The 71417-nt window shown below is 44.3% G+C and overlaps 2 protein-coding genes, 1 long non-coding RNA gene and 1 other non-coding gene across 5 annotated transcripts; 2 read left to right on the top strand and 2 right to left on the bottom strand.

Annotated features, from left to right (window-relative positions):
• Nucleotides 1-22251: 22251 nt before the first annotated feature.
• On the top strand, nt 22252-28602 carry Gpr61 (G protein-coupled receptor 61). 2 transcript variants are annotated; one of them, XR_015664013.1, is made up of 3 exons: nt 22252-22334; nt 25298-27474; nt 28084-28602. XR_015664013.1 is itself a non-coding variant. In NM_001107715.2 (2 exon segments), a coding segment is annotated over 1 exon segment (1350 nt). In that variant the 5' UTR covers nt 22272-22334; nt 25298-25879; the 3' UTR covers nt 27230-28602.
• Nucleotides 28603-29457: 855 nt separating this feature from the next.
• LOC134485670 (uncharacterized) lies at nt 29458-31031 on the bottom strand. The gene is made up of 2 exons (XR_015676780.1): nt 30873-31031; nt 29458-30465 (listed from the first exon to the last, which is right to left on the bottom strand). It is a non-coding gene; the product is annotated as an uncharacterized LOC134485670 (long non-coding RNA).
• Nucleotides 31032-31167: 136 nt separating this feature from the next.
• On the top strand, nt 31168-69140 carry Gnai3 (G protein subunit alpha i3). Its single transcript, NM_013106.2, has 9 exons — nt 31168-31368; nt 53291-53333; nt 53442-53583; nt 57729-57886; nt 59906-60034; nt 62956-63085; nt 63475-63628; nt 66936-67145; nt 67239-69140. The coding sequence occupies exons 1-8, from the start codon at nt 31251-31253 to the stop codon at nt 67124-67126; spliced, it is 1065 nt and encodes a 354-aa protein (NP_037238.1). The 5' UTR covers nt 31168-31250; the 3' UTR covers nt 67127-67145; nt 67239-69140.
• Rnu6-318 (RNA, U6 small nuclear 318) lies at nt 51938-52044 on the bottom strand. The gene has a single exon (XR_015678586.1). It is a non-coding gene; the product is annotated as a U6 spliceosomal RNA (small nuclear RNA).
• Nucleotides 69141-71417: the final 2277 nt, after the last annotated feature.

Raw genomic sequence — 71417 nt, 5'->3', positions numbered from 1 at the left:
GGGACTGGGGGTCCAGGTCTCCTCCTCCCTCTGTCCCTCTCTCGAGCCCTTTGTCTTCTGCTGCTTGTTTTCTGGCTGGTAACTAGAGGTCCCTGAGACCGCCCCGCCCCACCTCACCCCTAGCTCTGGAGGCGGGAGCCTCTCCACTGTGCAAGCAGTGGGCCGCTGATTAGCGCGGGGAATAAATAACAGCAAGCTAATTATCTCCCTGATTGCGGCTTGCCTCACTAACAAGGCTGGGCTGGAGTGGTGATGCGGCAGCTGATACTATTCCAAGCATGCTTCTGGGCTCGGGGAAATTTCCATGCCTTTCCAGTCTGTTGCTACACTCCCTTCCCAGATGCCCTGGAGCTCTAAGTGGAAATGTTCACTCTTCTGCTTCACCTTGGAATTGAGAGACTCACCCCAGACAGACTGTTTATGTCATTCCCTAGTGAGTGCTGGAGCCGGCTTCTCAGAGAAGCAGGCAAAGGCTTTCAGAGGGAGGCTAGAGGTTGGCCAAGGGCATGGAAGGATGGATCCTTAGGGACCACATACTCCAGTACTTAGTATCCTAATTACATCTGTTACTCTGACTCCTAAAACTGAGTGGTTTCCATCAGGCTCGCAGATACAAGAAGAAAAGTGTAAAGAAGGGTCTTGGTCCAGACTCTGGTCAGACCTTAGCCAGGCTCCACAATCACTCTGGTCCCTCTTTCTTCTTATGAATGAAGTATGATGACTTTGGAACTTGTTTCAGTCTGGAAACAGAGTTTTGTGACTTTTCCTCTGAAGTCTGATCACTGTGTTTGTCTTGGAGTTCCATGCCGGAGAAGCTGCCTTGGCCTCTGATGGCCACATCCCCAGTAGGAATTTCCCCTTCTGTGCTGCGAGCACAGCTCTTCCTCCCCATGGGTCTTGAACACAAAGGGTGAGCAGCACCAGCCTTTAGGAAGCGTTTCTTTTCTTTTCGAGGTTTATTATTTTGTAATTATATGTCATATGTGTGTCAGGAGTGTGTGTGAGGATCCCGGAGGAGTCCAGAAGAAAGTGTCAGATGCCCTGCAGCTGGAGTTAGGCATCGGCATCGTTGTGAACCTCCAGATGTGGACTCCTCTGCAGAAGCGGGGCATGCTCTAATTGCTGACCCATCTCTCCATCTCCAGAAGAGTCCCAGCGACTCTTCTGTCCCAGTGTATTAACTTCGCAGAGCCTCAGTAGCTACCAGCCTGCAAAGACAGATGTGGAGTGCCAAGACAGATGTGGAGTGCCTTCTATTGGAACAGAACTGCTTCTGGACTACAGTGGACAGAAGAAGGAATCAGGCTGCCTCCTAGACATTTTGGACCATCCCTGGCTATAGGGCCTATTAGTAGTGTGTGTGTGTGTGTGTGTGTGTGTGTGTGTGTGTGTGTGTGTATACACATATATATTGTTGAGAGATGGGGGATAAAGGGATGAGAAGTCTGGGGGTTGGTGGGTATGGGACGTTAAGTCTATCTCTACTGGAGGGCAGATGCTACGCGAGCCAGATGTTTTCATCTCTGCGGAAGATAAACCTAGAGAAAGCAAACCTGGGGAAAGGATAGAGAATGACACATGGGTCATAAACCCCTTTCAAAGGGAGAAGGATAAAGGGGGAGGACTGATGTTATATTTGGACCAAAGAGAAATATACTGTTTAGGGATAGCCCCAGGTACCAGGTCTGTACTACCTGGCCTGACCTGGTGGGGATGCTAGACTTCGGCACTTCTAATGTATCTGGATAATTCGCTGACTTCTGAATTGGGCAGGGTGAGCTTATCATAACCGCCAGCACAAGGTGCCGCGTAGGTGTATAGTGACTGTCCTACCTGGTGACACGGGGAAGCAGCACTGTCGATCAGAGATGTCCTGTTCACTGTACCTGCTTTAGAATTCTCTGCATTCAATTGCCAGTGGCCGGAAAAAAGGGGTGGGGGGAGCAGGCCCAATTACATGAAAGGTTTTAGAAGTCAAGTCTGCAACTGGCATTCATCATTTCTGCCACATTCCCCTGACCACGATTTGGTCATATGAGCACATCTGACTGAAGGGGACCTTGAGAAATGTAGTCAAAGCTGTGTGCTCAGGAGGTAAAGAAGAAACCATTTGGTAAACAGCTATAGTCAGTCCCTGAAAGACGTTGCTTGAAATTCTGTTTCCGTGTGGCAAGGAGCCTGTATTTTGTCATCTGAGTGGGTAAGAGATAAAGCAGGATCCGATGCATGACCTTCACAAATGCAGAGTACATATACAAGTGTGCGAGTCTCAGATTAACATGTAATTAACTAGTCTAAACCCTGGTCTACATAACAAATGCCAGGCCAGCCTGGGGAGACCTTGTCTCATTTTTTCTCCCTTTAAATTGATCTAGCATTAACATTAAAATTACTGGCTCTGTTAGAACCATTAGAGCTCTCTGTGGTTGGAATACATTTATTTGAACTAGAGGACACATTTTGGAATGATGGAGGAACTGAATTCACGATGTGATGGAAATAAACTCTGATCCATTCAACTCTTAAAATTGTAGAACTCATTCTTCCTCTCCCCCTGCCCTTGTTCGGAATGGAGGACTCAACCAGTGCAGCTGGTGTGGCCCATGTGCCTGGGATCAGGATTTGGTTGCCCCAAACTGCACACAGGAAGAGCCTGGGACCGAGAGGGTAGCCAGTGTGGTTGGTAGACAAATGGTTTGTTGAGGATGAGAACAGTGTTTCTTCTGTAGTAATCTTGGAGTTATTGGTATGGAAAACCATATATACAGGCACACTGGTAAGAAGGAAGGAATTAATTCCACCTTTGTGTTTGATTATAAATAGGTGTAGCTATGTGTGTGTGTGTGTGTGTGTGTGTGTGTGTGTGTGTGTGTGTGTGTGTTTATATCAGTTCATTTGCTTGTGGAGGCCACAGGCAAATCATGTGTCTTCTTCAACCGCTCACCAATCAAGCTGTTGAGACAGGGTCCCTCCTCACTGGACCCGGAGCTCTCTGATTCAGCTACACTGACCGGGCAGTGAGGTCCAGGGATTCTCCGGTCTCTGTCTCCTCAGTTTAGGGGTCACAGGTAGCAACCGTCAAACCTGGCTTTTATGTGGGTGCTGGGGGTCCAGACTGGGGTCCCCATGCTTGTGTGGCAAACTTTATTGGCTAAGCCACCTCCCCCACACTGTACAATTATTCTTCTAACGCAACTAAGAATTCACTTGTGTGCCCTGAGAGATGTGAAAATGTGAAAAGCACTAACAGCAAGCACCCCAGCCACCCCAATCTTGGCTTCCATCATTTTACACACACACACACACACACACACACACACACACACACAGAGCTGACAAACCTAGAGATGATTCATAAACTTGGGATATATTACAATAGAAATGAAGAAATAATGTAACTTAGAAAGTTCAACCTTGGGGCTGGGGACTTAGCTCAGTGGTAGAGCGCTTACCTAGGAGGCGCAAGGCCCTGGGTTCGGTCCCCAGCTCCGAAAAAAAGAACCAAAAAAAAAAAAAAAAAAAAAAGAAAGTTCAACCTTTAAGGGTTGCTCGTAGGTCAAATCTGAGACAAATTACACAGCAAGGCAAATCATCACTTTGGTATTAGGTTATAACCCATTGAATAAAATGTGAATGGATTGGTGCATGCTTTAATAAATAAAAGGGAAGTGTTCATCTTTGCCAATATAAAAAGAGATAAAGTTAGAAAAATCACCACTTGGCAACCACCATCATAGTAATAAATAATTTAATCGAGACTCATCGTGGATGTTAAAACCACTGGGTGAAATTTTGATGAGGAATTAGATGTTTACACAACCTTAAAATGTCTCCCCACAAACAGTTGTTAATTGATAAGTACACAATGCCTATTGACTTTATACTGGAAAAACTTGGCTGACCTCAACCCAACCAAGTAGCAAAAGCTAATATCCTAGGTAATGGGACAGATGAACATGGTCACCTCTGCGTGAAATGAACTGAGAATAACACACAACATAGATTCTGTAATACTCCTGTCAGAGCCATATAACCTGTGTCCATTCGCTAGGGCTGAGTCAGTCAAACCCAAACTGAGAGATGTCTACAAGGTAACCAGAGAGATATTCTTAAGAAAAATAATGTGGGCTGGAGAGATGGCTCAGCAGTTAAGAGCACTGGCTGTTCTTCCAGAGGTCCTGGGTTCAACTCCCAGCAACTACATGGTGGCTCACAACCATCTGTAATGGAACTCGATGCCCTCTTCTGGTGTGTCTAAAGACAGCTACAGTGTACTCCTATACATTAAGTGAAAAAATAAATCTTAAAAAGAGAGAAAGAAAGGGAGGAAGGAAGAAAGGAAGGAAGGAAGAAAAAAGAAAAGAAAAACGGATGTGGTAGCACACTCCTTTGGTCCCAGCACTTGGCAGGCAGAGGCAGGCGAACCTCTTGAGTTTGAGGCAGTTTGGTCTAGGACAAGAGAAGTCTAGGACAGCCAGGACTACACAGAGAAATCCTGTCTCAAAAAGCAAACAGACAAACAAACCACAAACAACAACCTCAAAACCCAAAAAAGAATGTGAGTGTATATGTTTGTGTGTATGCAAAAACATGTATATTGTTCCTGATTGGAAGAGAGATTAAATACAGTTCTAAATGCAACACATATCATTCTGGATCCAGATTAAAACCTAGATCTATAAGCAATGTCATTAGGACCATCAATGAAATTTGAATTCAACATTGTTCTGCATCGAGGTTAACTTCCCAGCTACAATGTTGTACTGTGGTTATGTGGGAAAAAGTCTGGATTTTTTTTAAAATTAAGTATAGATTGAAATATTAAGTGGAAAAATGATATTATATCTGCAATTTACTATCCAATGTATCAGAAATTGTACATGCATATGCATACACTCACACACACACACACACACACAGAATGAGAAAGCAAGAGAGAGAGAAAGAGAGAGAGAGAGAGAGAGAGAGAGAGAGAATACAGAAATATATGGAGATGTAAATCAAGCCAAGGAAACTGATTGAAAAGGTAATCTAAGAATTCTTTGAAACTCTTCTACAAATTCAAAATGATTTCAAAATAAAACGTTGGGTCTGGAGAGGTGGTTCAGTGGTTAAGAATGTCGTCGCTCTTCCAGAGGACCCAGGTTCAGCTTTTCGTGCCCATGTGATGCTAACCTGTGACTCCAGTCCCAGAGGATTCGGTGCTCTCTTCTGGCCTCCTGGGCACTGTGTGCACATAGTGCACAGACGTACATGCAGACAAAACACTCACATGCATAAAATGAAAAGAAATAAAATAGTGAAATCATAAATAATGAAACTGCACACTATAGCGGAATGCTTTGAACTCGGGCAGGAGGGACACATAAGAGGTAGAGGTGACAGCTGTGAGAAGGAGGCAGTAATGTCAGGGAGTGAATGGGTTTGGGGTCTATGGAAACTTTGGATCGGGTTCTGATCTTGTGTTCAGCCAGTCAGGGGATCTGGAAGAAGCCATCTCACCTCACTGAACCTCCACTGACAGGGTGGAACCCCTCAGGAGTACCATGCAGCTTTAAATATTAACATAATAATATATGTCACAGAACTCCCTGAGCCCCGAAATGTGACAGCAGGCATGTCACAATAGTATTTTGTTTCTCTCAGGAAACTACAGCCCATGGATGCCGAGCTGTCCCCTTTATCCCCGGGCCTCTCAGCTTCTCATCCAAGTATCTCCATGAAGTAGTTCTCAGGGAAATGACCTCTCTTATGGACTGGGAACTAAGGACTTCGGGCTCCCAGAAAGAGGTGCTGTTGGCATAGCCACCACAGCGTGGCTGTGTGTAATTGTGCTCGTGTGGGCAGCTGTGTAAGTGCACATGTCTTGGAAACCTTGGTTTCCGACACTCTCTGTGTAAGCAGAGATGCTGTGGGGCTGATGTATGTTGTTACAGATCCATAAACATCTGCTCGAGTGGCCTAGGTAGTCCCTTCTGGAAGGAAAGTCCTCTGCTTTTGTCACGCGTGACAGAAATACTCAAAGTGCTATGTACAATCAAGCTACTCTGACAGCTTAGGAGGCAGGGTCCTAATGCTGCCCACCCACCCCCTGGCAGACAGCAGTGTGTACTGATGAAAATCATTGCTGAGGTCTGAACACTTCTCCAAGCCTTTCACCCACACTCCTTCATGTAACCCTCAAAGCCACAGCAACCTGGGCTGCTGATTACTGACAGATCAGAACTTGCCCTGGTCTGGTCTAGGATTTGCCATAGGCCACAGAACTAATAAAGGGCACCCAAGGGAACAAACTGGGGACTTTAACACTGTCCCTTACACAGGCATTTTTGTCTCCGTTTGAACCCTTTCTTGGACCCCTTGGAGAGGGGGCTCTCTTTCAGGTGTCCTTGATTCTCTGCACTTTCTTTTCCAATCACGAGACTCCCCTGCTAGTCCTTGCTCCCTGAGAATGTGCTGCTCTGGGGCTCCTGCTCCAGCCGGTTCAGCCATCCCTTCCTCCCTGGACCCCACCTTCCAGCTAGAAACACAGGAGTTCAACATCCTAGTCCCTGACGCCAGGGCTGTCACTCCCTCCCTGTTCCGGAGCCAAGAGAAGAAAACAAAGACTAGCATCATGTGGGGACAAGGAACAAAGATGCCACCGGCTCCAGGAAGCCGCAGACATCACTTAAGTGGCCCCTGCTTCCTGGTCCGGTTGCTATGTCTTCCTCTATCTCCTGTAGACATCCCCTTCCCTCTCACTGTTAGCAGGAAGAGCAACCCTGGTTTCTAGTCTGTTCCTGTGTCACTGGCTTGAGGGAGTTCAGTTGAGGCAAAGTTGTCCCCAGGTTCTGTCAGCCCTGAGCACTGCTTGGCTGCAGACAGACAGATGGCTCCCAGTCTTCAGACAGAGCAGAGCCCAGTGGTCTCTGCTGAGCTTCTTAGGAAAGTCGCTGCCTTAGTCATTACTGAGATGACTCTGGTGGTGTGACCGACGTGCCTGTGACAGTCCTAGGTCTCATCACTGTTCTAAGAGTCCTGAGCAGAGGTTGGAGACTGGGGGTGAGGGGTTACGAGTGGGGATGAGGGTAGAGGGTATTTTCTGGTTTGTTGGAGAAGATCTCAGACCTAGGTCATGCACTGAAACCTACCAACGCTGGCCCAGTTGGTAGGAGTCTGGAAATCTGATCCGCATGCGGCCTGTGGATGCCCTTGAGCAAAGTGTCTTCACAGGGACGCAGCCTCCTCATCTGTGACACAAATTCTGAGTGCCCTTTCCTTCCATGTGCTTCTACTTAGAGCCAAGGGCTGGTTTCTAAGGGCTGGAGCTCAGCCCAGATGGAGCTCAAGTCTAGAATTCAGACCACTGTCTATGCCTCATTCTCTGCCGCTTCTGCAGGGCTGTCCTAGCAGTCTGGCAAGCAGGGTGCTGTATGTAGCCTGCTCTGTTCAGCAGGGGCAGGACCACTGCCTGGCATTGCAGCAGCTGGAGTCCTGAGAGGTCTAGGGACTTACACTATTTCTCATGGCAGTGCTGTGTGGGAAGGACAAGAGCGAACAGATCCACTCCTCTCCTACCTCTGCCAGAAACTCGAGGACATGTGCTTGGGAGACCTCAGGGCTCCGTGAGAACTCAGTATGGAATTCTTGTGAGGGGTGGATGAGACCCGAGAGGAGCACCTGGTAGAAGACTCAGTCAGGCACAGCAGAACTCCAGCCTCCTCTCTCACTAAATCAAATGAGAGAGAAACCCGTGATATTTTACAGGTTCCATCCAGGTTTGACACTTTAAAACTCTGAAAGTAAAGAGTCAGTTTACTAAGCAATTCTGGGCTCCCTTGAACTCCTGGGGTCAGGCAACTTGCCCCAGGTGCCACCAGGCTGAGCCTCAGGCCAGGGGTGAGGAATTCCAGAAAACTGTCATCTCTTCCCTCCCGCCTCCCAGCACCCCTATTCCCTAAGGATCAGAAGACCTGCCATTTCCCCATCCTACAGGAAACCAAACCCAACTGAGCCCAGGGGCACACTAAAGTGGCCAAGGGCCAAGAGAAACAGCTGCCTTGGGTGTCATCTTGCTGCAGGAGTGGAGAGGACCTGGACTTTTAAGGTCCCCTTTGAGACTTGGTAGGTAATGTGAGCCTTTCTCCTCCCATTGCCCTGGGAGAGAAAGTTGGAATGGTCCCCAGAACTGGGCCAGCACTGGCCCCAAAGTAAGTCTATTTCACCAAGCCCCCAGATGGTTAGAGCTGAGTTTCCATGTGTGAACTCAAAGCTTGTGAGCAGAAGGCAGCCTCTGAGAGAAAGAGAGCCCAGAGAGCCAGGGGAGGCAGCCACCAAGCTGTTTCCCCCACACACAGACAGGGTATTGATCCTGCCTGCTCACCCCCGCCTTCTCCCCACTTCACGGCGCAGCTAATGGCCTGGAAAAGACTGGCCAGCTGTTCCCCAGCTGTGACATAATGAGCTCAGGGACGATCAATGCCGTTCCGGTCTCTAATTAGGCCGGGAACTGGCTGGGGTGAAAGTGTGGCCTGTTTCCTGAGGGTGCAGCTTCCACACCAGTCCCCAGCTGCATTTTGCTGGCAGCCACCTGGGCTCCTGCATCTGCGCCCTGGAGGAATAGACAGGGCCCTCCAGTGGCCGTTGGGAGGCTTTCTGGCCCAGAATTCTGTCTTGGGAGGCTGAAGTAGGGGCTATGGAATCTCTCTCTCTCTCTCTCTCTCTCTCTCTCTCTCTCTCTCTCTCTCTCTCTCTCCCTCCCTCCCTCCCTCCTTCCCCCCTCTTCCTTCCTCTCTCCCTCTCTCCTCTTCCTCCTCTCTCTTTCTATCTCTGTCTCTCTGCCTGTCTCTGTCTCTCTTCTTCCTCCACTCTTTCTATCTCTCTCTGTCCATCTGTCTGTCTCTCTCCCTCCTTCTCTCTCTCCCTCCTTCCCTCTTTCCTCTTCCTCCTCTCTCTCTTTCTATCTGTCTGCCTGTCTCTGTCTCTCTTCTCCCCTCTCTCTCTCTCTCTCTCCCCCTCTCCCTCTCTCCTTCCCTCTCTCTCCTCTTCTTCCTCTCTATCTCTGTCTCTCTGCCTGTCTCTGTCTCTTTTTTCCTCCACTCTCTCTATCTCTGTCTGTCTCTCTCCCTCTCTCTCTCCCTCCCTCTCTCCTTCCCTCTCTCCTCTTCCTCCTCTCTCTTTCTATCTCTGTCTCTTTGCCTGTCTCTGTCTCTCTTCTCTCTCTCTCTCTCTCTCTCTCTCTCTCTCTCTCTCTCTCTCGTGTGTGTGTGTGTGTGTGTGTGTGTGTGTGTGTGTGTGTGTGTGTGATGGCTCCCCCCATTTGCTGTCAAATCCTATTCTTTGCTTGCAGTCACTCTGTTCAGTAGTCTTCAACCCTGATCCCCTCCAGCTCCATAGGCCCGAGGCTCTGTCGAGGACTCTCCCAGACACAGGTCCCAGATGCCCAAGCCAGAGGCTAAAGGCAAGTCTGGCTGCTGGCCCAGCCTCCCTCTGCTATTTATACCCTCGTCCAGGGAGGCAGGGATCAGCTTCTCAGTGCATTCACTGCAGGGGAGGAAGTAAAAGGTGTACATTCAGGCAAAAACAGGAATAGAGTGGGGAACTGACCCAGAGCTCGGAGGAAGAGAGAATGGGGTGGGGCAGAGGAGGGAAAAAAAAAGCCAAACAAGAAAGGCAGAAAAGGTGAGAAAATGGGACCCCTTCGAAGAAGCTGAGCTTAGGGACAAGAACCAGGACAAGTCTTGTGCTTGGAGGGTCAGGCCCCAAGAGCCAGATCAGATGCCCCACCAGGGAAGCTGAGGTGCCACAGAGACTCTCCAGGGGCCTGGTGTGTAATTTCAGGACCAGTAAGAGAATGGACGGGGTCAGAAGGGCACAAGACAAGAACCACGGGTGTGTGGGAGGAGCTGCCTTGGGGGACGAGCAGGCCAGAGAATTGTGCTCTAAAAGTACAGGGGGAGCTGAGAGCAAAAGTCAGAAGAATAGAAAAGGGGTTATTTTAGGAATCCTCAAGAAGGTTCTGGAGGGAGGGGGGCCTAGGATTTCTGTAGCCGCTAACTCAGAGCAAGTCAACATGGCCGCCATGTTTTATATGGGTAGCGTGGGTTGAAGAGTGTACATTCCCAGCTCTTGCTCCATTTGAACCTTCAAACAGAAATCAGTCAGACCCAGTTGATTATGGTTATCCCTTTCTTGGCCCATCCTCGGCTCTTGGGCACTATTTTTCTCTGGCCGTGATTCCAAGACCAACGACCCATTTGGAGAGATCAAAAGTGCCCACTTTCGCTCAGTGACCAGGCAGTGAGCCTCTGAAGCTGTCAGGACCATGGAGCCAGGAGCTACCCAAAGACCACAGCTGTTGACTCAGGTCAAAATACACACAGGAAAGGACATTCCTGACCAGTAGTCTCAATTCAACTAATCATCAGAAGCTGGGGCTTAGGGAAGCTAACCTTTCACACAGGGGTGCTGCGGGAACATCAGTTTATCAAGTCCACCTCACGGCCTTTTCTCTGAGGAGATCTGACCCTCATGTCCAGCCTTTACAGATGAGTTGCAGCCATGTGAAAAGGTGCCCGCAAGACCACAAGCCCCCAGGATAAAGAAAGCAGGTGTGGGGTTGGCAAAGAGAAGCCACGTACTCAGACACTGCAGTAACTCTTCAGAGCTCTGTGGCCAACACTGCCCTCTTGTGGTTAAAATCGACCAGTGCAGGCTGAGGGTCCCGAAACATCGCAGCTTCGTTCGTTCTCTTTTTCTATCTTGATCCTTCTTATCCAGGGTCCCCCTGCCTCAGTATGAAGCAGGTTTAGACTCTCTGAAGATTATTCCCGAGAGTTAGTCTGTAAGAAAGACAGATCCCACATACCATTCTTTATCACGCACTCTGAGGGGGCATTCGCAAGACATCTCTGGAGCCGCGCAAGGAGCCGTTCAAAGTTAAAGATCTCGGATTGTAGTCAGATGGGCATGATAGCCAAGTAAGGCAAGCTTCTGACTGTACGTGGACCAGAAGTACAGGGAAAGAACTGGGAGGAATGGTGAGTTGCTGGGGAAAAGATCATGAGGTGGTAGCCAGGCTGCAGAGGGAAGAGTCTGGTTTCTCTAGGGCCCATTTGGGCCTGGTTGGGTTGGGCTGACCACGGGACACAGTTACACAGAGACATAGACTCCAAGATGAAGAGACCAGACACCCGGGGCTGGTTTGGTTCTTTCCAGGGAGGAAGTCAGCCCAGCTCTTAGGCCAAAGCTAAAGTTGGTCTTCAGTTGGGCATAAGAAGCTGGAATGACCATCTGTGTGGCCTTGGGTGCCACATCTCTGTGGACCAGACTGGGGGGCTTCTCATGACATCCGGAACCTAAACGGGTGATTTCTAAGTACTCAAACTGCTCCTTTGTCCCTTTTCGCCTCCTCCCAAAGAACAGTCATGCAGCCTGCACACAGTTACGTGGCCGAAATTCTAAAGGATCCACTGGAAACCTGAGGATCATTGATCTCCAGGTCTCCTCCCCTCTGACCTGTCCTGCTCTCTGTGTTCCGTCTGACTTTCCTTTTCCATCGGTCCCGAGTCCTAGCTCCTTCATGATATAAACATTTTATGCTCTTTCTCTGACCTCAAAACTCAAGGCAAAGCTTAAGTGTCTAGTTTAGCCTCCCTTTCTCTGGGACTTATTTAAGTTCAGCTATACTTAACCATTGACTCTCAAAGATCACTGGGAATAGGCCCCCATTTCCCTGCCAACATTTTACTGTATTGATTTCTAAGTCTGACCCCACAGTCAGGCTCACAAGACCCCTGTAACCCTGTAGAGCTGCCTGTCTATTCTCCCTTCTTTCCTACGAGCAAATTATTTTCCTGTAAAGTGAAACAACTCAAGATGGACGTCTTGATAATTCCTTTTCTCTTTTTCATCTGCCTTCCTTCCTTCTTCCTTCCCTGCCCTCTCTCTTTCTTCGTGTTTGTGTGCGTGTGTGCATGTGTGTGTGTGTGTGTGTGTGTGTGTGTGTGTGTGTGTGTGTGCGTGTGTATATATCTGTGAGTGGTCATGAGTGACTAGTGCATGTGCACATGTCTATGCACGCATGTGGAGGCCAAAGAGCAACCTTGGGTGTCATCTTTGGAAATGCTTTACATCTCTTTTGAGACAGGGTCTTCCGTGGGCTAAGAACTCACCCTTTAGACTAGACCAGCTGTTCCAACAAGCTCTGGGGACCCCTGTCTCTCTGCATCTCCGGTGCTGGGGTTGCAGCCCTCCTATCATTCCTGCTTCTTTTACATGAGTTCTGGGGGTCAGGCTCACATCTGCTTGTACCACAAGTGCTTTAACTTGAGCCATCTTCTCAGATCTTTTCATTCTTTGAGACAGTCTCCAATGTAGCATAAGCTAACCTTGAATTCATGATCCTCCTGCCTCGGCCTCTTGAGTGCTAGGATTACAAGGGTGTATCTCCAATCAGGGCTCTTGATATGCTTTTTTCTTTGATTGAAAATGGGCTTGTTTTTCCATACAATTCATCCTGATTACAGTTTCCCCTCCCTCTACTCGTCCCAGTTCATCTCCCACCTCCTCTCATCTGGTTCTATCCCCTTTCTGTCTCTCATTAGAAAACAAAAAGTGTATAGTATAATATAATATAATAAATATAATCAAACACATCAGAATAGGACAAAACAAACTGAAGGAAAGAGCCCAAGAAAAGTCACAAAAAATACAGATGTGGAGACTAACACACTCAGACTTACACACTCAGACTTTTACACAGTCAGACTTACACACTCAGACTTACACACTTAGGAATCTCATAAAAACACAAAACTGGTAACCATAGTAGATAGACAAAGGACCCATAGGGGGAGGGGGAGGGGGAGGGAGAGGGAGAGACAGAGACAGAGACAGAGACAGAGAGAGAAGATTAAGAAACAAAATCTCCGGCACCACATTGTGGAACAAGGAACCACCAGAGCTGCTGCTGGGTTTGTTTTCCGCTGCCGACACTGCTGGGCACGCTGTCTGCCCTTGAGAGGAGTTTGTTCCCCAGTGAGACTCCCTTGGAGGAAACTGAGGGTGTTTTCATTTGCAAGTGGCTCTCCACTGGAGACAGCTAACACTGACACCTGACACTGCTTGGGTGACTGAGAACCTGAGACGAGACAGCTTAGGGGCCTCTGGTAAAGCCGAGTACTACTGTTCTATTAAAAGAATGTAGCCAAGGACTCAATGACATTCTGCCACACTCACAGATCCGTGCCTTGCTCAGCCGTCATTAGGGAAGCTGATGGGCACAAACACAGAGACACAAAGCCAGACAATATGCAGACAGTGAGGGACCCTGAAACACTCAGCCTTAAACAGATGTCTCCATCAAATCTCTTCCCTCAGGCCTCAGGGAACCATGAGGGCGGGGAAAAAAAATATAAGAACCAGGGGTTGGGGATTTAGCTCAGTGGTAGAGCGCTTGCCTAGCAACCGCAAGACCCTGGGTTCGGTCCCCAGCTCCGAGAAAAAGAAAAAAGAAAAAGAAAAAGAAAAAAATATATATAAGAACCAGAAGGGATAGAGGACACTATGAAATCAAGATCTTCTATACAACAGAGTCGTCCAGCATAATGGTTGTGAGCCACCATGTGGTTGCTGGGAATTGAACTCAGGACCTCTGGAAGAGCAGAAACCGCTGAACCATCTCTCCGGCTCCCCAATATGCTTTTTTAGACTCCTCTAATTTACAAGCCTGTGCCTTTCTTCTGAAGCACCCAGTCAGCTTCCTTCCATCGCTCACAGTTAACATCCCTCCCAGAGGAAACTTCTAATCTCCTACAGCACAACACAGTAACCGTGGTCAGAAACCAATGGACTCTCTCAAAAATAACCCTTGGAATTGAGCATGGGGGCATAAGCCTGCAGTCCTTGTTCTTGGGAAGCTGAGCTACAAGGATTAGGAGTTCAAAACCAGCCTGAGCTACATAAGGATCTGTGTCAAATACAAAACCAAACAGACACCTTCGGAGGAGCTCGAATGTTAGATAAATGGCAGGTAAGCTGGAGAGATAGATCAGAGGACCCAGGTTCAATTCCCAGCATCTACTTAACAGCTAACAACAATGGCAGCTCACAACTATCCTTACCTCCCGTTCCAGGGGTTCAGATACTTTCTTCTGCCCTCCATAGGTACCAGGCATTCATGTGGGACACAAATGTAAACACAGGCACAGCACTCATCCACAGCCAGGCAGTGGTGGCACACACCTTTAGTCCCAGCACTCAGGAGGCAGAGACAGGCTGTTCTCTGAGTTTGAGGTCAGCTTGGTCTACAGAGTTCCAGGACAGCCTGGGCTACACGAGAAATAAACTGTCCCCTTAAAACAACAATAACAAAATATCCCACTTATATACATGAAATAAAAATAAGTAAATATGTAAAAGAAAGAAATGATACATGTGTGAAGTGATGTTGATTACTCTGATCTAACTATTAGCACAGTGTGTACAGTTGTCAAAATGTCAGATGGTGCCTTGTGAAAACACACGACTATTATGCGTGAATTGAGGATGGAGCCAGCTCAGGCAGTAAGACGCTTGCTGTGCACGGAATGAGTCAGATTCATAGAATCTTCGCTGAAAAAAAAAGCTGGGATAAGCTGGGTGTGATGGTGCATACATTTAATCATAACATCTGGTAGGCAGAGGCAGGAGGACCTCTGTGAGTTCAAAGCCAGCCTGGTCCACACAGTGAGTTCTAGGACAGCCAGAGCTAAATTGTGAATCACTGTCTCTAAAACCAAAACCAAAACCAATAACATACAGGCTTGTTGTGTGTGCTTAATCTCAGGAGTGGGGGGGGTGGATCCCTATCCAGCCAACTCAATAGCAGCCCTAATTCCCCGAGAGAGACCATGTCTCCAACAACAAAACACCAAACAACAACAACAACAACCACAACAACAAAACACCAAACAACAACACACCAAACAACAACAACAACAAAACACCAAACAACAACACACCAAACAAGAATAACAACAACACATCAAACAACTACAACACACCCAAACAACAACAATAACACACCAAACAACACACCAAACAACAATAACACACCAAACAACAACAACAACCACAACAACAAAACACCAAACAACAACACACCAAACAAGAATAACAACAACACATCAAACAACTACAACACACCCAAACAACAACAATAACACACCAAACAACACACCAAACAACAATAACACACCAAACAACAACAACAACAACCACAACAACAAAACACCAAACAACAACAACAACAACAAAACACCAAACAACAACACACCAAACAACAATAACACACCAAACAACAACAACAACAAAACACCAAACAACAACACACCAAACAACAATAACACACCAAACAACAAAACAACAACACACCAAACAACAACACACCAAACAATAGCAACACACCAAACAACAACAATAACACACCAAACAACAACACACCAAACAACAATAACACACCAAACAACAACAACAACAAAACACCAAACAACACACCAAACAACAATAACACACCAAACAACAAAACAACAACACACCAAACAATAACACATCAAACAACAACAACACACCAAACAACAACAACAACAAAACACCAAACAACAACAACACACCAAACAACAATAACACACCAAACAACAACAACAACAACACACCAAACAACAACACACCAAACAACAATAACACACCAAACAACAACAACAACAACACACCAAACAACAACACACCAAACAACAGCAACACACCAAACAACAACAATAACACACCAAACAACAACAACACACCAAACAACAACAATAACACACCAAACAACAACAACAAAACACCAAACAACACACCAAACAACAATAACACACCAAACAACAAAACAACAACACACCAAACAATAACACATCAAACAACAACAACACACCAAACAACAACAATAACACACCAAACAACAACAACACACCAAACAACAACAATAACACACCAAACAACAACACACCAAACAACAACAACAAAACACCAAACAACAACACACCAAACAACAACACACCAAACAGCAACACACCAAACAGCAACACACCAAACAACAACAACAACAACACACCAAACAAACAAAACACAAAATGGGATTGAACTCAGGCCAATCCCTGTGACCACAGAGTGGAAAGAGAGAACCACTCAGAGGATGTCCTCTGATCTCTCTCTCTAACTCTCCCTCCCTCCCTCTCTCTCTTCTTCCCTTCTCCTTTCTCACATATTCAAACACAAAGAAAATGTGTTGAAAAAAATCAAAACAAAATGGGGAGTCAGATGGCCACACAAACCTGGCACACAAACTCTTGCCACATAAACCTGACGACTTCAGTTTGATCCCTGGAACCCATGCAAAGGTAGAAGGAGAGACCCAACTCCACATTATCGTCTTCTAATCTCCACATGTGCAGTGTGTTATATGAGTGCATATTGCACTCACGAACACACACACACACACACACTCCCCACATGCATGCACACATGCACGAATGCACACATGTACCCACATGTACATACATGCACCCATGCACACACACATGTCTCCCCCCCCACATGCACACATACATACATGCATGAATGCACACACACACATACATGCACACATACATACATGCATGAATGCACACACACACATGATACATAAATTAATAATTTAAAAACTGGGAGTCAGGGTCTTATGTAGTACAGACTGGCCTAGAACTTGTTAATATTTCAGTTATGTTAGTCAAGGTTGACATTGAACTTCTGACTCTTCTCTGCGTCCCCAGTGCAGGGCTTCCAGACATGCATCACTAGTTTCCATTTGTGTAGCCTCCGTAGTAGGGGTAGCACCCAGGCCTTTGAGTATACCAGGCGAGCACTCTTCCAACTGAGCCAGAGCTACAGTTCAACCAGGAAAGTTTTCAATTTTTAGAAAAAAATCAAACCAAACCCTATCCCTCCTTTAGAGCTCATGCCACCTCATTAAACCCTCCTTGGTTTCCTCATGGAATACGCCCTCCCTTCCCTTTCTTTGGCTCTGCACAGCAGTCTGACTTGCCCTTGTGGTTTATAACCTGCCCTTTGTGCAGCCAGAGGCAAGGTCTGGTTTGTCTGTGTATCCCAATCCCTGTGGGGTAAGGGTGTGATGCATATTTATTGAGTAATTTGGAGCCTGCAGTTTGGGCTATTGGGAGCAGAAGGCAAGGGTGGGGATATGGTGCTATGGGATGTCAGGAGATAAAATGGCGGAGCCAGGGCCTGTGCAGTGAAGAAGGGCGCCAGGGTGTTGGGAAGGACTCCTGGTTACCCTGAGCCAAGCCTACACATGCTTAAGAATAGACCAGAAAAAGGGGAGAGGCGACAGAACCTAGAAGCTTGGGGTCTGAGTGACCCTCTTTCCTTCTCTAGCCGTGCAGCCTGGGGCAAGTATGTTTCCCTCAGGGCCTATTCACCTGTAAGGTTGGAGCTGGACTCCCAAACTCCCAGGACTCCTTCAACTCTGGTACCCTCACTCTGTCAGCTTGCTCCCCAGGCCTCAGTGGCAGAGTTGGTCTCCGCCTAAGATCCAGAGCTTGTGATGACAGGTGCAGGGGGCACGGGTGGGGCTTGTGTGTGATGTGTGTCCTGGATAAGCTGTGATCTCCCTTGAAGTTGGCAGACGTGGAGGCAACATCCTGATTCATAGCAAGTAGGGGCAACTGGACAGGCCTCAGGGGAGACTTTTGAATGACCCTCTCCCCTTTCCTCTACTGTGCTTCCTGTCCTCTTCCATAGGGAGTGATGCTGAATCCTAGTAATTCAACTATGCGGCTTGGAGAAAGCCACTTAACCCCTCCGAGTCTCTGCTTCGCTCTTGGGGATGTTGGAAAGTGCCTGTACCGAAAAGTCCAGCATTGTGCCTGCTTCCTGGCTGGAAAAGAACACCTGGTACTCATGGTCCCCCAGGCCCCAGGCAAATGGTCAGTGACGCTCAAAGCTCTGGCATGGGGCGAGGCCTGGGGGCGGGGCGGGGGTGGGGACACTGATGAGGGTGTCGGATGGGAGCTCCTCATAGATAAGCGTGACTCTCTTGGCCTGTTCCTGATTGCCACCGAGTTGGCCACTCAGCCTATAAACCTTTTATTGTGTTGTTAGGGAACCTGAAGATGTCTTGTGTTGTTAGGGAACCCGAAGCTGTCTGCGTTTTTTTTTTTTTCCCTTCGGGGGTCCAGGGCTGAGTCTAGCTGCTGGATGGGAAGCAGCCAGCATGGCCAGACCTGTTCATTCACTGTGGATGTTTCTGCCACTCTTTTGAGCCTGGTTCATCCGAGGCTCCCAGTTTCTAATCTGGTTGGGAAGGATTTATTTTTGGGTCCCTGTAACCTAGCAATGGGCTCACATGACCAGTGGCAGCTGCAGGCTGAATATACTGTTGGATCTCGGCTCCTAGCAGGGGGTGTGGGCCAGACTTGGGGAGGCGGGCGGGCGGAAAAGGAATGAAAGGGCTCTCACCTCTGCCTTTCTTCCAGCCCCTCAGCCCAGCCCACTCAGATGGGGGCAGGGGAGGTGGATGCTTCCCGAGCAGGTGCCCCGTACTGATTCTCCGGGGACTCTGGGCAGCTAGGGCCTGAGCCACAGTGGAAAGGCCTCAGCTGAGAGCCTGCTCTTCGGGTGTCTGTGTCAGGGTGGAATGGTTGGGGTTCTCAGCGGCTGGAGATGGGTACAGAAAGGACATATGCTGGAGTGCTGGGGTGAGGCCAGAAGAGGGAATAGGCAGCTTAACGGGGCCCCCTGTACATAATAATGAGATGTGAGGGACACCTCTGGTCCTTGCTATAGTCCTAACATTTTGCCTCTTCCCTTTGTTTCCTGTTAAATTGTTAGTATTCCGCAGAGAGAGAGAGAACACGTGAAGATTCTCTCAGTCTGAACAGATTGATCAAGTTCTTTCTGGAGAGCAGGCTTTGAGAGAAAGTAGAGGGGCAGGGAAGGAAGACAGGGTTAACACTAAACAGAGGAGGCACTTGGGGGAGGTGGGAGAGGAACATCTAGAAAGCCACTCAACATTGACATGCACAGAAGAAAGGACACACCTACTCAGCTTCCTCATCCTGGGGCTGGATGAATGGAAAAGGCCCATCAGGGGTGGGCAAAGATGAGATGGGGCTCCTGAGGAGTTTGGGAAGGAACAGCCAGTTCTCAGGGCTCCACCTGACCCTACAGAGAGACATAGCACTTTAAGGAAGGGGATCTTCCCTCAAGTCTGTGGTGGAGGTCCTAGGTGTGTACACTGGATCAAGGGGAGGCATAGCACTGAGGAGAGGGAGTCTTCCTCCCCCCAACCCTGTGACGGAGGTCCCATGTGTGTACACTGGTGTGTGCTGGTGGGATTGACCTGGGTATGGTGCCTCTGGCCTGTAATCTCAGCATCTAGAAGGCTGAGGCAGGAAGATCACGCATACAAGGTTAGCCTAGGTTAGATTGCCAGATACTTTCTCAAAAGACAAACAAGAACAAAATACAAAACAAACAGGGCTGGAGAGATGGCTCAGCGGTTAAGAGCACTGGCTGCTCCTCCAGAGGTCCTGAGTTCAATTCCCAGCAACCACATGGTGGCTCACAACCATCTGCAATGGGATCCGATGCCCTCTTCTGACGTGCATGAAGACTGTGTACTCATAAAAACGAACAGACCAACCCTAAATAAGCGAATGGATTGGCTGGGGTGTAACGTTCATAGCTACTCTGCAAGCTCTCTAAACAGAGGTGACCACAACCCCTTGCTGTTGCTAGCATTTTGTATGGGTTGCTCCAGCCTTAGGCATGCAGCTTTCTCCTCTGCCCACAGCATCTTTTCTCTCCTCCCTGAGCCAAGACAGCTTCTGTTACCTGAGAAATTGCTCTAGAACCCAAGATCTCCCTCAAACCTTTTTCCCAAGAGCTTTTCAGTAGAAGGCTCCTGACCTTGCCCTTGGCCCCCCTCCAGCTGGTTGTTGGCCAGCTGTGATAACTGTCCTAGCTCCCCGGGAAGCAGACTCTTCGCCTTTGTATCACTGTCAGAGACACTGGGGAGTGAGGAATTTGACTTTTGGATATATGGAAAAAACTAATGCACAACCATCTCAGACGCTGAGGTCTTACTTCTGACCAGCAGAGCACACCCAAGTCTAGTGCTTTTTGTCTGTATTTCTGCTAGAACCATGGTGTCTGCTCTCTCTCTCTTGCTCTCGCTCTCGCTCTTGCTCTTGCTCTCTCTGTTCCTGGAGGGGTTCTAGGTCCTGTATCAATTTGTGCTGTTGTCTTGAGTATCACATGAGGACCTCAGAGAGGCATGGGACGGAAAGACTGACAAACACCTGATAGTCAAACTGGCTGAGGTTCAGAGGTTGGCTCTGGCTGTATTTGATCTGGAGAAGGTCACATCACCTTGTGCCCTCTTTTCCCCAGAGGTGCTGCTTTAAACACTGACTGAGGACCGAAGATGAATGCCAGGTCTGCCACTCATTAGGGATTCAGAGATGGTGACTGCTGGAGTCAGTCACCAGCTGTAGGCTAGTCAGTTCTCATGGTTGTTGGCTTCGGGCCTAAAGAAGCCAGCCTGTTCTGAGTTCCCTGGGTTTTATGTCACTGGTTTTATGGCTCTTTGTCTGGATCTAGTAAACAATTCTAGAATTTCCTTTTGGAGCCAGAAGTTGTTGAATACGCAGGTCACTCCCCACAAGGCTGTGGTGTCAGCTCTGGATCTGATCTAAATTCTCTGTTCAGGCTCATGGCTCTGCATGTAGTGCGATGGAGCAATGTCTTCACCTCAAGAATACAGATGCCAACCAGGTAGTAGTGGCCCATGCCTTTAATCCCAGCGCTTGAGAGAGAGGCAGGTAGATCTCTGTAAGTTCAAGGCTGGCCTAGTCTACAAAATGAGTGTTAGGATAGCCATGGTTACGCAGAGAAAACATGTCTCGAAACACCTAAATGAAGAAAGAAAAAGGAAGAAAGAGAAAGAAAGAAAGGAAGGAAGGAAAGAAGGGAGGAAGGAAGGAAGGAAGGAAGGAAGGAAGGAAGGAAGGGAGAAAATGGATACCTTGGAGCTGAAGAGTTGGCTCAGCATTTGTATCTCTTGCAGAGGACCCAGGTTTGGTTCCCAGCACCACATGGTTGCTCACTTCCATGCATAACTCCAGTTTCAGGGGACCCAACAGCCTCTTCTGACGTCCACGGTCAGCTCACAGGCAGTGTGCATACATATATACTCAGGCGGAACACCCATACACAGGACAAACTTAAAGGAGAAAAATCTGAGTCCATCCATGCTCTGTGGAAATTTTAGGCTGCTGCCTTAGGAACCTATCCTTGAAATCAGCCACTGACAATGTTCTTCATAGCTAGCAGGAGGCCAGACTCCTTCGCTCCCTTCTAAAGGTTTGTCACATGACGGTGACACTCCCAGCTCTGTCCAGCCCTACAAATGCAGACCAACCTGAGCCTTCCGGAGAATCTTGCTTCTACTCTGCCTTCAGGGAGCAGAGGTATGGCTGTTTGGAAGGTCATTCAGGAGATATTAGATTCCCCTGTCTCCGTAAGCCCCCAGAGCTTCGTTCCAAATAAACATACAGTACATAAAATAATAGTGATGTGTTTTGGGCAGTGACAACTGCCGGGTTGAGATAGGGCCTTTGACTCTTCAAATCCCACTGCTGCCCATTAAGTCCTCGGCTATACAAATGTGTTGCTTTCTTAAGGGGGTCAAATCGTGGACCAGCTTCTGGGACTTGAGCTTTGCCCAGGACTAATCTTGACGTTCTGGTTGTGCACTGACCTGTCTACTCCAGAAGCACCTTGGTTCTGGTATTGTACAGAACCAGGCAATAAACAAAAAAGCTGTTGGAAACTTGGGGATCTCCTACCCCCTAATCCTCTTGAACATGTAAGAAACAACGGCCAAGTGGAAATGACTTGCCCAAGGTAACTCAGCTACTAAGTGCCCAGGGCTTTTTCTTTAACCAGGCTCATTGGGAGGGTTTCCCTTGCCTGCTTGCCATCAGCCGGCTCCTGGAAGCATTAGGATGCAGTCCAGGATCCTGAGAGAAGTATGAGGACCTGGGCTTTCTGAATGCACTGCCTGGGAACCCTGAGACCCAGCTGTCTGCTCCAGAAGTGACTCTGAGGGGCTGGTGGATAGCAGGAGGCCACTAGGACCCAGAAGCTCTCTGAGCATCCTGCTCTGCTGGCTGCCTCTCTCCGCTCACTGCAGTGGTTCAGGCTTCAGCAGCCTTGGAGAGGCATCAGCTGAGAAGAGCTATCACAGAGGAGCTGGGAGCTGCTCAGCAAAGGTAGGAGTTGCCGACTAGGCCAGGGATGTGGGGCAGACCCAGGGCCTGGTGGTGAGTGCTGTCTCAGCTTACAGAAGGGTGGCATTCCAAGGGGCAGCCCACCCTGTCCTATGGTGGGCAGTTCTGTCACAGGATGGGCTCTTGGGTGTCCCAAAGGTAGTATTGGCATGTGGGCATCTTTAAACCTAAGAAATGTGAGGTTGATCATCTTCTGCTGGCCAGAGAAACTACACCCTGCAATGGACAGCATTCTCTGTCTTCCTCGCCCAGTGTCATAGAGATAGGTCCCCACATCTCTGGAACAGGCCCTTCGGCATTCCAGGGTGATGGGCATCTAAGTCCAGGGCGTGGGCAGCTCTGCTAGGAAGAGGTGGTGAAGGTCCCTGCCAATCTCCCCTGGTCTAAGGGGCCCATGCTCCTGCCCGAAGGCAGGCCAGGCTCTGATCCTTGGCATAGAAGCTCTGGATGTGAGAAACAGGTACACGAGAATCCCAACAACACCTATGTGGCCTTGGGCTAGGCACGTGTGCACATTCTACATCCTGAAGGAAGGAGACCTCTCCCTTGACCACGGCCCTGCCAGAGGCCAGACCTCATACCCTGTAGTGGCAAAGCCTTCCAGGTGCTTGAAGGTCTCGAAGATGAGGAGGTGATATTGAAGGAAGCAGTGGGAGGGTGCGAGCGTCTATTGAGGCATGATGACATGAGCTGGGAGTGGAGTCAGACTCCTTGGGTTTCCCCTATGAAGCCATTACACCACAGCCCTCCCCTCCATAGCCTCCATCAATGAGAGAGTACTAAGTAGCCAACTACATTGGTGTATCTGTCACGAGGTAATTCAAACCTGGAATTTGAAGTCACTGTAGAATTTCTGACAAGACTGGAGGGTGGGGGCTGGGGAGGGAACTATAAGAAAGAAAAATACCTAGTGCCTGCCTGCCCAAGGCCCCATCATGGCTGCATAGCACCTCTCTGTGTCCATGTGTCCACAGGAAAACCATGTCTGATTTTCTCAGTCAGGATTGTAGCTACGTATTGCTGGATTGGACTCCTGCTATCCATTTACACACAGTGGATTCTTCCTTCTTTGGGTACCACATCTTTTAGGCCCCACTCCCAGGTAGAGTAGATGCAGGGAGTAAAGGGTAAAGATGCATCCTCTAGGATTTCTTTTAGACATTTTATTTTCCCTGGTAGACTGTCTTATGAGAATCTGACATCTCCGTGGAGAGAGAGGCAAGTCTCTAGGCAGTTGTCCAAAGTTAGGGAAGCCGCAAATCCAGGAGCTTGGGCTATCCTCCTCAGAAGAGAATCCCCTGGCTGGCACACCAATGACTGACTGAATATTTCAGGAGTTTGTACTCTAGGGCCAGGATTCAATTAGTCAATTTGAGTCTGATTCAACTCACAAGAATTGCACCGAACACCTGATGTATGTGTGGCATGTTAGAAGTTGGATTAATGGAAGCTTTATGGTAACACCCCAAACCTATGGTGATTATAAAGTAACTGAGAGGAGTGGGGCCCTGGTGGGCTGTGCAGCTCTCTTCACGGCAGTTATAGAAGAGGTAGATTTTCTTTTTCTAAGTGGAGCCACCACCAGGTGCTCTCCGGCCCAGGAGCTCACAGAGTACTAAAACGTTATTTGCAGAAAGCCTGATGGTCTTCTAGTCAAATCCTCCCATTTCACAGATGCAGAAAGTATGGCCCAGAAAAACTTTTTTTTTTTAGATTCTTTTTTTTTCTTTTTTCTTTTTTTCGGAGCTGGGGACCGAACCCAGGGCCTTGCCCAGAAAAACTTTTAAGTTGTCTACAGAACAGCCATCAGACTTGGCACTGTAGCTTGTCTCTAAGCTGTGTAACTCAGCACACTGTATGGGGGGGAATATATATGTCTATATATTCATACATATTAATATAATAACAGTATATATTATATACTGTATAATATACAGTGTAATATATAGTATATACTATTTCATGTACATATGAAAGTACGTTGATTACAGTGGGGACAATCTATTTCAATTAAGTGCAAAGTTAATGCGATGATGATGACACATAAATCAGACAGGATCTGCCATTTGATCAGGAGGTACGGGAGGTGCTGATTGAGTCTGGTTTTCTCTGCTTTACATGTACCTCATTCTATAATGGGAGTCCTCTTCCCTGCCCCCCAACACCTTCGCCCTTTTCACATAGGCATTTACCTTCACCTTTTGTTCTGTGACCTGGGAAGGGCTCAGAACCAAGAGGGCTTTGGGATCCTCAATCCTTGGTTGGTTGCAGTGACCTGCTACAGAGGAAGCCAGGGAGTGGGAGGTTAGAAGCTGCTATTCCTCCACTAGCCAGGACACTGCAGCCCTGAGAAGCTAAAACATAGGTAGAGAAGGGCAGCTTTCCGAAGCATGTGTCCTCTGGCCTTGGGAGTTCAGGACGGATGAGCTGAAGTGCTCACGGTTCTGCCTTCTGTCTTCCCTGCACCTCTCATCAGTCCCGAACCCGGCAGCCCTTCGTTTTGGGAGTGATGATGTCCGTAGGGACTAAGGTACAGTAGACTTTTCCAGGTGCTTATGAGCAACATTAGTAGGGTCTGTTCAAGTTCAACAACAACTCTCTGGAAGCCTACTAAATTCTAGTTGATGTGGAGGGTACTCTCCTGCACACAACAGCATAGTAGGCAGAAGAACTGTCCCTGGAGCCAAACCGCATTGGACTGTATGATCTCAGGTGTGCTCCCTGACTTCTCTAGGCTGCAGGTCTATCTGTGGAGACATGGGGATCATATCACCCGTCTCATAGGATTGTGTGAGGATGAGGATAAGGATGACCGATGAACACGGTGTGCATAGGCCAGGGCCTGGCATGTGTAGACCATTATTACGTGTGATTGGTACTATTAAAGCAACCAGACCAGACCCTACAAACAGTTACAAAATAGGTGTTGTTCCTTCCTTCTGCAGATGCCTTCATGAGGAAACTGGAGTCCAGAAGAGTTGCAGAGTGAGTAATACCCAGACCTGGAGCTAGAAGCTGAATCTCATGTTCCTTCTACTCCCCGTTCTGATGAGAAAATCAGAAAGTTCACAAAATCAGCCCTAAAGCCAGAGCACTGTCCTAGAGCAAAGCAGGACCCTGGAGAAGGGAGACAGAGGATTCAGAATCGCCCTCAAAAGGGAAGAAAAGCATGAAGAACTAGAAAAGAAAGTGGAAGAGAGGCCTTTCGGAAGGTGGAGTACTGCATAGCATGAGAGGATCAGTCTCCGACATGGCTGCTGAGTCCCATCCCTCGGGCTGACCCTGGGGCTACCTTCTGACAGAAACTGGACATGAGCTCCTGACTTTGGAGCAGCCTGGCCTGGCACCCTGTCCACATAGGAGCCCAACTAGGAGGGCTGGTGATAAAAGCCTGCCTTACAGGCTCCAGCAGAAGGCCCCCCAACAAAATTGGGAAGCCTGGACCTGGGCTTACATCCCAGGGTTGTGGAGTAGGATGGGGGATGGGCCTGTAACAGGAAGTGCCCTGGGTGTCCTTTTTCGGCCCCATGGAGTCCTCACCCATCCCCCAGTCATCAGGAAACTCATCCACTTTGGGAAGGGCCCTTCAAACCCCAGGTCCCTCTACGGCCAGCGGAGTCCCAGAGTTGGGACTAAGGGACGTGGCTTCGGAATCTGTGGCCCTCTTCTTCATGCTTCTGTTGGATCTCACTGCTGTGGCGGGCAATGCTGCTGTGATGGCTGTTATTGCCAAGACACCCGCCCTCCGAAAGTTTGTTTTTGTCTTCCATCTCTGTCTGGTGGACCTGCTGGCTGCCCTGACCCTCATGCCCCTGGCCATGCTCTCCAGCTCTGCCCTCTTTGACCACGCCCTCTTTGGGGAGGTGGCCTGCCGCCTCTACCTGTTCCTGAGCGTTTGCTTTGTCAGCCTGGCCATCCTTTCGGTGTCTGCCATTAATGTGGAGCGCTACTATTATGTGGTCCACCCCATGCGCTACGAGGTGCGCATGACACTAGGGCTGGTGGCCTCTGTGCTGGTGGGCGTGTGGGTAAAGGCCCTGGCCATGGCGTCTGTGCCAGTGTTGGGAAGGGTCTACTGGGAGGAAGGAGCTCCCAGTGTTAACCCAGGCTGTTCTCTCCAATGGAGCCATAGTGCCTACTGCCAGCTTTTTGTGGTGGTCTTTGCTGTTCTTTACTTCTTGCTGCCCTTGATCCTGATCTTTGTGGTCTACTGCAGCATGTTTCGAGTGGCTCGCGTGGCTGCCATGCAACATGGGCCGCTGCCCACGTGGATGGAGACGCCCCGGCAACGCTCTGAGTCTCTCAGTAGCCGCTCTACTATGGTCACTAGCTCCGGGGCTCATCAGACCACCCCACACCGGACGTTTGGGGGTGGGAAGGCAGCAGTGGTCCTCCTGGCTGTCGGGGGACAGTTCTTGCTTTGTTGGTTACCCTACTTCTCTTTCCATCTCTATGTTGCCCTGAGCGCTCAGCCCATTTCAACAGGACAGGTGGAGAATGTGGTGACCTGGATCGGCTACTTTTGCTTCACTTCCAACCCTTTTTTCTATGGATGTCTCAACCGTCAGATCCGGGGCGAGCTTAGCAAACAGTTTGTCTGTTTCTTCAAGGCAGCTCCAGAGGAGGAGCTGAGGCTGCCGAGTCGCGAGGGCTCCATCGAGGAGAATTTCCTACAGTTTCTCCAGGGTACATCTGAGAACTGGGTTTCTCGGCCCCTACCCAGCCCTAAGCGGGAGCCACCGCCTGCTGTTGACTTTCGAATCCCAGGCCAGATTGCTGAGGAGACCTCGGAGTTCTTGGAGCAGCAACTCACCAGCGACATCATCATGTCGGACAGCTACCTCCGTCCTGCCCCTTCACCAAGGCTGGAGTCATGATGGACAGACACTAGGAGGGAATAAGGCTTGGGGCTGGTTTATCATCTCAAGGATTGCTTTTCCAGCTGGCTGGGGTTTGGACTCGGGTCTCTGGACTTAGCTTTTGTGTGGTGTTTCCTGGGTCAGGACCAGAGTCAACGGGATGGACATGTGGCAAAAAGCCTTGGACTTGGCTGTGATCTTTGACTATTGGGGGAGGGATCCTGGGTATGGTGAGACGGTGATGAGAGAAAAGGGTGACAAAGGTGAGGGAAAGCCTTTCTACCAGTGAACTCTTCGTGCCTCAGGAGACAGGGCAACTTCTGGGTAGGCATTGGAGCAGCAGGCTAGGAGCAGTTATTCTGGGGACCGTTGAGGTTTACTTCTTTCCAGTGTCATAGTCCAGACTAATATTTATACTGAGACAAGGTAAGAAAATGGCCCACATCTTCTCATTTGCTAACTAGGTTAAAAAAAAAAAAGACACGACTAGTCAAGTGTTTCCATGAGTTAATAGATCCCTTCCTGAAAGTTAATGTCTAAAGTGAGGAGAGGAACTGTAGGGGTGGACTCTTTCCTGGATTTGGCCAGCAGCAAGGGAAAATTGCAATTAGGGTAGTGGAGAGAAGACAGAAAAGCTCGGCAGCTCTCTCTCCTTCTCTTTCCTGCTTGTAGGAAATCAAGTGGGTCCTGACCTCAGCAGAGATGAGCCGGAGACAGGATGCCCCTTTCCTCCCTGTCTTTTGAGTAACTAGAATGACTCAGGGTCAGGGAGCTGAGGGTGGGTGTTAGCCTTTGAATTGGTAATGCGGCTGGATACAGAAAGGCCAGGTAAATTACTCTGATCAATAATACTGCCAATCTTTTCTTTCCAGGACTGGCCTCCCTGATCTATCTCCTCATGGCAGTGACCCACTTCCAGCCCCCTGGACACTCGGGTACAAGAGACTCAGGTTGGGCATGGGAAGGGTGGGGTCTCCATAGTCCACGAAATGCCTCCTTGTTCTCATTCATTGCTCTCAAAATTAGCTTCTGTGACAAAGATTTAATCTGTTTCCTACCTGCAGCCCTAGGTTGGAGAGAGAGAGAACAGAGAATTGGGCTTTGCTGTTCATTGATTAAGACTATAGGAACCATGTTGGTTAGTATCAGCAATGGTACTTTCAATGGAGAGGGATTAATTGCAAGCTGGACAGGCTTCCCCTCTGGGCCCTGTCCATTCCATTTCCCTCAGCTGAATACTAACGGGCCAAAGTAGGACCAGAGGGTGATGTGGTCTATATCTGAACAAATCTCTGGTTCACTGAACATGAAAGAGGGAAAGTGGGATGGGGTGGAGTAGTTTCCCCTTTGAAAAAAAATAAATTTTATGATAAAAGTTATATTAATATCAACCCTGACTCCTTTGGTTCTATTAAATACATGAATAGCTGAATGCCAACATCCCCCGGGGCACACACATGATGTGTGCTCTCTGCCTTCAAGGACTTCACAGTCTAACTCGGTCAGATATTTGTATTTTGTAGAGCATTTAGGTCTGATAGAGTTGTACAGTAAGGACAATATATCTATGGTCCTGACTTTTGAGTTTACTGAAGTGATCCATGCAGCTACAGACTCCATGCAGGTTGTGGACAGTGTGGGGAGTGTAAGCAAAACTCTTTAGTGAAGAAAATAATCTAGTAAATAAAACTGGGCAAACAGCTTTTTCCATTTTGGTTTAGGTACATTTCCAGGTTTCTGTCTTCCTATCATTTGTGTGTTCTTCTAATCTAGTGCCTATTACACTTAGGAAATCCTTTATAAAGTAGCACACAGCAAATGAGAGTCCTTCTGACTTTAGAACCATTTCCCTTTCTTCTGAGATAAAACTCATGCTGAGAAATCTCCTTCCTAGTATATCCTAAGAGAAAAACTTTCACATCCTATTAATCCACCAATCAGCTAGTAGACCCAGAAACTGCCAGTAGATGGCAGTGTAAGCCCAGTGGAAACAGGAAACTTACACACGGGTGTGTGTGTGTGTGTGTGTGTGTGTGTGTGTGTGTGTGTGTTAAACATTGCTTGGCAGCCTTTTTTTTTTTTTTTTTTTTTTTTTAGCTTTGCTCTACAATCCTTGCTTCACATTAAAAGGACATTTTAAGAGCAAGGATATCTCTAATTCACATTGAAATAACCTGACGCTGAGATCTTGCTGCTGTTAACCAGTAAGTTGTCATTTTCCCCTGGCTGAAGGAACAGATAGCTCATAGGGGAAACAAAACTTTCCTTTAATATGAAGAGAACTTTCTCCACAACTTTGGCTGTGACCACCTTCCAGGAATTTTCTAGTTAGTGGGACAGGTTGGTTATGTTCAATATACTATCCTTAGCTCTTAAAAGCTGTTCCTAAACACAATCTCCCTCACATGTTGGGGAAGCAACAGGGTGAGACAATCCAGTCAGTTAGTTTTGCCAACATCTTGGTATTGAGGCGACTGCCATCCAAAAACTTTATAGACTCTCTGTTGTCAGGTGTCTCCAAGCAGCGCCTTCTAGAGGTCTGGTAGAAAGAAGGCGTGACGTTGAACCTAGGCAGATGTGCTTACTGTGGAATGTGGGAAAGGTACTTAAGTTCTCCATGCCTATTTCCTCATCAGTGACAATGGGGATCAATATTACCTACCTCACAGGGTTGTTGTGAGGATTAAGAGATGAGACATGGAAGCGCCTATCTGGTACTCAATAAATGTTGTTTTCCCTTTCCGTTTGACGCCCCCCCCCCCCCCAGTACTAATCAGAAAGGAAGAGCAGACTATTTCTTTTTAATGGTCATTTGGAAATGAGTGGGAGACTTATTAGACTTGGAATTGATAAGCATTGTGGGTGACCTGGACAAGGTTAATCTAATTAAATGGTTCTAATTAATTAATTTTTCACTATAGAGACCTTTCTGTTAGGAATTTGTATTTTAAGTTTACCTCCTACTAGAGAAATGTTTTTAAATTCCGGGGGAAAGTTTCAACAGCTGCAAAAAGTGCTCCTTCCTAAAATGGGTGGTGAGAGTCATTGTGGGGTTTTTGACAGTAAAGGTACTTCTGGATATTCTCACAGGGTTATGATTCACAAATATTCAGGAGATAGTAGAGAGGCGACTTTTACCAAACTTCCTCTTTTCTGTGGATATCACATAGGATCTCTTGTTAGATTAAAGAAGGATGCGCTGGTTTATTTCTTCTGGGTATGGAACTAAGTCCCCAATGTAGAGCCACCGGTTTCTATGGGAGAAAGGGAAGCATGGAAATGTTATAAATGAACTACAGCTATTTTCATGTCCTAATAATTACTATTTTAACGTTCTATTACTTGCTAGCAATCAAGTGATCCTTTGCCAACATAGTGCCAGGCAAACGTACAGGTTACAGAAATTCATAAGCAGTAGCAGAAGGCCAAAGATATACTTGGCATAATGGGCATAGCCTGAGGAATGGATGAAAACCCAGGCTGGGCAACTCAAAGATCAGACTGAGGGAACTTTGGCTGAAGTGTCCAACATACGGCTTTGGGCAGAGACCCCGGCTCCACAATCACAGATGAAAAGGAAAGGGTTTTGTTTTGTTTTTTTCCTAATGGAGAGGGAGATTACCCAGAGGGCTGTGAGTTCGTTTGGGAATCTGATCCTCACCGCTAAACTTCCATTGTGTCCTCAAGAGCACAACATGTGCTGGAAGTTCCCCTTTTTCTACACTTGGAATCTAAGTCCAGGAGCCCAAGAAGTAACAGGGTATTAAAGCTGGGAGGTGCGGTTCACAGGAACAACCAGGTTCTCAGGAACTTCCGCTTTCCGTACCTCCCCCGCCTCCCACTGCCACAGCGCTCTAAGTTGTAACGGCCGCTGGGCGTCGCCGGAAGTGTCGTAAACAGCAGCTATCCGGTTCTTCCGGGCGCTAGGGGAGCTGACGGAGAAGGCCACCGCCCAGCAGAAGACGCGTCTCAGCCGGTGTGTCGCGGTTCCCGCGGTGTGTGAGTGAGCCAGGGCCCGGTCCCCTCTCCGGCCGCCGTCATGGGCTGCACGTTGAGCGCCGAGGACAAGGCGGCGGTGGAGCGGAGTAAGATGATCGACCGCAACTTGCGGGAGGACGGAGAGAAAGCGGCCAAAGAAGTGAAGCTGCTGCTGCTCGGTGAGGGGCTGGGGGCGGAGCTGGAGTGCTGGGGCCGGAGAGCCGGGCCTGGGAGCAGCTTGAGCTGATAGGGGTCTGGCCAGGCCGGCGGAAAGGACCCCAAAGGGACAGGGAGGGACTCGACATGGGGCGGGTGCTGGGCTTGGTGATTGAGGCCCCGGAAGGCGTGGGGATTTCAGGTTGGAGAGGGTGTAACCCAGCTTGGATGGTGTTTAGCAGAGTTGGGGAGTTTGGAGCCCTGAGACTATGTTGGGAATCCAGGAAAGGCTCCTAAAGGGAGGGACCGATATTGAGGAGGTTTCACATTGAACTAGAACGTGTTGAAGAAGATAGTGTATGGCGTCTGGTGGATCTATCTAGGGTTTGCGTGAGTTTGATACTTGATGTCAGGATAAAGCTGGAAGGATTGAATGATTAAATAGTAAAGCTAGGACAGAGAGGCCACATAAAGAACCTGCTCGCAAGTCTTTTTTGTACTGTTAGTAAGTGGATTGTCCAGGAACGCCCAGGAGGCGGGTGAAATAAATGACAGGTTCTTAGATGTAAAAGAAAAGAACTTGGGTGCAGAGGCCGCCTATACTTTTTCAACTTTTCTTATCTTTGTTTAATTCTCTTGAAGTTCTGTAACTCCTGTTTTTATTAAAGGGATAGGGATGTGTAAGCTGGGAAAATTGAAAGAATGCCGTTTTGAGGTTTGATAGAAGACAGTGAATAACAGTGGGACCATGTGTATCGGGAATAGTATAGGATAACATATGGACTGGGCTATTTTTATTGTAAAGATTGTAATCGTGATACATTTGGGAGGAGGTGATTTTTAGTGGGTTTTTCCCCACTAAAAAGTAAAAGTATTGGCTTTCAGACTACAAACAGCGTGTTGCCTTACACCTTATATCTAGTCAAACGTGTTTTAGTCAGAATAATTTAGGTTTAAGCTTTGATAGGCCCAGTAAATCATATAAACTTCTCTGGTATTAGTTTACCAGTAAATCCAGCTGTAATCATTATTCATATATTTGAGGAATCTGTTAGATGAGAATAATTAGGAGTCACGGGTTCTGTAAGCAGCAGAACTTTTTAGATAAATGCCGTTCCAAAAGGTCGACTGTAAAGTACTGATTCACTTTGTAAAGCCCCAGAGGATGGACACAACTCCATAATCTCAGACTGACTTTGTGCTTTAAGATGGGCTGACTGCTTATTCATATATTTTGGAAGCTCTGGGCAGCAGCTTGAATATAAATAAAAAGATAGGAAGTGGAGTTTGAGCTTCCAGAAGATACCGATTCAAATCCTAGCTCTCGACTGCTAGTGCCTGTAGAACAGGTATCTTCTATGGGAGAACTTAGCAGGGGCTTAAGTGTTTACTACTAACCAACCAGTGTAATCCGGCTCATGCTGAATGTCGGTTCGTGGGGACCTTTCAGAGTCTGGTATGAAACACAGCACTTGGTTTTCTCCCCTGCCCTCATTTCTGTGTTTTGAGACAATGTCACTCTGCAGCCTAGGTTAGCCTTCCATTCTCCATCCTCCTGCAGTCAGCTTCCCCAGTGCTGGGGTTGCACCATCATCCATCAGCACACCAGTGACATTAACATTTTTTGTAATAATTGTGACATCAGAGATGCATTCTCATGTTCTGGGATTTGATCTATATCGACCATCAGAAAAACTTGGACAAGCAGAACTATCCAAGTATCAGGAAAAATCTTTATTCAGGGTCTGTAGTTCCTTTAATTAAAAAAAAACATTAAATGCACGATAGCCAACAGAATTTGAAAAGTTTAAGTAAAAGTCAAAATACTGAAATATTTGTTTTTAATATTTACCAGCTTTTTTTTTTTAAGTTTTTTTGTTTTGTTTTGAGACAATCTTGGCCTCAAAATTCGTGAGTTCCTGTAGCTGAGATTATAGGTGTGTACCACACCATGAAACTTTTTTTCCTCTCTCAGAATTTTTTATCACCATATTTTGCACAAATTAAACCAGTAAGTTGAAGTAGGTTGCAGAACAGCTGGCCTTACCTGAGCTGTGTCATGATAAATATGCAAAGTTAAAACGATCTTTCATAGGGCTGGGGACAAGTCTCCACAGTCATGGGCACTTGCTGTTCTTAAAGAGGACACTTGCATTAGGTTCTCAGTACCCACATGGCTCACAACCATCTATCTGTAGGCATGTACGTGAACCCACATGCAGATTAGCCATCCAGACACATAAAATTAATAATTCTAAGGACTTTTAAAAATGATGTTTCTTTAAGTAAAATTTACCTATGTGATATATAAAAAATGACCCTATATGATAGTCCAGTTATCCCCTTCCCCTTTTTTTGGTTGCATGTAAGCCATTTTCCTTCAGCACTATGATGAGACTGTCCAATTTAGTTTACATTGAAAGCTACCTCCCTTGTCTCTGCTGGTTTGTGTCTTCTTCTTATGTGGCTGTAATTTCATGTGGTATGTAGCGCGTGGGCTTTGAAGTCAGAAGGCTTCGAGTTCTAGCTCCTGTTTACTAGGTATAACTTAGGGAACTCATTTCCATTTGCCTCACTTTCTTTACTTTGAAGGTCTAGAAAGTAGAGGTCCTTTAGGATTGCTGAGAAGAGTAAATGTGGAAATAATATAAAGCAGACACATCCAGTGAATATTAACTGTTACGTAGTTATAATCAGTGTGATGGGTTAAAGTAACCATAGAAACTCACACGAGTACATTGGCATAGGCTTAATTTCTCAGGAAGGCGTCAGTAGTAAAATTCCTCCCTTGGTTTGAATTTCCTCTAGATATTATTGGGAAGACCTTGTTATGTCAAATTTCTGTTTAACCACAGTTTGTTATGGTGTCATGCAAGTATTCCCAAGTAGTGTGTATAGGGGTATATAGGTGTACTGCTTGGAATTGTGTGTTTAAATTTCAAGTCTTGTTTTGAGACGGGCTTATTGTGTATGTAACTCCATTAATCTGGAACTCTCAACCTGCCTAAGCCTGCCAGCATGTGGGATCCTAAGTGTGTGGCACCACACCTAGCTATGAGAGGATTGTGTAGCTTCAGACTTCACAGCAGTTGAAGTAGTATTTGGACAGTTTGGGTGTGATTTTTCTCGGCAAACTTCTTCAATTTGATAATTCGAAGAGAAAAATCACTTCTAAGGGTTATACCATTCCAATGTTTGATAACCTGTAATATATTACATTCCATTTTCATAGCATAATCTTGTAAAAAAAATCTCTTCCATTAAAATCCTCTCCAGTATGTGTTGTGATGTCACAGACGTTGGGAGGTGCCACTGTAATCCATAATGATACTGCGTTTGGATTCAGACAAAACCAAATTCAGTTTCCACCTCCACCTACTGGTGTTGAAACCAAGTCACTTAACCATATGGATTACATATATTCACATATGTAAGTAGGGACGATTCCTCCTGTTTCATAACACAAAGTGACATAACTCACTCAGAACGCTTAGGGTAGTGTCCAGAAGATAGCATCAGCACACGGCAGCCTGTCAGAGCACTTGTGAGGCATGTCGTTTTAGTTTCTATTTTTGAGGGGTGTTTTGGATGCTTGACATTCTTCATGTTTATATGCAGAGATCTTCACCGCTTAATCCTGTGCTGATAACGATTTGTGTTTTATGGCAAAACCTGTTACATGCAAAGAACTGGAATATTGCATTTTAATTTTATATTATACAATTGGTTATTCATACTTAACTTGCAAATTACTGATGGAATGTGGCTATTGAAAATAAGCATCTCATTTAATCCCCATGTATGGTGGAGGTTGTGTTTTTGCTGCCTCTTTAAGATGTTTGTAGGGCCTAAATTTCTAGTAAGAATTTATCTATCATACCTGGAGAAAAGAGAGAAACTGGGAAAAAAAAAGTAGAAATAAGCATTGAAAATAAAAATATTCTTTTTAATAACCTTATTTTTTTGCCTTAAAAGTTATTTTTTAGAAGCCAGGTGGTGATGGTGCATTCAGGAGACAGAGGCTGGTGAATCTCTGTGAGTTTGAGGCCAGCCTGGCCTGCAGGGCGAGTTCCAGGTCAGCTAGGGCTACAAGGAGGAACCCTGTGTTGAAAACAAACAAACAACAACAAAAATGTTTAGAGTTACATTTTTCTGTGTGAGTGTTTTACCTGCAGTTTTGTAGGTGAACTGCATGTGGGCCTGGTTCGTGCCCAGAGCTCAGAAGAGGGTTTCAGAATTCCCTGGAATTGGAGTTAAGGATGGTTATGAGCTACCGTGAGGGCTCTGAGTCCTCTGCAAGAGCAACAGATGCTCTTAACTGCCGAGCCATTAGCCAGCCACCTCTTTGAGCTTTCTATGTGAGTGTATTCCTCACTATTGCAGCATGAAATATTGTGCCTTTCCATATCCTGTCATGGTTCCTCTGGTTGCAGTTGTGGACAATGATAAATATTGAGTCGGTGCTCAGTACTTGAAGATTTATAGGGCATGTGACTTCTGAATTTAGGGTACAACTGTACCTCTTTTAAAAATAATTTCAGCTGATTACACTTGGACCATTATAAAATGGTCTTTAGTTTGGGGACAGTTGTTTCTGTTCAGAATGTTTTTTGATGGAGAGTGGTCTCAGAGGTTAGTGAAACTGAAGTTCTGTTCTTACTGGCATTCTGAACCTGTTTTTATAACCTCGTCCTATTTTTCTGTCACCCTTCATGAATACACACACACACACACACACACACACACACACACACACACACACACACACACACCTTGCTTTTAACTCTATGGTCCTTTAGGCAGGAGGTCTAGAGATTGTTGTAGGGCATAATCTAAGGGTCCACCAGGAGCAGGAAAATGGTCACACTAGTACAAGTAAAGGAGCGGTTTGTAGCAAGATACTCTAACTCTACAGCTTCACAAGGTCGGCATCCAAGGATAGGTAAGCAGTGAAAGGATAGGTTGCATGCTCATGAATTGCCATGCCCTCTTCACTTGTAGAGCAGATTGTCTGCTCTCACTGCTTCACTAGAAGGTGCATCTCCTTATCTTCTTTCTCTGCTCCCTTGAAATACTCCTCGTTTCCCACCACACACCAGGCTTCAACTCTGGCCTACTCTGGCACTTTTTCTGTGTCACATACTAACATACCTGGTACTTAAGTCTTGCTTTTCCTAATCCAGATGCCTGGGAAAGCATCAGGTTCGTCTAACCTTGCCAGGTACCCACCCACCATAATCTAGTTGTTTGTGGTGGGTGTGTGATAGAATTGATGGAGTATCCTGAGATCTGTAAGGCTGACCCTTTCAAGTGTCTAGGTAGGCCAGGTTCTCTAGTAAAAAGGCATGGGCAGAGAAATAATGATTAATGACTGACAGAGTCTTTACCTAATAGACAGTCATATCATCTAGGTTGGACATAGTGGGGTGAGGTGGAAACATTGGAAAAGCAAGCACATCACTGCTTCAGTTTCTCCCTCATTCAAGTGTGATCATTCTCAGTGTTAAGCTGTCATTTTGTGTAGTTGGCAGATAGGTTTAAATTCACCTGGAGGTGGAATGTCCAGTTCTCAGAGCATTTAACACAGAAGAGTCTCAATGTTACCTGGATTTAATTACCTTTATATTAAACAGAAAATCCAAACAACCTGTTGTTGTTGTTGTTGTTGTCGTCGTCGTTGTTGAGGGACTGCACTTCATCACTCTGGTTTCTCTTCAGCCAACATTTGTCTACTGCTTTTAAGTACGGGGGGTAGGGGGGGGACCATCCAAAACTAAGGAAAGAAGTTCAACAGACTAGTTTGTTACTAAAACCTTTGCTTACAGGACTTGTTAAGGCGTGTTGTCCTTTTCTTATGCTATCTAGTTTGGCTTTGGTTTTTTCCTCCTCAGGTCTAGCTTCAAGGGAAGTGAGGAGAAAGATGCTTCAGGTGCTCAGGAGTTAACATATTAATAGTGAAGACCAATTTAAGATGGGGTCTCGTTCTGTGAAGTGTCTAGAGCCATGGACACTAAATTTGTCCTGATTATTAATTTTAAAATGTTTTCTAATCAGCAGAATTTAATATAACTAGTATTTGTAAACCTCTCAGAACTAGTAACTGTTCAGACATGGAGACACTAGATAATAAAGGGTTGAGCAGTGTGAGATTGGTTCTATTGTCTGAGCTTCTTTTTCCCTCCTGGGAATCAGTGAGGCATTTGAATTGGGTCTTGGGAGTTCCTTGATTGTAAAATTTATATAATTTATAAAGAGGACTCTTTGTGTTATTTTTCTTAGTTTGGTTGAAATTAGTTGAACATCACAGGGCTGCTTAGGAAGACAGCTTAAAAACTAAAGAAATGCTCATGGTGCATTCAGCAGAGCACAGAAAAAAAGTTATTTCAGTGTTTGATTTTCTGTGTTGTCTTCATTGTAGGATAGCTCTTTTGTAGGCTTTTGAACGTTGGTGTTATCTTGAGCTTTTATCTATCCAGGTTATCCTGTTACCCGATTAGTGATCAGCTGTATCATTGCTGTAATTTAAACTGTTTGAACTGAATAACACTGTTAGGAACCAGGTTCAGTTGTTCTAGTTGGATATAGTATTCCTTGTGAGTGAATTTTCCTTTGTCCTTTGGCTGTGACAGAGATGACTACATTTGAAGTGAACTAAGCAGAGGAGGATGCTTGAAAGTACACCGTTGAATGTATATGAACTCTGTTAGAGCTTAGAACTTTAGGAGGAGCTGGTCTTTAGACCTGAGCTTCCTTTGACTTCCACATTGAACTTAAGGTTTAAAAAGCTTGTTAAGAATTACCTGAGATTGTTTCATTTTTTTTCCCTGTTGATATATCACTCTTGTACACTATGAACATTTTATTACTAAGTCCTGTTTTCAAGTGGACAGTTTTGAAGGAAGGTAATATTTTATATCTTAGAAAATTCTTGTTAACTTAAAAGCAGTTCTTTGCCAGATATGATGGTGCAGATTTTAGTCCCATCCCAACATTCGGGAAGCACAGGCAGATCTCTTGAGTTCAAGGCCAGCTTAGTCTTGTGAATTCCTGGTCAGTCAAGATTACAAAGAGAAACCCTGTCTCAAGAAGCGGGGTGTAGCTTTCTGATCACCACCCATTTTGATTGAGTGGTTTATTTCTGTGTGAGGTCTGAGTGTGGGTGTGCACACCATATCACACATGTGGGAGTCTCATGGGAGTTGGCTGTCTCCTACACTGTGGGTTCCAGAGATGGAGCTCATGTCATCAGGCTTGGCAGCAAGAGCCGGAGCCATCTCTCTGGCCCTTGAGATTTTTTTCCTATTTATTCATCTGAATCTTGCATGTTTTGCTCCAAGTCTATTTGCATGTTTAAGCTGTGCTCACATGTTTTATTCGTCTGGTTTGTTGTTAACACTATACTGGTCCTATATGGGACCATTTAAATCAGGACTATTTAGTAAGGTTGCTTGAGTGCTGACACCTTGTAATTAATCATCCTCCAGTAATTGCATAGCCTGTTTATAGTGGGCCAAATAACAACAGCAAAATAATCTGTCTTTCAATTTGATTTTAAAATTTAAATAGTATTGTGCTAAATCCCAAGAGCTGTGCTGCATTTTGATTTGTTTTAGTCATGTGCTGATGTCAGGGGTGGTGTGTCGTCCTTCCACGTGCTAAGGTGCACGCATGGAGAACTGCTTCAGGAGCCAAGTTTTGCTTTTTGCCATGTTTGAAACAAGAGCTGTTGCTCTGCTGTTGTGCTGAATACTCCAGGCTCATTGGCCTGCAGGCTTCCATGATTCTCCTGTCTCTTCCCTCTGTCACTTCATGGGAATGCTGGGAGTAAGATGTATGGGTGATAGTACGCTCAGCTTCTGTGTGGATTTGAGATTTGAACTAAGGTTATCAGAATTATATGGCAAAGGCTTTTACCCGCTAAACCATGTCCTTAGCTTCCCTAATTATTTTAAAGAACAAGTGTGTTATGATATGATTAGGCTTGGAATCATTAGACTGAAATATTTTAAAATCATTGGAGAAAAGGAGGGCATGGTAGCATATACCTATAACCCCAGCATTCTGGAGGCAGAGGCAGGCAGATCTCTGGGAGTTCCAGGCCTAGGCCTGTCTACACATAGTAAGTTCCAGGACAGCCAGAGCCACATAATAGAAACTTGTCTCAACCTAATAACAATAATGATAGTTGAGATGCAGCAAATGCTTCTCTGTTTAAAGGTATTTATGATGTGGAACTGGAGAGATGCTTAGCAGTTAAGAGCTACTCTTCCAGAGGACCTAGACTTGATCCCCAATACCCATGTGGCAGCTGATAGCATCTGTAACTCCAGTTCAGGGAATCTGACGCCTTCTTGTGAGCCTCGGCTACTAGACGGGCACAGTGAAGTACACAGATGTGAATGCAGACGGATAGACACACATACGCATAGAATAAGTAAATGAAAAGAAAAATTAAAATAAAATAGTTTAATAAGCTTTTTATTTTGAATTAACTTTACTCTTCTAGTTTTCCTCAGTGCTAACTTTCTAAGTAATAATGTTATGTTTATTGTCACCAAGAAATTAATGCTGCATAAATAAATGTTAACTTTAACACAGTATTTACATTTTATCAGTTTTCCCATTAATGTTCTTTTTAGGGTCTAGGGTCAATCTTGGTGCTGCATTGTATTTAATTAATGTTTTATGAGCGTTCTGGTTTCCAGTATTGTACTCTAGTAGGATTCTCATGTATTATGACTATGCATTTCTTTTTTTTTTTTTTTTTTTTTTTTGGTTCTTTTTTTCGGAGCTGGGGACCGAACCCAGGGCCTTGTGCTTCCTAGGTAAGCGCTCTACCACTGAGCTAAATCCCCAACCCCATGACTATGCATTTCTGATTGTCTTTCACAGACAAAAGTTCTCTCCTTTCCTCTTAAACCTTAATTTTTTTTTTTTTGAGACAGTTTATATAGCTAGGGTGGCCTTGAATTTGTGAGTGATCCTCCTGCTTCAGCTTCCCAATGGTGATTTATATGGAATGTGATTGATTATAGGAATCAGTTTTGAAGGGACCATGACACCTGAGACAGTCCCTAAAGAGATAGAAACTCCTTTTGATGAGGTTTGTGGTGCTGGAGGGAGCATCCATACCGGGGAAGTTTTCTACCATTGAACTGCCTGCCGGCTCTAGGAAGTGTACACAAAGGCTCAGAACAGGGCCGCAGGTAGATCTGACTGGATGGTTGGTGCAGAAAAGGACTCAGAAGATGATCTGCCTGCCTTTGCCTTCCAGTGCTGGGATCACAGCTTTGTACCACCACATCTTGCTTTCTTTAAAACATCTTAGGATTTATTTTTTTTTTCTTTTTTCTTTTTTTCGGAGCTGGGGACCGAACCCAGGGCCTTGCGGTTGCTAGGCAAGCGCTCTACCACTGAGCTAAATCCCCAACCCCAAGATTTATTTTTTAAATTGTGAGTGTGTGTGTGGGGGGCATCGCACCGGAGTGCTGGTGTTAAGGTCTTCTCAGCTCCTGACGTGGGCGATAAGAACCAACTCACCAGCAAGAGCAGCAAGTGGGCCTTCTCTGCAGCCCAGATCTGATGCATTAAAAATGTTTAGAATTTGTTACTGTGCTGCTGTGAGTACCAGAATTTGAATGCAGGTGGCATAGGGTACTTGTGGAGGTCAGAGGGCAACTTCTAGGAGTTGCTTCTCCTTCTACCTGGGTTCTGCAGATCACACTCAGACCCCTGGGCGCAACAGTAAGTGCTGTTTACCTCTGAGCCATCTTGCTCATCCTTTATTGAAAATTTTAGTAGCTATCTCAAGCTGTACTTTATTATACACACAGTGTGCATGTTTCTAGAGTCTAGAGACTTTCATTGTTCTTCCAGCTTTTTTCAGGAGACGCCACCACAATTAATACTGCCAAGAAAGATTGAATAGAATAGTAAATGCAAGTAGGAAACCCAGACTGTCGAGTTTTGCTGAGCATTTGTATGGTAAAGGACATTGAAATCAAACACTCAGTTGGTCATTTTGTAGGCCCTTCCTCGTGTTTTACTGTAAATGACGCAGACTCGTGCTGCTTATGTCTGTTAAGCGTGCAGTGCTCTGTGCTGCCATCGGTTCAGGATCTGAGTTGGGATGATTCTAACATTTTAAAGTGCATGGGTTATAATGGATGAGTTTAGCATTGAATAGTAGCTTTGAAGAACATGTCCCACTATAATAAAGAATTATTTTATGAATTAAAATGAGATCTTTCAACTGCTATGCATTACAGCTGTTTGTGGCATTTTTGTTTCCTTTTATTCCAAATAAAAAATAGTTTTAAGCCATGGCATAAATACCATATAATTTAGCATCAAAATGGGGTTTTGTTGCTTTGCTTTCAAAGAAAAAGGAAACTTACTCACCACAGGCCAAAATTAGAACTTGGAGGCAGTCAGAGCATAATCTGGTTCCTGGTTCACAAGTGACTGCCTCCCAGACACTATTATGTTCTGCAAAGATGAGGAATGAAGCTGCAGTCTGCCCTTCCACTGGTCTGTCACCAACATCCTGGCCCTGTCATAGTCAAAAGTGATAACATTTTGGTAATATTTGGGGAGCTGAGTGAGCTTCCTTTTTTAATTTTTTATTTATTTTGATTTTTTTCGAGACAGGGTTTTTCTATGCCTTGGCTGTCCAGCAATTCGCTCTGTATGCCAGACTGACCTTGGACTCAGAGATTTCCTGCCTGCCTCAGCCTCTCAAGTGCTGAGATTAAAGCCATTAAAGGAGTGTGCCACAACAACCCCCCCCCAACACACTCACACTTTTTTTTGATAACCAAACCAGTGACTTTCTTTGGTGACTTATTGGTGTAAGCTGGTTGGTCTTTCTGTTCTTCTGATCTTTGTCCTACCAAGCGTTGGGATTATGAATGTGTACAACCATACCGAGTTTATACGGTACCAGTGTAAACTCAAGGCTTTGCCTGCTAGGCAAGCCCTGTCCTAACTCAGCTACATCCCCAGTCCCTTTATTGTACTTTCTTATTTGTCTGGTTTTATTTTACAGTGCTGATGATCAAACCTAAGATCTTACATGTGATAGGCAAGTGCTTTACCAGATGAGCTTTGAGTAGTGTTCTGTTTTATGGTTTTTGTCAACCACATGCATGTGCACACACAAACACAGACACAGACACAGACAGATAGACAGACAGACATTCACACACACACATTTGAGAATATCTGCTTATCCCTAAATCCCCTTCTAGGAACTCCCCTCCCTTTAGTGGGCAGTGCTATACATGTATACATGCATGTACATATACACACAATGCAGTGTGAAAGCAGGACTCACATATGAAATATATAAATACATATTTAAGTCTAGATTCCGAGTATGAGAGAAAATGTTTTCTGTGATGTTTTCTCTCCTCTCTTACTGTCTTGGCTCCCCTACCCTCTTTAGATCCTTTGCTCATGCCTTTTCTCTTTTCATGTCTGTCTGTCTGTCTGTCTATCTATCTATCTATAAATCTAGATTTTTTTTTATGACAGAAAACATATTTGCCCTTCCAAGTCTGACTTACTGCATTCAACCTGATGATCTCTAGTTCCATTCATTTTTCTCTTCTTTTCATATTCTTTATGGCTGGATAAAACTCCCTTATGTATTTATTTATACAGTTTTCTTTATCCAGTCATCTGTTGAAGGGCATTTAGGCTGTTCCATACCTTGGTTCTTGTGAATGGTGCAGTGGTAAACACTGATGGAGGTGTCTCTGATGTGCTGACTTAGGTGCCCATGGTTATATACACAAGAGTAGTGTATCGTGGGCCTTCTGGTTTTAGTGTTTGAGAAACTCCCACACTGATTTCCATAGTCGTCATGCCAGCTTACATTCTCACCTTCGATGTATAAGAGTTCCTCTTTCCTCACTTCCTTACCAGCTTTTTGTTGTTGTTTCTTTCTTGGTGATAGCCATTCTGATTTTAGTGAGCTGTGAATCTCAATGTAGTATCAATTTGCATGTTCGTGATGGCTAGGGAGACATTTTTTTAAAATATATTTTATTGGCTATTTGTATTTCTTCTTTTGAGAATTGTTCAATTCACTTGCATATTCATAAATCAGTTTTAGGGCACTTAATTTTGTGAGTTCTTTAAAGATTGTATATATTAATATCCTGTTAGGTATCAGGGGGCAGATATTCTCCCACCTTTCATTTTTACAGTCCTGAGCTATTGGACATCCAAGTTCTTTGCGTCTTTATGCTTTTGTATAGCAGTCTTGGGTTTCAGCTCTTACATTAAGGCTTTGACCCATTTCTAACTGGTTTTTATCCAGGTGAGAGAGTGGGATCTAGTTACAGTTTTCTACATGTAGATGTCCAGTTTTCCAGGCACCATTTGTTGGTGCTTTTGAGACTTTGGTCAAAAATTGGATGCCCAATATATGTTTTATAAAGACCTTCTCACAATACCCTTTAAGCTTTTTTGGTGATAGGTAACTTTTTCAAAAAGCAGACACCCATGATCTCTGCCTTAGTTACAAATTCACTGCCCTGTTTTACGTTTATTATTCATCCACTGGACAGATTCTTGTGAATATTCACTGTTTCACATCCTCATGTGTTGCCCTGGATGGACAGATTGACAGCAGTTTATTCCATTAGAACATAATAGAGCAGGTTAGAGGGAAATGAAGCAAGACTGAGTTCAAACTTCCTGTCATTTAGTCACAGGCAGAGAGCTGAGAGCAGAGTCCGGAGTGGGCGCACACCCAAGTAACAATAGAAGAGGAGTGGGGATCTCTCTGTTAACTGCCCACATTGAAAATTCCAATCATTGCAAGTAGCATTTACAAAATGTGATTGGGCAACCTCTGAATATTGTAGCCACTTCAGTCACTCACCCCACAGCTAATGCTAAGTGCCTCCTCTGCCCTAGATTGTGCTCTGGGGTTGGAGGAGTGGGCACAGAAAGAAGGCACTGTTGGTGCTTCCAAGGACTTTACTCTGGAGTTTAAGGCTGGTAGAGTTCTAAACAATCACAAACTCAAATACATTAGAAGGATTTGACGAAGCACCAGTGTTACAGTGTTTAACACTGTCCTGTAGGGTCAGGTTAAGCCTGGTTAGGACAATTTTAAGGGAGAAGTGCACAGGCATGGAAGGTTTTCAGGTTATGCCGAAAAGGGTTTGGTAACTATGCTAATCAAACCAAGAAAACCAGTTAACAGATTATGACAAGCCAGATGAGGAGCGAGGAAGGTAGTCATATACATACTTTAGAGCAGCAGGCCAGGCCACAGCTGCTGATGTGAGTGGTGAGGAGAGCAGTCCCAGGTCATTTCAGACATTCGCTGACAGGGAGGGACCTTTGCTGGCCACCAGGCAGTGACCCCTGTGCCTGCGAGAAATCACGGAAGGACTCAGTGAGGACTGAAGATTGCCTTCAGTTGGTGTTCGGGTGTTTATGCTTAGAGGGCAAGTAGGCTGGGTGAAAAACTATTTTTATGCTTTAGGCCAAGGAAACTTTCTAATTTCACAAGAAAACTCTTAACTTCTAATGGCTCCTACCAGACAAATTCCTGAGCTGAACTGAATGTGACACCTCAATGTCCAGGCGTTCTAGGCATGCAGGACACATTTATTAAATGGAAACAAAGAACAATTTTTGTTTGTGCAGAGACATTTTTCCTTCTGTAATTCTTCTGACCATTTGTTTCTTTCTTTCTCAGTTTTGTTCTTCGTTTTATGTGTGTGGATGTTTTGCCTGTACCATGTTCATACAAAGCCTCAAGGCCAGAAGAGGGTAGTGTGGGTGCTGCTAATTGATCCTGGGCTCTCTGGAAGAGCAGCCTGTGCTCTTAAGCATTGAGCCATCTCTCCAGCCCAGCTTTTATCACATATTAATGTGTGTGTGTGTGTGTGTGTGTGTGTGTGTGTGTGTGTGTATGTGTATGCGTGCCCGTGCTCGTGCACACGTGCACACATATGCTCTAGTGCTCCTATGGAAGTTAGAGGACAGATCACAGTAGCTGGCTCTCTCCTTCCATCACATGGATCCTGGAGATTGAACCCAGGATGCAGCTTGGTGGTCAGTGCCTCTACTTGCTGAGCCGTCTCTCCAACTTTCTTCTGAAAAAAATTGTTTTATATTATGTGTATGTGTGTGCTTTGAGGATATGTGTGTGTCTTTGAGGATATGTGTGTGTCTTTGTCTTTGAGGATATGTGTGTGTGGGTACTTTTGGAGACCAGAAGTGAACATTGGATCCCTTGGAGCTGGAGTTATAGGTGGCTATGATCCACCTGATATAGGTGTTGGGAACCAAATATGAGTCCTTTGCGGGGGCAGCAAGTGTCCATAACCACTGAGCAGTCTTTCCAGCCCCCTCTTCTAACTTGCGGATGAGTTAAGAAGAAATTCCAGCATTTGAGACCCTGAGATAAGAAGATCTTGAATTGAAGCCTGAGTGACATGGTGAAATCCTGTCTCAAAAAAAGAAAAAAATGAATAAACGGAAACATCAAATGGACTTTTAATAAGTGTAATGAATAGAAAAACATTTTATGTGAAATATTTTCACCTTGATCTACATGTTTACTAGTAGCTACATGCTATTAAGAAAGAAATCATGGGGAGTAAAGAGAGATGGCCTGAGATTATGCAGCCTGTAAGAGCTTTTATTGCTTCCCCCTCAACCCCCTATTTTTCAGGACAGGATTTCTCTGTATAGACTTGGCTGTCCTGGAGCTCACTCTGTAGATCAGAGTGTCCTGGAACTCACAGAGCTCCACCTGTTGGGATTAAAGGGGTGCACCACCATCACCCAACTCTGTTTACTGCTTCCTATAGAGGACCAGAGTCTGGCTTTCAGCACTCATGTCAGGTGATTCACAACCACTAGTAATCATAGCTCTAAGGGGCCTTAAGTCCTCTTCTGGTCTCAAGGCACATAAGTGCGTGTATATATAACAGACCCTGGACAAACATATATTCACATGCATAAATTTTAAACAAATGAATCATGGGGCCAACAGGATGGTGCTTGTTGCCAACCCGAATTTGATTTCCAGGACCTTGTAATAGGAGAGAATTTGGGTTGAGGATTTAGCTCAGTAAGGCCCTGGGTTTGGTCCTCAGCTCCGAAAAAAAGAAAAAAAAATAGGAGAGAATTTGTGGAAGCAATAGGTATCCTTATTGGAAGTGGCCTGGGTTGTGCTCTTTTGATCTTTAGATGTTGGAATTTGTAATTCACCTCCCTCTTTCCATCCCTCTCTGTGCTGCAACCCCCCCCCCCCCCGCCCCACCATGCCATCCTAACAGTAGCAGTGTAAACTGGAATACTCTACTGGATAGGGTATTCCGAGCAGGACTGGAGGAGTTAGCACGTCAGACAGCCGTCCTTCCCTCCTTCCATTGGTGCCTCCACTGTTCTGATCATAGACCTGTATTATGGTAGCTGTTTTGAATTGTTCAGTGATAGGATGATGTGGATTCGTGGTTTGATTTGAGTCCCATATTAGAATAAGAAGTAAATTAGCTGTGTGTAACTGCAGAGCACATTTAGGCCAAAGCTCTTCATGTGTTATAGATAAGGAGGCAGACAGCTGCAGTCAGGGGACTTACCCAAGGTCATATGGCTAGAAATGGCATAGTGGCACTAAAATTTACTATAACATTGACTTTATTACAATATAGTTTTAACAGCTTGAGAATAAAGCTAAAGAAATCAAATTTATTTGTTGGTCAAGCTTTTGTTGGTGTTTGGGACAGGGGGCTGTCTTTGCTCATATTTGTACCAGTAGGTCTGTAAAGAGAGCCCTGGTCTGGGGCTGCTAGGTTATTTATGAGTGGTGTCATTTTAGGGCTCAGCTGCCCAGGAGTTACTAGAAATTTCAAGATTTCTCAATAGAAGCAAGTATTTAAGAGGAAAGGGGGGTCTCCAGCGGTCTGGAATGCCTGCTGACATGGGATAGATCTGTGGGGATGCTTGGAGGAAAAGCTCTGAGGCCAAGATGCGTGACGTGTGAGAGCAGAGTTAGCGCAGAGTTAGCAGGCGGGGCCGCAGTTATACCAAGAAGAGAGGTTTTTGTTCCTTAGGGTGGGGTGGAGAGAATGACTAATGGGTGCATTGACGCAGTGTGCTGCAGTTTTAGGTTTACAAGGTTTTTTTTGGGTTTTGTTTTGTTTTGTTTTATTTTAAATGTTTGTGAGTCCAGACCAATCTAGAGTTTTATTATTTTGAAACAACTTCTGAAAAGAATTGCCATTTCTGTAGAAGTTTGCACCAATATTGATATCAAAGTAGTTTTAGGAAATAAAATCCTTTGAAGTCCTAACGTCCCTGGGTAATGTTCTCAGCTGTGAGGACGTCTTTATACACAGTAGCTGGGTGACAGTCCCCAAGCATTACTGTAGACCAGGTACTGTTGAAAACATTTTCACTGTTGGCCCTGTTTTATACTGTGGAAATCCATCTTGCTTCATGGCATACAAGTAGGAAAAGCATACTAAACTTAAGACCGTCTTTGGACTGACTAGTTAGATGAAAGGAAAAGAGATAGCCTGTAGTGACCTTCCCATCCTTTTCTCCCTTACAGCCTCTCTCTGCCCCCACAGGGTTGCCATTCTTACAGTCTACAGGGTCATCTCAGTTCCTCCTACTCTAAGCTGTAGTTTTTCTCCACTGTAGTCTCTAGCTATTCCAGTTCTTATATCCTCTCTGGTAGATTGAAAATAGGCAAGTAAGTTCCTTGTAACTCACTGCTTTTTGAAGTAATGTAGGAAAAAAGATGTAAAGTTAGTAAGTCCAGAATCCCTATATGTAGTTGGAGAGAGAGGGAGGGCCAAACCTAAGAGCCAAATGTTAATGGAAGAGAGTTGCTGCTTGAGTAATTTATCTCAGAGGAAAAGTGGAGCCCAGAGCTCGTGAGGAAAGAACTGAAGAAGGTGCTGAAGACTTTGGAGAGTCAGAAGCTGATAATTTGTACAGTGGTGCTTTTTGGAAATGGCGAAGGAACAGGTGATTTGAACTGGAAGTTTAAGAAAATTACAGCAGTAATATTAATATAATAGGCTCAATTATATGTGTGAAAAGTTGAAGAGGTTAAGAAATTTGAGAAATATTTAAAGAGAGAGAAAATTATGTTCCAGCTTGGTAAGCTTACCATGCTGGCTAGCTTTAAGCCTGCTTAACACAAGCTAGAGTCATTGGGAAAAGGAACTCCCAATTGAGAAAATGCCACCATAAGATCCAGCTGTAGGCAGGCCTGTAGGACATTTCCTGGAATCTGTAATAAGAAAGCAGGCTTAGTAAGCCATAAGGAGCAAGCTAGCAAACAACATTCTCCATGGCCTCTGTCTATATCAGCTCCTGCCTCCACTTTCTGCCCGGTTTGAATGTCTGTCCCATCATTCCTCTGTGATGGAGTGAGACCTGAGAGTTGTAAGATAAAATAAAAACCCTTCCTTCTTAAGCTGATTTTGATCATGATATTTTATCACAACTGAGATATCTAGAATAATGAATGGATTCCAAATCCAAATGACTCCTAGATTTTAGAATGTACTCTTAGAAGATGGGAAAAATGGGGGTTGGGGATTTAGCTCAGTGGTAGAGCGCTTGCCTAGGAAGCGCAAGGCCCTGGGTTCGGTCCCCAGCTCCGAAAAAAAAGAACAAAAAAAAAAAAAAAAAAAAAAAGAAGATGGGAAAAATGGTGGTGGCACTTTTTATGAGAATCTACAAATTGAATGGGTCAAGGCCTTTTGATATAAAATGCGATTCACTCTTTATATCAAATGCCTAGTAACACATGGTGAAAGCAGATCCTGTGACAATGAGGAGCCTTCCTTTATGAGATGGACTGGATGCCTAATAAAAGCTAGGGATAATAATAAAAGGAGGGTGAAGGGACATTTTCTTTTTCTTCTTTTAGGGGGTGGAACCAGGGCTTGCACATCCCTGGCAAGTGTTCCACCACTAAGCTGTATTCCCAACTCCCAGAGTGACATTATGTAGGGAATCTTTGAGAAATAGAAGAGAGATACAGTAGCATAGAGGTAGAGGTGTGTGTGCATGTTGTGTGTTGCATGTGTGTGTGTGATGAAACACTTTGAAAGAGTAGAACTTAATGAGATGGGTAGAAATTTGTGGTGAGATTAAGAGATTTATTTATAATGTCTTTAAAACAGTCTGACATGAGCAGTAGGAACACCATTTCAATATTTAAAGGAAAGCATCCGGTACTTCTTTCATGGGATGGTTTAGGAATTCTTAATTTAAAAATAAAAAAAAAGTCAGGATGCATTTCTGTTTTCTTCCCTGGAACTAGAATTCTTTTCTAGGTATGAATAGTGGAATTAATATTGTTGACAGTGTCAGAAGACCCTGGCTACTGGAATTACCTATCCAGTTATCAACTCTATAGTAAGAACAGAGTTAAGGTCATATATAGAAACACTTCTTGATTCTGCAAGAATGTGGTTATCTTCAACTTTTATATTTAGATGTTACTTAAACTAGTTTTTTGTTGATAAAAGTTGAGAAATATTTAGTGTGTTATCATGCTTATTAAATGCTCACTTGTTCAGTAGTTATTTGATTAATTAATTGATTAACTGATGTTGGGTCCAGTCGAGGACCCTGGGAGCATAGAGAAGAGCTTGGCAGAGCTTTTGCTTCAGTGAAGAGACAGAAAAGCGAGTGCTCGGAGAGTGAGCAGTGTGGAGTAGGAAGCGCTCAGGTAACTTCCTCAGGGATGTTCTGAGGGGCAGAAACGTGAGTGAAGAAGAACATCTAGAAAAAATGATTTCAGTCAAAGGGGACAGCCAGCATGAGATGGTGAGTCAGAGTCCAGCCCAGCAAGAACCAGCTTTGCACGTTAGAGGAAGCACAGAAAAGCTGGTCTGACCAGAACACTGAGGTTAGAGTAGAGACTGGCAAGAAATGAGGATGAGGAGGTAGGCAGGGAGCAGAGTGTATTGGACATTATTAGCCGCACATTATAATTTGGGTGTGCATAGAGACCAAGAGGCAACTCCAGTCCGTTGTGACATGATCCAGACAGGTGTGTTATACACGTGTAATTCCAGCCATTGGACTATTGGGTGGCAGAAAAAAGAGGATCCTTATAAGTTCAAGGCTAGCCTGGTATATATAGAATTCTCAGACTTCCAAGGTTACATACCTAGACCCTGTCTTAAACATTAAAAAAAAAGTTATGGAAGCTTTGAGTGTATTAGGTAGACTGTGGTTTCCAGTGTACAAGAACCAAGTTGTTAAGATTATATCTGTGTTTTTAAACTAAATTTTACTAATTTTTAACATGTATTAATGCTGGCGTCCCCATTACATCTCTGTGTTCCTTTTATTCACTTGCTAGTTTTGACCTTAGCAAGCTAGGTAAATGCTACTCCCATTTACTAGGATGAGAGACTGAGGGAAGAGCAGGTTTGTTCGAGGTGCAAGTGGGAAAAGACTAAAACTCTGTCAGTGTTGGACATTAAGTTCGAGGTGCTTCCTGGACATCTGCTGTGATACAGAGGTAGGAGATGAGTTTGAAGTCGGCATTGGAAAGCAAGATTGGAGAGCTAAGTTTGGGAACCTAGCACATGCCAGCTTTGAAGTGAAAGAGTGGAAGTTTCAATTTTGCTACCTGCTGTATAACTGGACAAATTACTTGACCTTTCTGCTTTATTTATCTTATAAAATAAGGGCAGTAGACCCCACCTTACAGAGGTGTGACTCATTGCAGGTTAACTTTTCCTCATGAACAGTGCCTTAAACCATCATGTTAGACAAGTTAGGAAAAAAGTGTAGGGTCTGGAGAGGTGGGTGGCTCAGTGGTTAACTGAGTTCTTCCAGAGGTCCTGAGTTCAGTTCCCAGCAACCACATGGTGGCTCATAACCATCTATAACTGGGGTCTGATGCCCTCTTCTGTCATGCATACTTATGAGACAGAATATTCATATACATAAATAAATAAACATAGATAGAGAAAAAGACAAAGGTCAACTTAGAAAAACCTGTCTTGAAAGGCAGGGGAAGGAAGGCCTAGAAGTAACCAGTGAGCTTGTCAAGTGGTTTAGAAATGGTTTCAGTAGAGTGTTGGGGTTGAATTGGAGATGCTTAATAGAGATTTTTTTTAAAGTTTCGGATATTTTATTTATTTATTTATTTATTTATTTTTATTAACTTGAGTATTTCTTATTTACATTTCGAATGTTATTCCCTTTCCCGGTTTCCGGGCAAACATCCCCCTAATCCCTCCCCCTCCCCTTCTCTATCGGTGTTCCCCTCCCCATCCTCCCCGAATTGCCGCCCTCCCCCCAACAATCTAGTTCACTGGGGGTTCAGTCTTGGCAGGACCCAGGGCTTCCCCTTCCACTGGTGCTCTTACTAGGATATTCAATGCTACCTATGAGGTCAGAGTCCAGGGTCAGTCCATGTATAGTCTTTAGGTAGTGGCTTAGTCCCTGGAAGCTCTGGTTGGTTGGCATTGTTGTACATATGGGGTCTCGAGCCCCTTCAAGCTCTTTCAGTCCTTTCTCTGATTCCTTCAACGGGGGTCCTATTTTCAGTTCAGTGGTTTGCTGATGGCATTCGAAAAATATGAACGCTTCACGAATTTGCGTGTCATCCTTGCGCAGGGGCCATGCTAATCTTCTCTGTATCGTTCCAATTTTAGTATATGTGCTGCCGAAGCAAGCACCTTAATAGAGATTTTAAGTATGGATGACAGACTAAGTAAAATTTGCTATGAAGGAACACAGAAGAGGGGTGGCAAAGAGAACTCATAGGTAGAGTTGCTTGCTTTTTAGTCTGAAGCCTAAGCTGATCCCTGGGACCCTCATGTGGAAGGAGAAAACCAACTCCTGTAGGTTGCCCTCTGCCTTCACACGTGTCCATGTGAATTGTTACTCTCTTCCAACCCCATAAGTGAGTAAGCATAATAGATCTTCTAAAAAGAAGGCATGGGAAAACGGAATAATAGATAGAAGGAAATGAGTATGGTAGGGGGTGTGTCACAGTGGAACTGGTGGGGTGTGTAAAGAGATGGTCGAGCAACAGTTTGTGAGCTAACACTATCCCAGTGAGAGAAAAATAGTGATACTTTGGCGACACTGGAAATTGCAACAGCTACAGGTTGAGGTGAAATGAAGGAGTTAGGTGTATAATCAGAGCAGGAAGGGCGTTGAGACACTGATGAACGTAGAGAATATTAATGGAGATACAGGTAGATTAGTACATTTGGTTATGGGAATGGAGCAGTGTTCTCTGATTGCATTCTGCTTTCTCTAAAGAGGAGGAGCAGGATTGTCATTTATGAGTCAGAAGTAGCATTAGATGATAGAGAGAGTGGGAATGTTACAAGAGGCATCTTGGAGGAAGGAAGAATTATTAATCAGGGAAGACCTAGCAGGTAACTGTCAAGATCTGAAAGTGTATTTGACCTTTGATCTTTAGCTTGAGTGTGATTTCAGTCATCAAAGGAGGCTTTGTAAACCTCTCTACCCCACCTCCCCAGAGGAGCTATATCATGAAAGGTAAAGGCAATGTGAGTTCTGCTGATGCTTGGAACTTTTCTAGGCCTGTGACTAAGAGTGTTGCTTCTGGAACATTCTTCAGGTCCATGGGCAGGTTACAGAATTAATAACTATGAGTAAGCCATAGGCCCATTTGTCGCCAGTGTCATTGAGTATATCATGTTTTATGATGTTACTAAAAATATTTGTATTGCTATCTTTGAGTAATGTCTGTTTTGCACAAATGATAACAATATTTAAAAAAAAAAGCAAGATGCTCTAATTGAAAAAGTTTTCCTAATAGACATGAAAGCTCACCAAAATTTTCATTAGGACCTATATCTTCCCTTAATCTAAACTTACTAGTCTACTCCATATCTGTTTGATTACAAAGAAATTCAAAATCTATTTTTGTTTTTTTGTTTTTTTTAGGCGCTGGAGAATCTGGTAAAAGTACTATTGTGAAACAGATGAAGTAAGTTCACACAGGGCCTCCTAAGACTGAATTTCCTTCTCTTCATAAAAATTCATAGTTTTCATTTTTCATTCATGGTATTGACTTGCGGCTTTCTCCTTTTTGAAGAATCATTCATGAGGATGGCTATTCCGAGGACGAGTGTAAGCAGTATAAAGTTGTCGTCTACAGCAATACCATTCAGTCCATCATTGCAATCATAAGAGCCATGGGACGGTTGAAGATTGATTTTGGGGAAGCTGCCAGAGCGGTGAGTGTTTCTCATTTCCTCTTCACTTGCTGCTCTTCAGGAGGTGCAGTTAAGCCAATTTGCGTCATGTTTTAGGGAACAAGAAGATAAGATGGTACAAAATACTGTGTGTGTGTGTGTGTTTGAAATCTGGATCTGACTCAGCCCTGCAATGGATGCTGTAGATAGGCTGTGTGACGGCTCCATCCAGTCCTTCCTGTGCAGCACCACTGACATGTGTTTTTTGGTAGCTAATGGTAGTGTGTACTCTAAAAGACATGTTGCAGATTTAGTCTTGCTTTCAGAGCTGTAGGGGGTCCAAGGGAAAAAATTCCCAAAATAAATTCTGTAAGGACATAAACACAAACATCCCGATTTTAGATCAAAAATATCACTGTCTTTCATTGAATTGTGGATTCAGTTAGAATTTGGTTGTTGTTTAATGTAACTCTTTAATGCTTTACGTTTACCAGAATGTAAAAGTCAGTTAATGATAATCCTTAGTGTGCTTTAGTTTGTGAACTAGGATGTTTGATGCCAGTGGAGAAAGGACCAAAATGAAGACAGGAGGTCTTCTTATGTTATTACCAACTCAATTTCAAGAGCGTGCTGGAGAAGTAGAGAGCTAATCAAAGGATGTCAGCCATGTTCTGTGGCTAAGTACTTAAGTGCCATGGGAAATAAATGGAAGTGACTGTGGAGGAGGGGGGCTTGTAATATTGGATTTATAATTGGTTAATTATGCTGTATTTATTTATTTATTCATTCATTTTTCTCTTCTCTGTCGACTTTTTTCCTGTTATTTATTCCTCTTAGATTCTCGTTTCCTTTTGCCCTTACTTTGTTCCCATCCTCTGTTCACCTCTGGTTCTGGACAGTTCCTTTCCAGTTCATTTCCTCCTTCAGATGTTAGCAGGTGCTGAAGAGCACTCGCTCAGTTAACAGCCTGAGTTTGATCTCCGGAACTCACCAGAAAGCCAGGTGCTCATGGTGCACACGTGCTCTCTAGTCTGGGGCGACAGAGACAGGAGGGTCCTTGGGGCTCTGGACAACTGAATCATTGAGCCCCAGGCCAAAGAGAGACCCTGTCTCACACCAACAAACAAAAAGGCAGCTGGCTCCTTAGCAACAGCGCCTGAGATTGTCCTTTGCTCCACACACCTTCTCATGTTCTCGTAGACACAGCTACGATCATTAATACTCCTGTGTCACCCGATGGTCCTGGCGTTCTCAGTCCCTCTCAGGATTCCTGAGTCATCTAGCTAGCTGTGCAGTGTTCTCTCAGCCTACTCAGAGCTCCTCTGGAAAGGACCGAGTAAAGTTTTACCCTCCTTCTCTGTCCTGGGTAAGGGTTTATCGTTGTGTCTACCGTTCTGCTCCTCTAGTTTTTAATGATGGCTAAGAGAACGAAAAGAGTGGAGCCGAGGAGGAGACAGGTCTCTTCCATCTCTGCTTAAGGGTAGAAGTATAGAGTCTTGACGAAGAGGGCTCTACAGAGGTTTACTGGGAGAAGCTAGAGCAGCCTGGTGAGCAACAAAGTAGGAGGGAAATGTCTCCCTAAGAACTCTAGTTAGAACGGCATCAGTACATGCTAGTGACTCCTGGATTCTCAAGTTTCTAAAAATTTGAGTAACATGGTATTAAAAAAAAAATACAAGTAATTATTTGTATACCTGCTTAAGTATAGGTCAAATTTCAGGACCTATGTAGTTTTTAAATGTTAGATAAAGCAGTATACCATATGTGGAAAAAGTCTTATTTGTCATTTAGTGGTTTTGGCAATTTGTATAACGCCTAACCTTTTTTTAATCATTTGCTTTTTTTTTTTTTTTTTTTTTTGTTCTTTTTTTTTTTCGGAGCTGGGGACCGAACCCAGGGCCTTGTGATTCCTAGGCAAGCGCTCTACCACTGAGCTAAATCCCCAACCCCCAATCATTTGCTTTTTTATTGATGATGATGATGATGATGATGATGATGATGATGAAAGAGAAGAGGAGCTGGGAAAAGTGGTTCAGTGGCTGAGTGCTTGTTACATAGCCATGAGAACTGAATTAAAATCCTGTTACCATCATTAAAAGAGAATCATGTATGCAGCTGTAGCCCCAGTACTAGAGGACGGAAACAGACAAATCCCGGGAGCTTATTGGCTACACAATCCAGATAAATGCCAAGCCTTGGATTCAGTGAGAGACCATGTCTTAAGGGAATTAGGCAAAGAGTATTAGAAGACGTCAGACATCTTTCTCTGACTCTCTCATGTGTTCACACATATACAGCCCTTACACTTCCCACACCACAGGAAAAAGGAAGGAGAGGGAGAGGAAATACAGATCTTGCATGGAGTTTGCTACAAAGATGAGCCACAGTGTTACTACGTACGGACGGGATCTTGATGCCAGAGTTGGGCAAAGTGAATCTGAATGCAGCATGGTGGTTTTGTGGGTGGGAGGGTAGATGCACGCGTTGTAGGTGTTACTGCATCTGGGTTTCCTTGATGCGTCTTGCTTGCTAGTGGTCATTTTTTTTTTTAATAACTGTAAGCCATTCATACTTATATACTCTTTTTTAAAAAATATTTTATTTATTTAGTTTTTATGAGTACATTGTAGTTGACTTCAGATGGTTATGAGCCACCATGTGGTTGCTGGGAATTGAACTCAGGACCTCTGGAAGAGCAGTCAGTGCTCTTAACTGCTGAGCCATCTCTCCAGCCCCTGGTCATTGTCTTAATGACTACTTAAGATATAAATGATCGAGTCACTTCTCCCTTTTTATTTATATATTATGTTATTTAAAAAAATTATACTTATAGTTTTTAAGGTTGTAAATACTAAATTTATACAGCAAAATCTTTGAGCTTAGTATTCAGTTTCGTAGTTGTTTTGAGACAGGATTTCTCTGTGTAGCCCTGGCTGTACAGGCCTCATTCTATAGACCAGGCTGGCCTTGAACTTGGAGATCTGTCTGCCTCTGCCCTCCTGAGAGCTGAGATCATAGGTGGGCGTCTCCACTGCCCTGCTGTCTTCAGGTTTAAATACTGCACACAGGAATGGATAAAATAAAGGAAAACTACCAAAGTTCTCATAGCACCTTTCTAAAGGGTTACAAACTAATACAGTTCCTGCCTGAAAGTCATGACCTTCTGATCCTGTCACTCTGCTGCCATTTCCCTCTCCTGCCGCCTCTTTCTCCCATGTTAGAACGTTGTTGGTATTCCTTTGGGGGAAATCTAGAGACTAAACATTTTCCCTGAGGGGTCAGTTCCTGTTACTAGGCTTTCTCCTTCTTACGTGCCTTCATCTCCTCTCTGTTTCTGCTGTCTCCAGTGAAGGGAAAGGAAGAGTAGCCTTTGCCCTAAACTTGATTAATGTTTTGGTCCCTGTGCCATCATGGTTAGACTTTATGTCTTATGCACAAATCTTTTCATTTCTGTGTAGTAGTGGGTAAGTGCTCTACCACAAAGCTACACCCTCAGCAGGTCCAGGGAACAAAAATGCAGGCATGTGGAGGGGCATATGAGTGTGTGGGAACTGGACCTTGGCTTCTGGTGTTTTGCTCCACCATTTTTCTCCTGGTGTTTGGAAAGAGTGTCTCTCCAAATCTGGAGCATGTCCTTTTGACCAAACTGGCAGGCCACGGACCTCCAGGATCCTTCTGTCTGCTCTTCAGCTCTGAGGGTACAGGCTTGTGCCATTCCAACCAGATCTAGACTCAGGTCCTCGTGTGGTTTATCCACTGAGCCATCCTCCCAGTCCTCATTAAGGGTTTACTTTAACAGAATGGAAAGTTATTACATACACTTGTCTCAGGCCAGAATCTCCAATCCCCACCCTGTCATAAACCGTAAGTCATCAGTGAGTCCATCAGAAGAGACCTTTTCTGAGGATGGTGGTATGGCATGGAGAATTAAGAGGAAGGCAAATCATTATTCATCTCTCTGTATTTAGAATTGTGGTGGGAGGCTGGGCTGGGGCCTGGTTGCAAGTTTTCTCATGCTGCCTTGCCAGAAAGGTCTCGTAATACCTCTTCTAAACTATGATTCTGTGTGCGTGTGCATCTGTGTGCGTGTGCATCTGTGTGTGTGTGCATTGGTGTGTGAAGAATGAGACTCATTTAGTCTGAAGAAGTAGGAACTCATCTGTCCCTGTCTTAACTGTTTTTCTCAGGATGATGCCCGACAGTTATTTGTTTTAGCTGGCAGTGCTGAGGAAGGAGTCATGACTTCAGAACTAGCAGGCGTGATTAAACGTTTATGGCGAGATGGCGGGGTGCAGGCATGCTTCAGCAGGTCCAGGGAATATCAGCTCAATGATTCTGCTTCATAGTAAGTGTTTTGTTTTTTTTTTCCTTTGAAACTGTAATAGAAAGTAATTTGGTGACTCTAGTGAATGTCTAGTGCCTATCCTTAAGGAAATGTCTAAGTACTAGAAATGTCCAGAAGTCTGTAGGATATTTTATTACAGAATAAGCAAGTGACAGTGAGAGATTTAGGTACTCTTTGTGTAGGACAAGGCACTGATAGCCAGCTAGAGGGGCAACCCCACCGCACACATTGCATGCATGCACGCACACACGCACGCACGCCCAGAGAGGGCGAGCACACTGCCACATCCCCTGGCTTGTTATTATTGTATTTGAGACTGGATCTCAGTATGTAACTCTGGCTGGCCTAGAACACACAGAGACTATGCTTACATGCTAGGATAAGAGATCATCTGGTATGATAGTCCTTTTATACCCTCTGTACTGCCCGTACTGTGAGGTTTTTGATTGTAGTCATTACCACTTAATCTTTTGCGAATGTGTGTAGTAGTAGGGATTAACAAAAGCCTTGTGGATGTTGGGCAAAGCCTCTGCCACTGAGTTACATCCTCAGCCCTCTTGAGTGTTTGAGACACAGTCTCACTCATGCTGGCATTGAACTCATTCCATAGCCCTAGCAGGCCTGAACGTATGATCCCTCTGCTTCAGCTTTCTGAAGAGCTTGATTATAAGCCTGCACCACAGAACCCAGCATTCTGTATCCCTTTTGCCAGACTGGGATGGTGGCTTCTGTGGGATAAGGACATTGTCACAGAATGGAGTGAATCCTTTCCTTGTCAAAGAAGTTCTCTTGAGTGTTAGTTGTAGAGAATTGGTAACTAGTATTTTTATTTAATTTACTATTACATTTGATTCTATTTAACCCCTGACACATTTATATATTGATGCTGTATTTTTAAAACTTACTTCTTAGGGGACCTGGTGAGTACTTGGCATCTGTATCCCCCTCTGATCAAGATAAAAGGTTTACTTACTCTTTCAATGGAAATAAGTTGGCAAACAGTAAAAGGATTCTTGCCCACTTTTTAAAATGAAGATTGTCTTTATGTGTGTAGTTCAGGCAGTTCAGTGGTCATCAAAAGTAGATTTTTAATCCTTTGTTCTGTCATATATTGAGTAAGGTCTGACTCCCCCAGCTACATGTTTATAAAGTTGGGTCCCTTTATCCCTTGTTCATCCAGGCTCAACTCTGTGCTAATGGTGGTATTATGTTAATAGGCAATCTGAATGACACACTTAAAGTAGTGTGTTTGCTCTTCATTGCTTTGTCTGGAATCAACGAAGATTTAGCCTTTGTCTCTCCCCTACTCTGTTCCTCCTCCTTTTTGAGACAGGTCTTGACCTCCAACCCAGGCTGACCTCAAACTTTGTATCTTCCTGATTGGTCTCAAACTTGAGCTTCTGTATCCTCAAGTGCTGGGCTTACAGACTTACACTAGCATATTCACCTATATTCTCACTGAATGCGGTTCTTCTCATTTTCATGTCAAATATTATTCTCTAAGGAACTGTCAAATAGTTACATATACAGCTGACATAAATTTAAATATCCAGGAACTTTTAACTTTTTGTTGTTTATTTTTCATATGTGTCTTGCTATGTAGCCCAGACTTTCCTGGATTTCTTGAGTCCAGGGTTACAGGTCTTTGCCACAATCCCTGCTGTGTAGGACGTAGCTCATTTCATATTAGATTTCAGGATTTTTTATTTTAGCAATAATACAATGGCTGTGTTTTTAAATTTTGCTTTTACAGTATTCTTTTACTGTGTAGAACCTGTTCATTTCCCTGCACTAGATTCACTTTTTTTCTCTCATTCTATGATACTGAAGGTTTAGTACTTTTCTGCCCTTCAGGGTCTCCTTTGTTGTTGTTGGTACTTGGGATTGAACCTAGGCCTCACACATGCCAGTACTCAGCTAGTCCCAGAACTGACTTTTGCCAAGCAGCTGGTTTAGTCTGTTGATCTGTCGTGTCCATGGTTGCTTTACCAAGTTAAAACCAATATGTATTTTATTTAGTTACCTAAATGATTTGGATAGAATATCCCAGACCAACTACATTCCAACTCAGCAAGATGTTCTTCGGACGAGAGTGAAGACTACAGGCATTGTGGAGACCCACTTCACCTTCAAGGAGCTCTACTTCAAGTGAGTCACAGCCTGTCCCGCCTGCGTCTGGCACAGACAGCCAGCAGCTTATTTATTTTATTTTATTTTACTTTATTTTGAGTCAAGGTCTCACAGTGTAGACCTGGGTGATTTAGTTCTCACTGTGTAGATCAGGCCGGCCTCGGGTTTGTGCCTTCCACCTCTGCCTGCTGAGGGCTGGGTTTGCAGGCGCCCACCACATGCCTGGCTTCCTGGCTGCCCTGGTTAGCCTGTCTGTCTGGGGGTAAGATTTTTGTAAGTAGTGTTCCTTGGTTTAGAAATTTAGTATTTTAAGACCATTAGCTTAATGTTTCATGTTATTACACTCCACAGATTTATTTTTTCTCCTCCAGATAGCATCAATATTTATATCTACTTAGAGGAAATTGAATATAAAATTAAATAATAGTTTACCTACCTTTAGAATTAATTATACAATTACCGGTTTGTGTTTGTTTATATTTTCAGCACTTTTTTGTAAGTCGCCAAATAGGTATTGACTATTGCTAGAAGGATCAGAACAATACTAAATAGCTAGAAGATAACTTTCATGGGTGGCTTCATTCTGACACGGTGACAGTAAAACAGAAATATTTTCTTAGCAGCACTTCTCCTCTCTGAGATGGTTCCCCTTCCTGTTAAGTTTAATGGGGCAGAGCTAAACTTGGCTGGGCCTTGGGGTTTGTACACACACAGCATCATGCTCAATTAAGTTTGTAGTGCTGGCAAAATAGGCCTGGGATTGAGGTGTTTTAGAGGGGTGTGATGATGACATTGACAGTGGTTCTTGTAGAGGACACTCTAGTGTTTTCAAAGAATTTTCTCTTAGCACCAGTAATTCCAAGAAAAAGCCTCTGCTCTTCTTTTTGTTAATGGTCTTTTAAAAAATACTAAAACTGTTTTTGGTTCTTTTTTTCTGTGTTTGTGACCTTTGACGTCGGCAGTAACCTTTTCTCCTTCAGTGCACGATTAGTTTTTAAGAAGTACTTGGTTTATGTTTATGTGTAATATGTGCAAGTCAGCTTATTGCATATGTAGGGAACCACCACCTCAGATCCTCAGTGAGGGTCTGGGTTTGTGAAGTCCACACAGGACTTAAATATTAGGACCAGTTGAAGTATTGGGATCTTAACAACCTAAAGTGGATTGAAAACCTAATGAGTGGTTTCAGGTAAACTGGCTGCTTGTCCCAAGTCCTGATGAAGTTACTTAACAAGTCTGCAGAAACTATATGGATCACCCTGTGAAGCCATAGGAATAAAATGTCTCTGTATACTGTAAAGTTAGTAATTCCATTCTAATTAAATAACAAAACCATTTTTTTGTTGATGTCATAGGTTGATCTTTATGCCAGGACTAGTAGCCAAAATTAAAGTGCCACATGTACTTTGTATTGGCATGTAGATGTCTTATTATGAAGTACTGTCACCTCTTTTCCTCTTCTCTAGGCACAACCACTCTCCATTTATTCAAACATTTAGCGAGTATCTACTGTATTGCAAGGCATTGTGTAATTGCTTACTTGCCTCTCAGTTTTGAGGTAATGTTTATAAAATATCGATCTGTTACTGATTAATACTGTGTTACTAGGTACTAAAAACCAACCTTGGGACTTCATAGCATTCTCTTAGTTTTATGAACTTTATAGAAAATGGGGATGGAAACTGGAATCATTGGAGTACAAATGTGCCTGTCTTTGAAAGATTTGTATGGTGAAATGTTAGACTTTCTAAAACCTACAGCATGACCCTGGATTAAGGCCAATCTATGATTACATCGTTTAGTTATCATGCAAGGTTACAAAGAACAGCAAGATCCCTGAAAGGAAGGGTTGGGCCAGGAAGAGATAGGATGCATGCTCACGTCATTAGGGAAATCACGTGTACTTCTCTTATCTGTAGGGAAATCACGTGTACTTTACTTCTCCTAATCTGCAGGGGTGGAAAAAATCTCTGGAAATGCAGGCCCCAAGTTACTGACGATTTCACTCACTAGAGCAGTGTAGCAGATGTTAACCTTTAAAAGCTTTGTCGTTGCTGTCAGATACAGCTCTTGAGAGTGTGAGCTCTGACTTACCGACCCCATCTAGACCCGGGTACTGACTAAAAGACAAAGTAGGAAGGACCCTGTTGGTACAAACTTAGCACTCAGGGGACTAAAACAAGTCCGGACTAGAATACAGTGTGTAAGCAGCTTTTTCTTGTTTTTTGTTTTTATTTGTTTTGCTGCTGATGATTAGGTTCAAGCAAGCTTTGGTGTTGGGGAATACTTGGTTATTTATTTACTTTTAAGATGTTAGGCGGTCTTGCCATGTAGCGCAGGCTGGCCATTCTTCCATCTCAGCCTCCTAAATGCTGAGATTATAGTCATTCTCCCTAAACCTAGCAGAAGATCTCAAAATCCTAAAGCCTAAAATCAAATTTATTTTTTTCCATAATTCTCTTCATATGTTTTTCATTAACACAAGGCAAATAAACTTTGGGCTCAGAATGCAAGTTGGGTATTCAGAAACAAGCCAGTTTGAGAGTCAGAGTGGGGCTGTGAAAAGTATATAAAGACTGGTCTCAGTGCCAGATGGTCTAGGGTAGTGCCAGGCACCATAGTAAACACCAAACAAATACCAGTTGTTGTTATGGCTACGGTTATCTTAAGCTACACTGTCGAGCTCCTCTTCCTTCACTTCATTTTGGTTCTAAACTCTGCCGACTTGGCGCCTCCGGTACCAGTGCTGGAGCGGGCGCTCAGCTGTGGCTGTGCTTTTAGCCACCGACAGTGGTTTAGACACATGGATTTGCTGCTTGTCTTTTCTGTTACAAATGGGGTTTGAGTGTGTGATAATGGGGAGGTTCCAACCATGACAGTCTAGAGAGAAGTAAATGTAAGTGTGATATCACTGACCCTGCCTTTCTTTCCTTACTCAGAATGTTTGATGTAGGTGGCCAAAGATCCGAACGGAAAAAGTGGATCCACTGTTTTGAGGGAGTGACAGCAATTATCTTTTGTGTGGCTCTCAGTGATTACGACCTTGTTCTGGCTGAGGACGAGGAAATGGTACGTTGAAGCTTTGGATAGGAAGTCCGTCTGACACAGCTAGGAAGTGAGCATAACTCCGAGGAAGATGGGCTGCCACTGTCTGCTCACGGACCAAAACTTAAAACCCTTTATTTTCTTGTCAGTGGGTTAGATCTCCCAAATCATCGTTCCATGACACATTTGCTCTTGGTAGCCACAGTGTGTGCACAGAATTACATCTTGTCAGCCACTTCTTCTCTTCCCTAACCCCAAGAATTATGCAAATCAGGACTGACTGGACTTCAAGTCACATTAGTATCTACCCTATTTCCATGAATTCACTTTGCTGCTTTAAAACCTCTTGATATGTCATTTAATCTGCTTTTACTTCTTGCTGCTAACCTGTCATAACCCTGTTTGTTTTTCAGAACCGAATGCATGAAAGCATGAAATTGTTTGACAGCATTTGTAACAACAAATGGTTTACAGACACTTCAATCATTCTCTTCCTTAATAAGAAAGACCTTTTTGAGGAAAAAATAAAGAGGAGTCCATTAACAATCTGTTATCCAGAATACACAGGTAAAGGGCATGAGGTTCTGTTGGAGCTGTGGATCTTAGGTCAGTGACCATCCGCTGTCCTAGGACTTGTGCATTCACTAACAGTAGTAGGCATCTCAGGAAAATCCTTAAGCTTAGAGTGTTGCTTCAGAGATCAGTGTCCTTATTTTTGAGGAAAATGGGATACAAAAATGAAATTTTGGCATATGTCCAAAGAGATATAAAAATACTTTTTTTAGTGGAAGTTATTAGGCAGAATAGAAGCACTTAGAGAAGAGGCTTGCATGTAAGACAGTTTGGAGGCTGAATATTGGCCTGACTTACTCTGAAATGGAGAAGGGGCATGTGGCGGCTGTGGGATGTGATAGTGGGAAGAAGCTGGCCCCATGTCTCACACAGTGGCTGTGGGCATGTGGTGTATGAACAGCAGTGTAGTGACCACAGTAAGGACTGCCTCAGAGTGCAAATACAGCTTTTTGGTGAGCCAGGATCTCACCTTAGAAGCCAAGGACAAGGATACCAGTGGGGCTAAGAATGAAGGTGAAAGATGGCATTGCCCCCATTTCTGTGTCTCTTCCATTAAAACAATGAGGTAATACTGGGTTTCCTTAACTTCAACTTCTGGTTTCTTTGGAAAAGATTCTGGTTATGGCTAAAGAAAGTAAAACATTGTAGGCCAACCAGTATTTGAAATTAGGGATCACATAATGATTGCAGAACTGCACCATTGTGAAAGCTGTTTCCGTGGAAGGGGGGTTTTCACTATCTGAGACTCTGTGCTTTCTTTTTATAATAAAGTGAAAGATTCAGCACACGTTAGGAAGTCAAAGGTGTCTGCACTAACGTCTCGAAGTTGGATGCTTTTGCTATGTTCTGAACTTACCTTTAGGAACATTGGTTTAGAATTATCTGTGGAATAATCAGAGATGTCTGTTAGGTGGTGATACTTAGCTGGGAACATAAGGAGAGGTTAGGCTAGATATATATAAATTTGAGAACAGCAGTAATTGGAGATAAATGAAGTTCCCAAAAAGATGACAATAAAATGGGAAGAGAAAAAGAAAATGAGACAAACACTAGCTACCAACAGGAGAGAAATAACGGACATAAGAGAAAAGAGCCGGGGCTGGGACTTAGCTCAGTGGTAGAGCGCCTGCCTAGCAAGCACAAGGCCCTGGGTTCGGTCCCCAGCTCTGAAAAAAAGGAAAAAAAAAAAGAGAGAGAGAGAGAGAGAGAGAGAGAGAAAAGAACCGGACTATCTTAAAAAGGAAGGGGAGTGCCCAGTGAGATGGCTCATCAATAAAGGTGCTTGCTTCCAACGTGACAATGAGTTCAGTTCTTGGACTTCGATTACAGGAGAGAACTGACTCCTGAAAGGTGCCCTCTGACGGCCACATGCACCCTGTGTCATGTATGAGCCCATATACAGACACCTGTAGCCGCTTGTAAAAACATATGTAGAGTACTTGTTATTTTTTTTTAAAAAGAAAGGAACATGTTTGCAAATCACTAGTAAGGAGTAGTCAGCAGTGTCATGTGCAGATAAACAAGTGACACTGGGAAATCCCAGCCTTTGGAGCTGACTGTTCCTTGCTTTGGCTTTTCTAGACAGGGTATCTCTGTGGAACAAGAGTCCTATCTATTCTGGACTCCATTTGTAGACCAGGCTGGCCTCTAATTCAGTGATCTGCCTGCCTCTGCCTCCTAAATGTTGGGATTAAAGGTGTGTGTCACCTGCTTGGCCCAAGTTGACTCTTCTTAAAGAGTAGTGAGAGCAGAGCTGGGTGTACCAGGTGACTGTGGGCAAGCAAGCCTGGGCTCCCTGTGAGCAGTGTGGGTTAAAGGGGAGGTGAACCAGGTTACTGAGGGCAAGCCTAGGCTCCCTGTGAGCATCCCAAGTGCTGGGATTAAAGGATGCGCCACCACTGCCCAGCTAAGCACATCTCTTGAACTCTAAACTAAAAAGGGAAAGTGAATTTTATTCAGTAAGAACACAGACTGATACCTGGTAACCAGGGCTGTCGGAATCCTCAATCCTTAAGTCTCAGAACAAAGTGACTGTCTGAGTTGGAAGCCAGTCTGGTGTAGAGTGAGTTCCAGAACAGTGAAGACTACACAGAGAAACCCTGTCTTAAAAAACCAAGACAGGTGGGGGTGGGGTTGGGAGTGGGAGTGGAAGGTCTAGGCACCTAACAAAGTAGTCTTCCTTGGTTCTTTATTTCATGTGTTCTTTCTTTCGTGAGCTCCCCTCTTTCCCAGACTTGTTTATACACTTATTTGATATTTCTTGTCATGCATGATCTCACTGAAAATAGTCTCTGGTTTATAAAAACAAGTGTACATTGTTTTGATAGTGTCCCTGAAACAGGCAGTTTCTAAGATCATGTAGAAGGCTTGGGCTGGTGAGATGGCTTAGCAGTTAAGAGCACTGACTGTTCTTCCAGAGGTCCTGAATTCAATTCCTAGCAACCACATGGTGGCTCACAACCATCTGTAATGGGAGCCGATGCCCTCTTCTGCTGTGTCTGAAGACAGCAACAGTATACACACACACACACACACACACACACACACACACACACACACACACACACACACAAACACACACACACACAAACACACACATACACACACACACACACAATAATAATAAATAAATCTTAAAAAAAAAAAAAAAAGAAGGCGGCTTAGTGTTGGTCTCCTCGTGCTTCTACTCCTTAAAAAACAGCAGCTCTATTGAGAGAATTATCCTTTAAAGTGTGTTATTAGTTGTAGATGAGGACCATGCCTGCATCCCAGCAAGCACCTGGGATGATGAGGTAGGAAGTCACGACTTTGAAGCCAGTGCTGGGTGAGGTGGGGCTTAGTCAAAGTTTATAATTAGGGTTCCACTTGTTTCCCATCTGTTAGTCTGCTTTCACTGGTTCCTCTTTAAGATTGGAAATATTTTGAAATAAATGCTTTACCTTTTTGGAACCCTTATTTCAGGATCACTCCAAGGGGCAGACTGAGATTTTAAATGGTTGTTTTCTCTAGAAACATAACGGCCTACTTTTCTAGTTCTTTTGTATACTTTCTAGATTACGAAGGAAGTGAAACTTGTTTTCCTCATTCCTTTTGTGTGCTGGTTTTATTTTCGTTTCAGTGTGAGTCTTTCTCATGAAGAATCTAATGACTACAGAAAATCCTAAAGATAATAGAAACAGAGGAAGAACTCTGTATTCAGTCATGTGGTGTTTCTTTCCTTAATTAAATGTTGATGGCCTAACTTAGCTGGGTGCAGGCCTCTGTCACAACCTGAGTTGACAGTGTTGCTTATCTGGTTCAGGTTCCAATACGTACGAAGAGGCAGCTGCTTACATCCAGTGCCAGTTTGAAGATCTGAACCGAAGAAAGGACACCAAGGAGGTCTACACTCACTTTACCTGTGCCACTGACACCAAAAACGTGCAGTTTGTTTTTGATGCTGTTACAGATGTCATCATTAAAAACAACTTAAAGGAATGTGGGCTTTACTGAGAGGATGGCATAGTAAAAGGTAAAATTTCAGACAGTTTAGTTACAGTGCTGGGGGCTGGGTGGGATGGCTTTGTAAATGGTTTTCTAATTAACAATGTTTTCTCTTTTTTAGCTACTACAGGGAGGAATGTTGAGACCAGACATCATCTACTGTCTCTTGGGTCAGCGACAAGCATGACAGGACCAAGGAATGGCAACAGCATGCAGAATCTTTAGCACAATCTTCTGTATTAGGAAATGTTTAATTGGCATGAGAAGAGATGATCGAGTCAGACATGAAATTGGACAACTGTAAAGTATGACCGGATCATCAGGGCACCGCTTGGACTTTAAATCTCAATGTTTAGGGCATATTGAAGTCGAGGTGCTGCATTCCAGAACTTAAACTTGTAGCTTACTGTTCCCCGTCTTTTTAACAAATGACCAGTAGTTAATTTCTAAGGTTTTTCTCATCAAGAGAACAATACCTAAAAACTCTTACTTGTTTGCAAAAGAATCTTCTGGGGACTCAGTCTTAACTATGCACACAATGTAGCCGGACATCTTGAAATATTCCTCTTAGTAGGAACTGTTTGTTTTTAACTCTTGGAATGGTCAGGAGTAATATTCCACAGCTAAAAATCTTCCTGGTTATTGGGACTATACTAATAGAGCTTTTTGGAATGAAGTTTATGTTACTGTCCTGTTTAAAGTATCACAATGGCTTCTAAACAGCATTCACTTCGGAGAGCTGTACAGTAAGATTCTAGCTCTCGTTTCTTAAGCTTACGGTTGGAGTTAACCTTGTTTGTGCTGATTACCAAATTACTAGATGAATACTGATGTAATATGATAAACTGCTCTTGGGTACAGACACACGCAGGATAGCTGTCAGTCAGAGACGCAGACTGCTAAGGTGAGAAGCAGTGACTTGCTGCTACAGATCTACCGAGGTGGCCACACTGATTTGCCTGCTCGTCTCAGGCGTGTGGGTTGTATGCGGTGCCCCTTGTTTTCCATCTTTGTGGCCTTTTTTGCTAGGAGACGTCTAAGAGTATAACAACTGTGCATGCCTTTCCTTTGTAAATGTGCTGCCAAATCCCTGCTTGCTGTCATTGTCACTGTATCGATGGTAACTGCATAGCGGCCCTTGCTGTGTTCTTTTTCTAAGACTTGCATTCTGGGACTCTGTTCCACCTTGTCACGTGTACAGACTTTAATCTGTTACAGCTGGCAGCAGTATTAACGCGGTGAGTAAAGAGCCCAGGATTGCTCCTGTTTGTAACCGATCCTTTCTGGAAGCCCTGCCTTCTGTTTCTTTTTGCCCCTGCTGAGTGTTCTTTAGCCTTTGAGAGTGGGTTTAGGTAGAAAAGTGTTTTTGAAAGTCTAGTTCCTTGATGTAATAGTGATATCAAATCTAGGGCTGGGGGCTTTATGTCCAGTCTGTGCAAGTCATACAAGTGTCCGATGTGTACAGTTTGCTTGCGCTGAGAGCTTCAGTCCTCTTGTACAGACTGTATCAAATGTCATTAAACACTGAGTGGACCACTGAGGGACGGCAAACAGAGGATGCATTTTGAGCATTTCAGATCAGTAGTTTGATCAGTGCCTTTTGAGGTCCAGTCTTTGTGGATTGGATCCGTTCATCTTTTGATGTTACCTCCTACTCATTTGAAAGAAGGTTGGTGGTCAGAACTGCTTTGGGAAGCAAGCCACGGTGATCAGTGCCTTCATTGGCAGCTTTTACCATTTTTAATTCTTACGTGTCTTTGCGAAATCATTATTATGCAGACAGTATAACTGTTATCTTACAAATATTTCCATAGGGCTAAGAAAGTATCACTTGAAAGAAAAGTATTGATTTCAATCAGCGATTGACTCAATTCCCACAGTGTAGGGGTTAATAAGTCTTACTCTCAATTTATTGTTCCTTTGTTGTATTCTGTAATATAAGAACATCTGGGAATGCGAACTAGTGGAATATGTTTTCATAATTTTTCTATACTTTGGGTTTAATAAAATGGTGTTGATAATCTAAAATAATAGATCATCCAAATTTAATTTTACTTCAGAATGCATTTTGTATTTTCATTTGAATGTCTATTTTTTAAACCTTTCTGTTAATTAAAAATAGAAGTCCTTCACTTCTTCGCCTCTACACACCACTTGGATTTGCCTTGTGTTTACATGAGCTCGTTCTGACTTTACCACCCAGGTTCCTTCCTTTAGAACAGAGGGAGGTCATTGGAGTTTTCAAATACGACCCAAGGGAAAATGCGCCAAAGCTGTCTGAAGATTGTCTCTTGACTCACGGTGGGCTTTTAACCTGTAAGATCTAGACTTTCTCCTCACTAAAGTGGACTTTGAAGAACATTTCCTAGGCAGAATCAGAATGTGGGAGTGAAGCATCCTAGTAGCCTGGAGGAAAGAAAGGTTGATCCTTAGAGTTAAAGAAGCCAAGTTAGGTGTTTTCTCTGGAAAATGCTCATGTTTCATGGTGGGTAGTGTTTACATCGAGGTGGCCAGACCTTTGGACCATCCTGGATGTCAACTAAGAACATTTAACATTTCATTAATAAAAGACAGTAAGTAGACCTTAGTTGGGAGAATGGCAACAATAGTCTTTGTTGTTGACAGCCACCTTTTCTCGTGAGTGAAAGCATGGATGGGTAGGTATTCTCCTAATGGACTCTCCCTTTACTTATCAATTCAGGCTTGTCCTACAAGCCTCTGCCATGAAATTCCAGAAACTAATATAGTGGTTTGTCAGTGGATCTTGACACAATATTTTCCATCTTGGATAGTTTAAATTCTACATTGTACAGCTGTAGCTCACGGTATCATTTAACCAATGGGTTGTTACTATACAAGGTGCTGAAGTCATACAGTAAGTAGACCAATTTTAAGACATCTAAATTCTCACATATATCATTGTACATATATTTTTAGGCTCTTTAGCCAAAAATACCTGCTGGCTTCTAATTCATCCACTCAGCACATGCCTTCCCCGGCCCCGTCGTTGTTTATACTTGTGGTTTTAGGCAGCTCTTTAGCCTGACATTTGGATCTCTGTCCACTCGTTCAGCACTTGTTGCAGGATTCCTCAGTGGATTGAAGGCACATGGAAAGTCTCGTTCTGGTTAAAACCTTCCTGCCCTCTTCCAGATGGTAAGGTCGTTGATCAGGGTCATCTAGTCTACACCAGCACTTGGGTTGGTGAGTGTCAGCACCTGGACTCTTACATTTCTTATGTTTTACTGACTTGAAGGAAAATGTTATTTTCTTCTGCCTCTATTACCAGGTAACTACTGTGTTCTTCTACAGTACAAACCAGAGACCTGACATGGGGACACAGCTCTCCATGTGACTCTGTGACCTCATACATTATTATATTGTTCCCGATATGCACAAGAGAAAATACAGATTGTCTACCAGCTTGCTGTGGAAGCTTGGTTTTTATGTGGATTATTAGGAAACGAAAATAAAGATTTTCTAGATGCTAGGAAACTGATTTCCAGAATGGCCAAGGTCTTCATTTAAATATACCCACCCCCTTTTTGTGGAGGACAACATACTTTAGAATGAGCCAGGGGAGGTAGTACAATTTTTTTTCCTTTAATTCCATGTCTAGGCCTGACACTTTAGATCTTCTCAGGAGTAAGAGGTCACACCCCAGGTACATGGCTAACTTACATAGATTCTCCTGCTAAACTGAACTAAATTAAAACTCAAAGGCATCCTAGAGAAATGTGCTTTTTACTGAATTGCTTAAGCAATTGTGCCAGTAGTTGAGGGCAACAGAAGAGACTCTGATATTAAGAATACATTTATTCATTAAAGAATAGGCATAATCTCAAAGTCACAAGTGAGTGACTTAGTTTTTATTCTTTTTTTTTTTTTCCTTTTTTTCAGAGCTGAGGACCGAACCCAGGGCCTTGCGCTTGCTAGGCAAGTGCTCTACCACCGAGCTAAATCCCCAACCCCTAGTTTTTATTCTTATCAGTAATTTAGAAACACTTCTGGGTGCCCGGGAGATGGCTCAAGAGTTAAGAGCATCTGCTCTTCCCAAGGACCTGGCTTCAGTTCCCAATACCCACATGACAGCTCACAGCCGTCCAAACCTCTAGTTCCTGGGACCCTGACACCCCCTGAAGACGCCAGATAAAAGTGATACATGTACATAGATGTAGGTAGGACAGTCATACGTAAAAAATAAAAATGTCCCTTGTTAAAAAATTATTTTACACGTGTCTGCAAAGTGCCTTTCATACAAACAACTGATGCAAGGACGGTTGGGTCAAAGTACGTTTCC

The sequence above is a fragment of the Rattus norvegicus genome, chromosome 2 (assembly GCF_021556685.1).
Source record: "Rattus norvegicus strain SHRSP/BbbUtx chromosome 2, alternate assembly SHRSP_T2T, whole genome shotgun sequence".
NCBI lineage: Eukaryota > Metazoa > Chordata > Mammalia > Rodentia > Muridae > Rattus > Rattus norvegicus.
Note: the sequence above shows the minus strand (reverse complement) of the source record. Positions and strands in the feature narration are given on the sequence as shown.

Coding starts and splice junctions, on each gene's coding strand:
- Gnai3 (NM_013106.2), top strand. CDS start 31,251: ATGGGCTGCACGTTGAGCGCCGAGGACAAGGCGGCGGTGGAGCGGAGT. Junction 53,584..57,728: donor TTGGGGAAGCTGCCAGAGCG/GTGAGTGTTTCT, acceptor TGTTTTTCTCAG/GATGATGCCCGACAGTTATT. Junction 63,629..66,935: donor CTGTTATCCAGAATACACAG/GTAAAGGGCATG, acceptor TATCTGGTTCAG/GTTCCAATACGTACGAAGAG.